Source organism: Pelophylax lessonae, assembly GCF_965119305.1.
Source record: "Pelophylax lessonae genome assembly, chromosome: 5".
Taxonomy (NCBI): domain Eukaryota; kingdom Metazoa; phylum Chordata; class Amphibia; order Anura; family Ranidae; genus Pelophylax; species Pelophylax lessonae.
This window is the reverse complement of record NC_138772.1, coordinates 124,304,453-124,376,541: the sequence shown is the minus strand read 5'-3', so window position 1 is coordinate 124,376,541 and position 72,089 is coordinate 124,304,453.

Below are 72,089 nucleotides of genomic sequence, written 5' to 3'. Positions count from 1 at the left end.
TTACCGAAAGTATTGGGACGCCTGCCTTTAAACTCACATGAACTGTAAAGGCTTCCCAGTCTTAATCCATAGGGTTCAATATTGAGTTGCCCCACCCTTTGCAGCTTTAACAGCTTCAACTCTTCTGGGAAGGCTGTCCACAAGGCTTAGGACTGTGTCTATGGGAATGTTTGACCATTCTTCCAGAAGCACATTTGTCCCCCTATCGGAACACAATAGCTCAGCGGGGGGAGATCGCCACACTAACTTTGGATGTGTTGGTATGGTGATCTGTAACAATGGCAGGAGAGTATCCAAATGTAAATAAAATAAATAAGAATTAACACATGACACACAGACACACATGCATATGACATACAAGTGGAAAGCACCAAAAAGAGGAGAAAAGCTTTACAAAAAAAGGCTTAGTGTAAAAAGGACCAGGGTAGGGATTACTAATAATGTTGTGGAACAATGTCCAAGAAGAACCCTTCATGAGCCATTGTACAGTCTAACAAGCACTTCATCTGTAGCTTAACCAGCCCCATACCCCGTACCATGCCTCAACCAGTGTTTCATATGGAAACTGGCTCTTCAAAAAAGTAAAAAAATCACCCTTCTGCGATTGTGAGCCCTAAATTACATTTTTTGGAGGGAATGTGATTTCCTTTACTAAGTGTAGCACCCTCCTAGGTAGGTGCTAGGAAAACCAGAGGGGAGGCCCTGTCTGCTTATCAGGGGGGCCTGATTGTTCATCTAGGCTGTCATTCTTTTCCTGATGGGCCTGTTGAGCTTGGGGAGTCTCTATATCCAATAAGGGCTCCTATTGGACAGTGGAGGAAACCTGATCAATAGCACACCAGGGCTTGTATCTATCCCAGAGGGAATATTCTGCCGCAATGCATCCTGGGATGGGTATAAGTCTGAGGGTAGCACATGACAGAGTCTTTGGCAGGAAGCAGAGTCCCAGGAGGGGGGTGAAGGCTGTCTCTCCTCCTGTCAGCGTGAGGAAAGTGTCCTGGGCAGTCGGCCTAGAGGACGGAAGGTTGAGCTGAGCTGCAGAGAGGGATCCAGTGTGCTGTGGCCTGAATGAAGCTGCTGGGCAGAGGTTTCCAGGAAAGCAGTGTTGTGAGTACTAGGGGTCTGCCTAGGATAGGGGACTACTCCAGAAGGTCAGAGGGAGCCAGGAGCCAGCTAACCAGTAGAGACTAGAGAGGGCTTAGAAAAGGGAGTGCCATTGTCTAAGCCCTAAAGATAAGTGTGGGAGAGAGGGTGCCGGTGTGGGCCCTGAAATGTTCAGCAGTGCAGCAGTGCTAAAGTAGTGATAAAGTAGTTACCTCAGCAAGTAGCTCCAAAGGGAGCTTCAACAAGGACTTTGAGTCCCAAGGAGGTGATCGGAAGTCAGTTCAGTGTTAACAGGCAGCAGGCCAGCGTTAACCAGCGTTAACCGGCGTTGACCGGAATCAAGCCAGCATCAAGTCAGTGCCAACAAGCATTTTTCAGTTGTCCCTAGCAAATTGTGCATAGTTGAGCCAAAGGAGTATCCCACTCATCTCTTCTCCTATAAATATATATAAAACCCAAAGATACTGGACTGGTGATTGTCTTAGTGCTCACACTTGGAGAACATGCTTAAATGTGCTGTTGTTGTTAGCGGTAACCCAGGTGGACCCACATCCAGCACAATGGCTGGGAATTCTGCTACATAAGCATAGATTACACAATCTTTAGGTAAGAGATCAGCACTTCCAGCCCAGCCAAGAACCCTTCAGTGGACAGTCTCTAACTCCACCTGACACCCCTTTCCTACTTGGGCTTATATAAATTATGTCCTTTAATTGTGGATGACTATCCTCATAATAATATGTGTTGCATTTATGTTACTACCATTCTAAAATGTTGCCTCTTTTTTCACTCACACATATCTCCCCTTTTTCATCAAGACATGCCTAATTCACCACAATTTCATCTAATGGGGTGAATTTACTAAAGGCAAATAGATTGTACACTTTGCAAGTGCAATTGCGCTCATTTTACTTGGAAATTAGTAAAATGTGGTAAAGCTCTGCTGATTTCCCTCATCCAATCATGTGCTAGCAAAAATGCCTTTTTCTATTTTCTTTGCACCTGAACAACCTGCAAAGTCATACTTCAGGGGAAAAGCTCTAGGTAAACATTATATTATGTGGGCTGAAAGCACTTGTGACTGTACTCTATTGTTTTCCTGTTTGCTGCATACATATGCCTTTGCTAAAAAAAATGTAAAGATCTTTTTAATAACTTTGCATTATTTCTTAGTAACCAGCTGCTGTCTCATGGCTAAAGGAGATGGTTTGATTTGAAAGGGAGGTCTGACGAACAAAAATACTACTATGTTCCGACTTTTCCATAAACACAAATGATTAGCCAACTTAACATTTTTGTTCATGTATTTGAAGTAGGTAGGGGAATAAGTGGTCATACTTTTGGATTCGTTGATCAGGCGGCATACATCAGATGGCATCTTGACAGGTTTTTACCTGAAAAGTTCTTGAAAAGTTCTAATTTCCCCAAATGTTCTCCCAAACTTTTTTGAATTGCAATGGAGTCACTTGGTAAGGTGAAACTAAAGTGGTACTAAAGGCAACATCAAAAATTATATATAAGATGCTGTCTGTAACTAGAATTACCAAAGCAGTTCTTTTTTTCTCTGAGACCACTCATAGCTAGGTTTTTTTTATGTGTCCATCCTACAGTTTTTTTCAACAGTTTTTTTTTTTTAACACATAATTCTTTATTGGATTTTTAAAGCAATACATCTATGCAAACAAGTAATATCCATTGCAGACGGGCAACATAGAAAGTTTTATCCATAGGAAAGACATTCAATGTATAATTAACTGCAAAACAGTTCAAGGAGAAAAAGATTTTTTTTTTAAACAAAGCAACATCTGTTTGATCATGTATAGTCCTGACAGCTGTGGCACCTCTAAACATGCTGGCAATCATCCCCGCCTCTGGGCACCCCAATAGGGTTCTGAGACTGTGCCCGGACGTGGGGACGGTGCTTCGCAATTTAGAAGAAACATTGCGTTATAATATATTAGCCAGGATGGGTTGTATTCCAGATAATCCAAGGTTGCCACATTACGTTAACATGTTTTTATCATGGTTTTTAAGTGTTAGAGTATGTTCATAAGCGGAGTTAGTTAAATTAATGACCTCCTGGACCGATGGTGGAGCTAGTTGTCCTAGTTAAGGTGAGTCTAGCTGCTAGTAAGATGTGTGTCAAGGTGTAGCGTAGGTGCATGGGGTAGTCCCCTGTACCTAGGGATAGTAATGCTAAACCTGGGGTAGTTTCGACATAGATGTTGAGGACTTTTGAGAGGAGGTGAACGATTGAACCCCAGTATTTTTCAACTGCTTTTAACAGACCAAACAATTGGGCAAAAGTTGAAACCAGAGGGATAAAACAAATAGTTTAGCTTTTACAGGCATTTTTACAATAGTCAGCCTTTATTGACCTAATGAAAACCTTTATCCCGAAAGGAAAAAAACTGTTTCTGTAACTGCTTAAAAAGTGTTAGCTGGAGTTTGGCTTTAATGTGTTAGTCACTTAAAGTTAGTATAAATCTACTAGTCCATTCAACACTACCCTCTACAGACAGTGCTGCAGTACAAGGGTATCTATGTTGATACTCCATAGATAGAGGAGACACTCTATCTAGCTAAGTACAAACTTTTCAGACACAATATGGAGCTGGCCAAAAGTAGTATAGTAGTTTATTAATAAAGTTACACTTAGATCAAAGTAGTGCAGAGCCGGCTGAACCGTGGAGACGCCTTCCACGTTCCAGTATGCGTTCCAATAGCCGGATATGACGTAATGGTGTATCTCGACGTACCTCGCGAACTGACGCATTTTGTCAGCAAACGTCTGATGTCATCAGTGATCCCTGATAAGGTCAGAAGTTTGCTGACGAAACGCGTCGGGTGCCGAGGTACGCCATTACGTCATATCTGGCTATTGGAACGCATACTGGAATGCGGAAGGCATCTCCACGGTCCGGCCGGCTCTGCACTACTTAGATGTAAGTGTAACTTTATTAATAAACTACTATACTAAATAGTACACTATGAGCCTCCCTGCCTCTCTTTTACTTATATGCTGAGACCCCACACCACCAACGAGTTTTACGAGTGGAGTCCAGAGGAACCCATTTACAGTCTACACACCGCGCTTGCTACAGAGGGATTTCAGCACAGCCTCCTATAGGACAACCCCACATCCCAGAGGAAGGCATTTCCTAATGAAACGCGCCATATAGAGGGATCTCTAGAAGTTGCCATATTGTGACCACTTACCTACACTAGACCCCAAGGGTTCATCTGGTAAGTGGGCTGTGATTACGGTGGAGGATACTCACTCACTAACCCCACTGGAGCCTACACCTAGTGTCACTAAACTATCGTGTTATGGTCACTATATTAAGCACAAGAGCACCTTTTTGATTATTCCAGAGAAATTGCCACTTTAAAGCATGTGTTCACTTTAAAAGACATTTATTCTGAATATTGTTTATGCACAAAGGACTAATACAGTAATTTATAGCAATTCACACTGTGCACAGTCACTTTTTGTATGTATTACTAAATGCCTTTTTTAAAGCACAATTGGTGATATATTAATTTACAAATAGGTATTTACTTTATATTTTATATATTAATTTATAAATAAGTATATATTTTTTGGGATAGTATTTTTACAACAATATTTGAGCGCTGTCTCTATTGTTTTTGCACTGATTCCAACTATTTGTTGTTTGACAAGCAGCTCATAAACACACATATTTATTCACATATTTATCCCTTACCTATTAGGATATTTAGCGATAGAAGATATATCCTGAGCGCAACTATTTGAGTGACCATCGCTCATTTTTTTCTCTATATTTAGAGCTGGAATAAAAAGATAGATAGATAGATAGATAGATAGATAGATAGATAGATAGATAGATAGATAGATAGATAGATAGATAGATAGATAGATAGATAGATAGATAGATAGATAGATAGATAGATAGATAGAAGAATTTTTAATAAAGAGTGTTTGTTGTGAAGGTTAGTCCTAGAGAATTTTCTTTTATGGAGCATTTACTTTGATAGCCGGATAAAATTTAGCTGTTAAAAAACTAAGTGCTTACTTTACGTAGCCTTATTCCTTTTGAAAGGCAGAGAAAATTACATTTAAAAGTTCACTTTAGCTCTGGGCAGTTTTACTAGCTTTACATGAAACTCTACACCAAGCAGAATGTCACAACCTTCTTTGAACTTGATGCATCCTTTGGATATGAAGCTGCTCAAACTCCTGATTAGCTTACGTGGTGCCAGCCTCCCAGTGGCACTTAATGAAGATAGTCCTTTATCTGTTACTTTAAAGGGGATAAGGGACTATTTGTCTAACATAAATGGAATGCTAAAACCACAAACAGAGCAAACTTAGTTAAAAAAGATATAATATTTCTGAGACAACATGTATAAAATGTACCCCTGCCAGACTATACTAAAGACAAAAGGAAAGAGACTAAAGAAAGCAAAAAGTTACAATTGCTGGCAAAATTACAATGTCTGCTTCCCTGGGTCTTTTATTGAATTTGGGTTTAGAGGAATATTTACTGTTGAGAATTTTTTGTTTGGACATTTTTGTCTCAGATTCCTTTTCAAACAGTTTCTCCTAAAATGTAAACAGTCAGAACAGAAGAAACATTAAATAATCCTAATGCTATTATGTGACTCTTTTTCCTATTTTTTAAGTTGCTCCTGCTTCCCTCATAGATGTATGTACAGTTTCCATTTTTGTAGTTCTGCTTACAGTTTTAATATTTTTATTAACATTAACTCAACAATATGATAATGTAAATATTATATATTTTTAACATTTTTTTAATGGACCTAGCTTTATTTCATGATATATGTATATATATATATATCTATATATATATATATATATATATATATATATATATCTATATATATATAGATATATATATAGATATATATATAGATATATAAATATGTAATTTTTATAATGTTATAAGGTAGTATTAATAGTTTAATCTAGTAATCTAGTAATAGTGATAGTATAATCTGGTAAAAGTAACTAAGAATTCAGTTTTATTGGAAGGTAGTATTTTTTACTTATTAACAATACTTTTTTTGCTAGTTAGACAAATTAGTGATTTAGATTTACCAGAATTTAATAAATGAATTATACACTTGTACATCTCCATTAGATATTCTACTTAAGCATAAGAAAAACGTGTATTTTTTTTTAAGTTAAAAATCAATGAAGCAACGGTATATTTTATTCCAGTTTACAAGAATAGCTAACATACTGTAAAATGTTCTCTGCTTTGACAAACATCTAATGGATACTCTGCCCCTGCTTTCAAAATTGAAAAAGCAAAATTGATATAAAGCATTTTATTTTTTTTATTGAGGCATGATTACTTATATTTTTATAAATAATGTGTTAACATGTGTTGCTTCTATGTTAAGTACAAAATTGAAACAATATATTTCCTAGACATTAAGACTTAAGATGTTAAGCCTAAAAAATGTTCTCATTTAAATTACAGCAATGATACAGTACAGCCTAAAAAAAAACAGATGGTCATATCTATCTATCTATCTATCTATCTATCTATCTATCTATCTATCTATCTATATATATATATATATATATATATATATATATATATATATATATACATATTTATATAATATATTCATATACATATTCTTAATATCTCTACTTAATATCCCTATAAATATCATACTCATTTTTCCTAGCCACTTCATATTTTACTTTTTCTGCAAGAACAAAAAAATCTTCAAAGGTTATACTGCATATGTTACAGATCAGTGTGTCACCTTTGAAGTATGGCTATAAGGAAATATAAGATTTAAAACAGACAGATAATAGCTAACTCGATATATAGAACTAGATAGATAGATAGATAGATAGATAGATAGATAGATAGATAGATAGATAGATAGATAGATAGATAGATAGATAGATAGATAGATAGATAGAGTAGATTGAGTATTTGCACTGAAAAATCCTTGTTCTTTCAAGTCATGTTATAAGTATACATATATAAGTATATAACTATTCTATGATGTTAGAGGCCTTGTAGTTCTCCAGTTTTTCATACTATGGCCACTTCAAATATTCCTTTATTTCTCATAATACTCCAAGCCCAACGCAAATAAATACCTGATCCTTAAATTTTTCAGCTCGCTGGACATTATTTGAAACAAATGCTCCAAATTTTTGCTGCTTCAAATTAATCCTTACAGTACCTGACTGGAGCTAATGATGTATGGATTTTTAAACATTTTCAATGTACCTGTTTACAGTTATTCTGAAATCAAGAAATCTAACAATATCTACTGGATAGAATAAAGTTATGCAATTCTTATCTTGCTCTGGCCATACACAGAGCAGGAAAATCAAGCATTTATCTGCACAGCATAGGAATGCAGATTACTGAATTAAAGTTACATTCAACCCCAAAACAAAACTGTATTATACTGAGACCAACACTGACATGGGTGCTGACAATGGCCAGCTTTTTTTATTTATGTAAATTCATTCCACAAGGAAAATAAACGATTTCTGTAACTGCTTAAAAAGTATTAGCTATAATTTGGCTGCAATTTGTTAGTTAAGTCCATCTAAATCTGTTCGTCTAACACAAACCTCTTCCCAGATTGACAATGCGGCTGTCCAAGTGTGTGTACGTTGTTCCTTCATCCAGATTGGTGATGCCCTAAAACAGGAAGTATGTTACTAGCCAGATCACCAGGTTAAAAAAAGGGGGAAATGTCTAAAAAAGAAAAGAAATAGACACCATATCCAAGGATTGGACATCCTCCAGCATGCACATTCAGGGGATATGAAAGAAAAATCTGTAATAGTTTTCTATTGTATTCATCTACATGGACTTGTTGTATGCCTATGTTTGACATTCAATGAAAATCTTTGTAAAAGAAAAATCTGTAATAGTAAATAATTATACTATATATATATATATATATATATATATATATATATAGTTTGTAAATAATGTTAAAAATCTAATCTTAAAACATTCTACTTCTTTCTCTTTTGTTTTGCTAATTAGGTGTATTTTTGTTATTTGTTTTTTTTTTTTTACAGTGCAAAAAAAGCTGTGCAAAAAAAGGACATAAAACATTGTAAAAACAAAAACTATACAAAGCACAAAAATAACTTTGAACATAAGAATGTATTCATGTGCGTTTTTTTCTTGTTTTTATGTATTAATATATTAAAGAAAAACATAATTATATACATTTAAGTTTTTATATTCCCAATGGCAAGATACATAAAAAACCTTCACGGTTATTTCCATATTAAAGTTAAGCCTTAAAATAAAATTCTAGAGCCATCTGCATGCATGATATATATACATCTAATATATATACACATACACATACATACATACACACACACGCTAAAAACAAATAGTTGTCAAATCACATATCTATTATATTGAAAATACAATCAAGTAAGAGTTGCCTGGAATATTTATAAACACCTGTACTTATTTGATTTGCTGTAAATTTAAATGCACAGTCCAGACAACACAGGAAGGAAAAAATATAATTTGTACTTGAAAGTGTATCAAATGGCATATAAAATATATAAATCCTAATATTGGCCAGAAATGTGCCTGGGGTTGTGTTGCATGCCTGCCTTGCAGTGTGTGTACATAAAAGGAATATTTAATGTAGATCTATGACATACAACTAACATGCTGTTTGTCAGAGATTGGATTCCACTATGTCATGTTCTGCAGGTGTACGTAGACCGATCGGTGTGAGATGTCGTGTGGTTCTGGAATATTATCTTGCACCTTTGAGAATATTGCTGTGGGCACATCTGTTTGGAAGGCACAGATACTTTTTTTATTTTTTTTTAATATTTATGACATGGCTTTTCATCTCAAAAGGATGTTATATAATGTGTTTTAATATCAACTGCAGAGTTAATTGTACAGTGTGAATTATAGCCTGGTGTTTTCTACTCCAGCAATCCATCCACTAATCTCTTGTCTTTCACATCTGGAATCCAGAACATTGATATATGAATTCTCAATCCAGACAATTGCAGCATTTAGGTTTTAGAGCAAGAATATTTGGAATATGGTCGTGATATTAAATAAATATATACTTTGCTTTGTTCGAAAATCTGTGTTCACTGTGTTCACTGCTACAAGAGCATTAAGTGGTAACCCCGGGGGGGGAGGGGGGGCGTGTCCAACATGGCTGCAGGAGCAGATGTGTGAGAGCTGAGCTCCGTTGCCTAATCCTGCTTTTTCCTGAGTTTCTGGAGCAAAATCGGCGTCTCAGACTGACTCTGCTGAGCAGGTTGAGACAAGCCTGATCAGTTCTAGGCCCTCATGCAGGCCATTACAGGATGCCAGTCTACCCTTACTTCTAAAATAGATGCCCTTCAGATGGACATTGACCATATCAGGAGGGACATGGAGAAATTCAGTGGCCACCTGACAGAGGTCCAGTGGGCTCCCAACCCTGCACTTTTATCCTGCGACTCTTACAGTGTAAGGACAGAGACCTGGTCCTACGGGAGGCGAGGAAACAAGAAGAATTGCTCTATGAGACGGCTAAAGTGATGACTCTGGCGATCCTTTGATCAAGTCAAGCAGGCACTATGTTGCAAAGGCCTTAAGTATAGTATGCTCTTTCCCGCCCGGCTTCGGTTACAGCAAGGCAATACAGTAAAGTTTTTCACCTCTCCAGAGGACACATATAATTGGGTTTAGACATTGCCCAGATCATAGGTCTGTGTGGGCCCCAGCCACTAACCCCTTTGCCTTACAAAACAGATGGTTCTACGGCTCTGGACATAAGTTTCTTAAATATATTGTAAGACGATCCCTGTTTCTTTTGGCTATCTCGAAACTCCTCTGAGATTTCAATACCCATAAGATCTTCTATTTATGGAGACATATACCCGGCTAAAGACTTCTACAATTGTATCCTGTGGAGGAGGCCCTAAACCTGCTGTTTGGATTTAATCTCCCCCTTATTTGGCAACTGGGATCTTTGAGCCCCTAATCCTGGGAGGAGAGAGAACTTCTAAGGTTAACTGTTAAATTTTGACTGTAACCAAGGACGGTGCCCCCGAGAACCTCTCGGGTGATCTCTTCAAAACTCCTTGTGGACAAAAGGCAACGTGACTGACTCTATGTGCTCTTTGACTTATCTTTAGTATCCACAGTTCTCCCCCTTCTCTTTTTTCTTGGCCCATAGCCCCCTAAGTGGCGTTTCGCCATGTTAATGTTTGGGTACCAAGCAAATCACAACTGGTGTGATTGTGCAGGGTGGGTGGGGGTGGGGACTGTTCTACCTGGTTTTTGTTTTTCTTTAATTTATGTTTTGGTTCTTTGTTTTTTGTATGGTACGTACAGATCTGAAATGTCTGCTCTATGATGTGATACATGCTAAACGACTCTGTGCTGCTGTCCCCTTTGGGGTCATTCCCAAGGTTCAGTTGGAGAAATGAAGTCAATTTATAATGTGCTAAGTATATATGGCTTCTGTGACGTTGATTTCCTTGATTGAATATCCAGGGACTAAATGCTAAAATTAAGTGCACATTAGTATTTAATTACCTCAAAACATACCAGCCCCATATTGTTATTCTACAGGAAACCCACCTGGTGGAGAGCAAAATCTTTAATCTTAAAAAACCATGGATGGGCCATTACTACAATGAAACCTACTCTACCCATGCGAGGAGGGTCAGTATATTGATCCGTAAAAATCTTAATTTCCACCTATTGGATCTCCATCTGGACCCCGATGGTAAGTATATAATTATGCACGCTGTCATTGGAGATTGTTATAGTTGGGCTTTATCTACCTTCTCCGGCCAGTGTTTCCATGCTAGCAAAAATAATCCAAATTGTAGCCCGGTATTCCACTGAAAATGTAATCCTAGCTGGGGACTTTAATGTCCATAGCTGAATAATGTTACACCAGATGCCACCACAGAATCTATTCTTTCCAAATGGGCAGTTGCCTTTGAACTATACGATTTATGGTGATGGAAACACCCAACAGAGCGGAATTCACTTGTCACTCGGCCACCTATGCCAGTTTCTTCCATATAGACCTCTTGTATGCAAGTGGGGCAATGCTCCCGGCCATACAGGAAGTGTCTATCCTCCCATGAGGGATTTCAGACCATGCACCAATGCTATTATGTTTCAATGTGAGTTTGTACTCATCGCGGGGGCTGAAATTGTGGAGATTATCAATATACTGTGATAACCTTAATTAAAAAACTCAATACTGAATTCCGGCAATTTGGAAAACAAGGGAGATCCGTTTTATTTACATGCACATGGAGATAAGTACAGAGTTCAGACAAACAGTCTGTCTATGCCTATATCTTAAACCAACAATAGAACATTAACTTTTTATAGTAATAAATATGTATGAAGCATAGGTGTTTTCAGGGCTGGTCAAAGGTGTAATAGTATATTTTCATCCAATCAATGTCCACTTCTTCTTATGGTAAATTAACGGTTAACTAGCCGTCTTCACCCATAGCTGGCCCAAATCTTAGTCTGATGGCAATCTCACTGGTCCAAACTGGTTTACTCATATCTTCCTGTATTTGGAATGTAGCATCCTGTTTCTGTTATCTCTCAAGGCCGTTCTGCAGAAGTAAGAAAACACAAACTCCCCTTTCATGCAGGCGAGGGGGGATGTAAGCCTCAAACAAGAAAATTCACTAGAAATCGGTTAATCATAAAGCATCACTCTAACTACTGCGATTTATATAAAGTATTACTTATATCTACATTTCTAGGTTCACATATATTTTACTACGGCTACATTTAGTGAAAGATTCCTAACTCAGCCCATTCTTCCAACATACTGGATTTCAGGCGACAAGGTTAAACCCCAAATGGTTAGTGATATTTCAGACTATTGGCTGCGCAACCCTGGAACGGCCTCCTCTGATATGGTTTGGGATGCCTTCAAGGCTTTTACTAGGGGACAATACAAGTCTCATATCAATGGGGCCAGACGTGACTCCCAGGCTGGCCTGATTATGGCGGAAACACAGACCCAGGAACTCAACGGTCGGTATGCTACCTCCCTAGAGAGGATGGTTTGCCAAGATATGCTTCTAGGCTACAGAGAGCTTTCTTTACATAGAGCTGAAGCCTCCTGTAAGATTCTCCTATACCAGTCCCAGAGAGTGTTTGATCAGGGAGACAAGACGGTAAACTGCTGGCATAGCTCTCCAAGGACCAAACTCCCCGTGCTCATAATAAAGATATACAAGGATATGGGGGGGGGGGCAAATATTGAAGGGTCCTGACCAGATTAATGCTAGTTTTGCATTTTATTATCAGCAGGTCTACACCTCTAGAGCCCAATACTCCATGGAACAGCTGAATCAATACTTGGATGAGATAGACTTCCTGGTACTATGGTACTTAGCAATGATGCCCACCAGCGGTTAGATGCCCCCATATCACCAGATGGGATTAAACGAGCATTGGTATCTATGCCAGTGGGTAAGACCCCAGGGATGGATGGCCTACCAGACAAATTTTATAAAACTTATGCTGACCTTCTCCCGCGTTTATATGAGACATTAAAACGGCGCTCACTGATTACCGGCTCCCCCCTCTATGTCTGAGGTTGTCATAGTTGTGGTCCCGAAACCAGGAAAAGACCCAGCTTTCTGCTCTTCCTACCGCCTGATGTCTCTGTTGAACATCAATGCTAAAATTCTGACTAAAGTCCTGGCCAATAGACTAAACCCGGTCATTCTTACTATAGTGCATTGAGATCAGTCAGGATTTATGCCAGGTAAAGGAACAGACATCAACCGCCTACGACTTTATACTGTTATTGCTAGGTTGGAATGGGGCTCTGGCTCAGGAGTGGTGGCCTCTCTGGACACAAAGAAGGCCTTTGACTTTGTGGAGAGAGGGTATCTCTGGCTTGTCCTACAAAAATTTGGGTTTGACTGAGTCAAGCTCCTCTACACACACCCTGTAGCCAGAGTCTGCACTAATAGCTTACTTCCCCCCTTTTTCCCACTATTTAGAGGGACAAGGTAGGGCTACCCACTTTCACCAGGATTGTTCGCACTAGCTGTTGAACCAATGGCGATCCGCCTAGGTGGGGTGGGAGAGGTGGTGGGTATAACAGTGGGCTCTATCATTGAAAAGGTGTCCTTGTATACGGATGATGCTCTGTTGTTCCTACAAGACACTGGTCCCTCTTTGAGTACTGCTTTAACCCATATCAACACATTCTGGGAATTCTCAGGTATATGTATTAACTGGGACACATTTGTTTTGTTCCCAATAGCGCAAGGGCCCCTAAACCCGCCGATTAATTCACCACTGTCAGAAGTTACTCACTTTAAGTATTTGGGAATTCAAATTTCCAGTGATTTTACCACCTTTTTAGCCACTAAACTCCAACCGGTGGTGACCCAGCTTTCCCATAAGTCTGGGATATGAAAGTCCCTTCCTCTAACCCCCGTTGGTTTAGTGAATCGAATAAAGATGACCTTTCTGCGGACATTCCTTTATGTGTTTAGAAAACTGTCAAGGTCCACTTTGCAGCTCCCTATGTCTCCAGGCGAATAAACTTTAAATATTATTACTGGGCAGCTGTTCTGGTGACTGTAAGGTGGTGGTTTGGTCAACTGAAAGGGATCCCGGTGGTTAATTCTGAAGCAGTGATGCTAGACTTCTATGCCGAGCTGTGTAATGTGGTTTTTCATGGACTTAAGTCTAACCCTGGCATAACAACTCCAAAGTCTACTACTATTAGAGTTTGGCAGCAGATGTAAAAAAACGGGAGAACCCACTAGCTACTCACCCTACACTCCGCTGTGGGGTAACCCATTTCTCCCACACTTGATGTCTGTTCTGGATCCTGTAATATGGGCTAAGTTTGGTATCACCACTAGTGTTGAGCGAACACGGACTGTATTATTCGTGTTCGTACCGAATAATTGGATTTTTTGTACCCGAACACGGACACGGACACTTTACTGTATGTTCGGGTAAAAATCCGTGTTCGGTCGTTTTATTTCCGGGTTTTGCATGCTTTGGCGCTCTTTTCATGGCGGGCTTTCAACAGCCAATCAACAATCGTTTAACTGGTGTGCCTTAAGCCATCCCAGCCATGCCTGCAAATGTCTCAGTAGCTGTGATTGGCCGTCTGAAGCATGTGACCAAGTCTTTATAAGTTCCAGGCAGCCGCAGCGTCTTCATTCTGCTGCTTAGATCAGGGACAGAGCACACATCAACGTGCTGGCTGCTGATTAGGGAAAGACAGGCAGGAAAAAACCATTTGTGTCCGGATAGAATTGAGGGACAGGTCGGAGTGTTTAGGCAGGGTGAGTTGTAGGCATTTTAGGGATAGAGTCTGCTGAATTATAGGGTCAGTGTCTTCTACAAACTACAATCGATATTGCTGTGTGGGGGGTGGGGTCTGCACTCAATCCTGATCTACGATCTCTTCTCAATCCTGTTAGGGAGAGGCTGCTGCTAAATTTTAGGGTCAGAGTGTTCTACAAACTACAATCGATATTGCTGTGTGGGGTCTGCACTTAGTCCCGATCTACGATCTCTTCTCAATCCTGTTAGGGAGAGGCTGCTGCTGAATTTTAGGGAAACTGTGTTCTACAAACTACAATCGATATTGCTGTGTGGTGTGGGATAGGAGATAGGCAGGTGTCAGTGATCCACATCCATTTTTCTGTGTGTGAGCTGCAGTGAACACAATCTTTTTGGGCTGCAGTGAACACAATCTTTTTGGGGTGCAGTGAACAACGTCCTTTTTGGGGTGCAGTGAACAAAATCCTTTTTGGGGTGCAGTGAACAACATCCTTTTTGGGGTGCAGTGAACACAATCTTTTTGGGGTGCAGTGAACAAAATCATTTGTGGGGTGCAGTGAACACAATCTTTGTGGGGTGCAGTGAACACAATCTTTTTGGAGTGCAGTGAACAACATCCTTTTTGGGGTGCAGTGAACACAATCTTTGTGGGGTGCAGTGAACACAATCTTTTTGGGGTGCAGTGAACAAAATCCTTTTTGGGGTGCAGTGAACACAATCTTTGTGGGGTGCAGTGAACACAATCTTTTTGGGGTGGAGTGAACAAAATCCTTTTTGGGGTGCAGTGAACAACGTCCTTTTTGGGGTGCAGTGAACAAAATCCTTTTTGGGGTGCAGTGAACACAATCTTTTTGGGGTGCAGTGAACAAAATCCTTTGTGGGGTGCAGTGAACACAATCTTTGTGGGGTGCAGTGAACACAATCTTTTTGGGGTGCAGTGAACAAAATCCTTTTTGGGGTGCAGTGAACAACATCCTTTTTGGGGTGCAGTGAACACAATCTTTTTGGGGTGCAGTGAACAAAATCCTTTGTGGGGTGCAGTGAACACAATCTTTGTGGGGTACAGTGAACAGAATCTTTGTGGGGTGCAGTGAACACAATCTTTGGGGGGTACAGTGAACACAATCTTTTTGGGGTGCAGTGAACAAAATCCTTTTTGGGGTGCAGTGAACACAATCTGTGTGGGGTGATGTGAACACAATCTTTTTGGGGTGGAGTGAACAAAATCCTTTTTGGGATGCAGTGAACAACATCCTTTTTGGGGTGCAGTGAACACAATCTTTGTGGGGTGCAGTGAACACAATCTTTTTGGGGTGCAGTGAACAAAATCCTTTTTGGGGTGCAGTGAAAAACATCCTTTTTGGGGTGCAGTGAACAAAATCCTTTTTGGGGTGCAGTGAACACAATCTTTTTGGGGTGCAGTGAACAAAATCCTTTGTGGGGTGCAGTGAACACAATCTTTGTGGGGTACAGTGAACAGAATCTTTGTGGGGTGCAGTGAACACAATCTTTGGGGGGTAGAGTGAACACAATCTTTTTGGGGTGCAGTGAACAAAATCCTTTGTGGGGTGCAGTGAACACAATCTTTGGGGGGTACAGTGAACACAATCTTTTTGGGGTGCAGTGAACAAAATCCTTTGTGGGGTGCAGTGAACACAATCTTTGTGGGGTGCAGTGAACACAATCTTTTTGGGGTGCAGTGAACAAAATCCTTTTTGGGGTGCAGTGAACAACATCCTTCTTGGGGTGCAGTGAACACAATCGTTTTGGGGTGCAGTGAACAAAATCCTTTGTGGGGTGCAGTGAACACAATCTTTGTGGGGTACAGTGAACAGAATCTTTGTGGGGTGCAGTGAACACAATCTTTGGGGGGTACAGTGAACACAATCTTTTTGGGGTGCAGTGAACAAAATCCTTTGTGGGGTGCAGTGAACACAATCTTTGGGGGGTACAGTGAACACAATCTTTTTGGGGTGCAGTGAACAAAATCCTTTTAGGGTGCAGTGAACACAATCTTTGTGGGGTGCAGTGAACAAAATCCTTTTTGAGGTGCAGTGAACACAATCTTTGTGGGGTGCAGTGAACACAATCTTTGTGGGGTACAGTGAACACAATCTCATACTTCTGAAGATTTGAGGTTGCTGCCTGTTCCATACTCCTCCTCCTACTGCTCAACCATCCTTTTAGGGGTACAAACAATAGTAATTGGGGCCTAGTGTGGTGGTGTACGTGTGAGATACATACACTTTCTTTTTGATCATATTTTCTATTCCGCTATTCAATTAAAACCTTTGGGGATCAATTAAATTGCGTGATAGTCTGTGTCGGTACGTGTGAGATCCACCTTTCCAAGTTTTTGGGGTTCATCTCATACTTCTGAAGATTTGAGGGTGCTGCCTGTTCCATACTCCTCCTCCTACTGCTCAACCATCCTTTTAGGGGTACAAACAATAGTAATTGGGGCCTAGTGTGGTGGTGTACGTGTGAGATACATACACTTTCTTTTTGATCATATTTTCTATTCCGCTATTCAATTAAATCCTTTGGGGATCAATTAAATTGCGTGATAGTCTGTGTCGGTACGTGTGAGATCCACCTTTCCAAGTTTTTGGGGTTCATCTCATACTTCTGAAGATTTGAGGGTGCTGCCTGTTCCATACTCCTCCTCCTACTCCTCAACCATCCTTTTAGGGGTACAAACAATAGTAATTGGGGCCTAGTGTGGTGGTGTACGTGTGAGATACATACACTTTCTTTTTGATCATATTTTCTATTCCGCTATTCAATTAAAACCTTTGGGGATCAATTAAATTGCGTGATAGTCTGTGTCGGTACGTGTGAGATCCACCTTTCCAAGTTTTTGGGGTTCATCTCATACTTCTGAAGATTTGAGGGTGCTGCCTGTTCCATACTCCTCCTCCTACTGCTCAACCATCCTTTTAGGGGTACAAACAATAGTAATTGGGGCCTAGTGTGGTGGTGTACGTGTGAGATACATACACTTTCTTTTTGATCATATTTTCTATTCCGCTATTCAATTAAAACCTTTGGGGATCAATTAAATTGCGTGATAGTCTGTGTCGGTACGTGTGAGATCCACCTTTCCAAGTTTTTGGGGTTCATCTCATACTTCTGAAGATTTGAGGGTGCTGCCTGTTCCATACTCCTCCTCCTACTGCTCAACCATCCTTTTAGGGGTACAAACAATAGTAATTGGGGCCTAGTGTGGTGGTGTACGTGTGAGATGCATACACTTTCTTTTTGATCATATTTTCTATTCCGCTATTCAATTAAAACCTTTGGGGATCAATTAAATTGCGTGATAGTCTGTGTCGGTACGTGTGAGATCCACCTTTCCAAGTTTTTGGGGTTCATCTCATACTTCTGAAGATTTGAGGGTGCTGCCTGTTCCATACTCCTCCTCCTACTCCTCAACCATCCTTTTAGGGGTACAAACAATAGTAATTGGGGCCTAGTGTGGTGGTGTACGTGTGAGATACATACACTTTCTTTTTGATCATATTTTCTATTCCGCTATTCAATTAAAACCTTTGGGGATCAATTAAATTGCGTGAAAGTCTGTGTCGGTACGTGTGAGATCCACCTTTCCAAGTTTTTGGGGTTCATCTCATACTTCTGAAGATTTGAGGGTGCTGCCTGTTCCATACTCCTCCTCCTACTGCTCAACCATCCTTTTAGGGGTACAAACAATAGTAATTGGGGCCTAGTGTGGTGGTGTACGTGTGAGATACATACACTTTCTTTTTGATCATATTTTCTATTCCGCTATTCAATTAAAACCTTTGGGGATCAATTAAATTGCGTGATAGTCTGTGTCGGTACGTGTGAGATCCACCTTTCCAAGTTTTTGGGGTTCATCTCATACTTCTGAAGATTTGAGGGTGCTGCCTGTTCCATACTCCTCCTCCTACTCCTCAACCATCCTTTTAGGGGTACAAACAATAGTAATTGGGGCCTAGTGTGGTGGTGTACGTGTGAGATACATACACTTTCTTTTTGATCATATTTTCTATTCCGCTATTCAATTAAAACCTTTGGGGATCAATTAAATTGCGTGATAGTCTGTGTCGGTACGTGTGAGATCCACCTTTCCAAGTTTTTGGGGTTCATCTCATACTTCTGAAGATTTGAGGGTGCTGCCTGTTCCATACTCCTCCTCCTACTCCTCAACCATCCTTTTAGGGGTACAAACAATAGTAATTGGGGCCTAGTGTGGTGGTGTACGTGTGAGATACATACACTTTCTTTTTGATCATATTTTCTATTCCGCTATTCAATTAAAACCTTTGGGGATCAATTAAATTGCGTGATAGTCTGTGTCGGTACGTGTGAGATCCACCTTTCCAAGTTTTTGGGGTTCATCTCATACTTCTGAAGATTTGAGGGTGCTGCCTATTCCATACTCCTCCTCCTACTGCTCAACCATCCTTTTAGGGGTACAAACAATAGTAATTGGGGCCTAGTGTGGTGGTGTACGTGTGAGATACATACACTTTCTTTTTGATCATATTTTCTATTCCGCTATTCAATTAAAACCTTTGGGGATCAATTAAATTGCGTGATAGTCTGTGTCGGTACGTGTGAGATCCACCTTTCCAAGTTTTTGGGGTTCATCTCATACTTCTGAAGATTTGAGGGTGCTGCCTGTTCCATACTCCTCCTCCTACTGCTCAACCATCCTTTTAGGGGTACAAACAATAGTAATTGGGGCCTAGTGTGGTGGTGTACGTGTGAGATACATACACTTTCTTTTTGATCATATTTTCTATTCCGCTATTCAATTAAAACCTTTGGGGATCAATTAAATTGCGTGATAGTCTGTGTCGGTACGTGTGAGATCCACCTTTCCAAGTTTTTGGGGTTCATCTCATACTTCTGAAGATTTGAGGGTGCTGCCTGTTCCATACTCCTCCTCCTACTGCTCAACCATCCTTTTAGGGGTACAAACAATAGTAATTGGGGCCTAGTGTGGTGGTGTACGTGCAAGATACATACACTTTTTTTGATCATATTTCCTATTCCGCTATTCAATAAAAACCTTTGAGGATCAATTGAATTGCGGGATAGTCTGTGTCGGTACGTGTGAGATCCACCTTTCCAAGTTTTTGAGGTTCATCTCATACTTCTGAAGATTTGAGGGTGCTGTCTGTTCCATACTCCTCCTACTCCTCATCCATCCTTTTAGGGGTAGAAACAATAGTAATTGGGGCCTAGTGTGGTTTTGTACGTGCGAGATACATACACTTTTTTGGATCATATTTCCTATTCCGCTATTCAATAAAAACCTTTCTAGGGCAAGATCTTAAATTACAGAAATATGAGGAGACCGTCAAATAAGGGCCGTGGCCTGGGTCGTGGTGCTGCTGGTAGAGCTCCTGTTGCAAGGAGAGGACGTGGTCGATCTGTGCCAGCTACACGCACAAGTGAAACACCTTCCTCAAGTGTGAGTAGGCGACAGAACCTGCATCAGTATTTGGTAGGGCATCATACGCCCCTAGAAGTGATGAGGCCAGAACAAGTGGAGGCGATAGTAGATTGGTTTGCTGCTGACAGTGCCTCCAGTTCCTTCACATTGTCTCCCACCCAGTCTACTGCAGAAAGGTCACAGTTGGCACCTGCAGCCGATGTCCAACCGTCTTTCACCTCACCCCCTTGCAAATCAGGCAAGCAGTCTGAGCCCCAAGCCATACAGCAGTCTCTTCTTATTTTTGATGACTCTGTCAGCAGGGTTTCCCAGGGCCATCCACCTAGCCCTGCCCCAGAAGTGGAAGAGATTGAGTGCAGCGATGCCCAACCACTTATTTCTCAAGATGAGTACATGCAAGGATCATCGCAGCACGTCTCCGATGATGACGAAACGCAGGTGCCAACTGCTGCGGCGTTCAGCATTGTGGAGACCGACAAGGAGGGCAGGGGTGAAGACTGGGTGGAAGATGATGTGGAGGACGATGAGGTCCTCGACCCCACATGGAATGAACGTCATGCAGGTGACCTGAGTAGTTTGGAGGAAGAGGCGGTGGTCGCACAGAGCCACCAGCACAGCAGAAGAGGGAGCAGGGTGCAGAAGCGGAGCGGCCGTGCCCTAGACACTACGCCCGCTACTGCCCAACGCAGCAAGGGAACGAGCGCACCAAAGTCAGCTCAAAGGAGTTCTCTAGCGTGGAAGTTCTTTAGAAAATGTGCTGATGACAGGACACGAGTGGTTTGCACCCTGTGCAATCAGAGCTTGAAGCGAGGCATAAACCTTCTCAACCTGAGCACAACCTGCATGATCAGGCATCTAAGTGCAAAGCATGAGCTGCAGTGGAGTACACACCTTCAAAACCAAGAAACGTCTCTGGCTCATCCTGCTTCCTCTTCTGCTGCAGTCTCAGCCGCTCCAGCCACATCTGTAGTGATACCGGCACCTGCCACCCCGCAAACAGACGATCTGTCAGCAACACCACCACCTGGGTCACCAACAACCATCTCCACAATGTCCCGTGGAAGCGTTCAGCTTTCCATCTCCCAAACACTTGAGAGGAAGAGGAAGTACCCGCCTACCCATCCACGATCCCTGGCCCTGCATGCCAGCATTTCAAAATTATTGGCCTTTGAAATGCTGTCATTCTGTCTGGTGGAGACGCACAGTTTTAAAAACCTTATGTCGGTGGCTGTCCCACAGTACGTCGTGCCCAGCCGCCACTACTTTTCCAGGCAAGCCATCCCTTCCCTGCACAACCAAGTGGGGGAAAAAATCAGGTGTGCACTGCGCAACGCCATCTGTGCCAAGGTCCACCTAACTACCGATACGTGGACCAGTAAGCACGGTCAGGGGCGTTATATCTCCCTAACGGCACACTGGGTAAATGCAGTGGCGGATGGGCCTGAGGCGGATAGCAATTTGGCGCATGTCCTTCCACCACCGAGGATTGCAGGGCGCTTCAGTTTGCCTCCTGTTCCTAACTCCTCCTACTCCGCTTCCTCATCCTCTACCGCCTCCTCATCCGGACAGCGTAACACCTTCACCACCAACTTCAGCACGGCCAGGGGTAAACGACAGCAGGCAGTTTTACAACTTGCCTGTTTGGGGGACAAACCACACACCGCGCAGGAGTTGTGGAGGAGCATGGAACAGCAGACCAATGAGTGGTTGCTGCCAGCGAGCCTCAAGCCCGGCCTGGTGGTGTGCGATAACGGGAGAAATCTCATAGCAGCTCTGGGCCTAGCCGGTTTGACGCACATCCCTTGCCTGGCGCATGTGCTGAATTTGGTGGTGCAGAGGTTCCTTAAAAACTACCCCGATATGTCAGAGCTGCTGCAGAAAGTGCGGGCCGTTTGTGCGCACTTTCGGCGTTCTCACCCTGCTGCTGCTCGCCTGGCAGCGCTGCAGCGTAACTTCGGCCTTCCCGCTCACCGCCTCATATGTGACGTGCCCACAAGGTGGAACTCCACCTTGCACATGCTGGAAAGACTGTGCGAGCAGCAGCAGGCCATAGTGGAGTTTCAGCTGCAGCACGCACGCGTGAGTCGCTCTGCGGAACAGCACCACTTCACCACCAATAACTGGGCCTCCATGCGAGACCTGTGTGCCTTGTTGCGCTGTTTTGAGTACTCCACCAACATGGCCAGTGGCAATGACGCCGTTCTCAGCTTAACTATCCCACTTCTATGCCTCCTTGAAAAAACAATTCGGGCGATGATGGAAGAGGATGTGGCACAGGATGAGGAGGAGGAGGAGGATGAAGAGGTAACATTTCCAAGGCTTTCAGGGCAGTCATTCGCAAGGGGCTCCGAGGGTGGGTTCCTGCACACACAAACGCCAGGGACACAATTGTCCAGCAGGGGCACAGTTCTGGAGGATGAGGAGGATGAGGAGGAGGAGGAGCTGGAGGAGGAGATGGAACCATGTTCACAGCAGGGTGGCACCCAGGCCAGCTCATGGCCATCACTGGTGCGTGGCTGGGGGGATACAGAGGACACGGACGATACACCTCCCACAGAGGACAGCCTTTCGTTGCCTCTGGGCAGCCTGGCACACATGAGCGATTACATGCTGCAGTGTCTCCACAACGACCGCCGAGTTGCCCACATTCTAACTTGTGCTGATTACTGGGTGGCCACGCTGCTGGATCCCCGTTACAAGGACAACGTACCGTCCTTAATTCACTCACTGGAGCGCGATCGCAAGATGCGCGAGTACAAGCGCACGCTGGTAGACGCCATGCTGCTGGCATTCCCATCTGACAGCGGGGCCGCAGTGGAAGCACAAGGCAGAGGAGGAGGAGGAGGAGGTCGCCAACGCAACCAGGGCACCGCCAGCACCTCAGAAGGCAGGGTTAGCATGGCCGAAATGTGGAAAAGCTTTGTCAGCACGCCACAACAAACAGCAGCACCAGCAGCTCAGATGGAACGTCTTAGCAGGAGGCGGCATTTTACCAACATGGTGGAGCAGTATGTGTGCACACGCCTACATGTAGTGAATGAGGGGTCTGCCCCCTTCAACTTCTGGGTCTCCAAATTGGGCACATGGCCTGAGCTTGCCCTTTACGCCTTGGAGGTGCTGGCGTGCCCTGCAGCCAGTGTATTATCTGAACGGGTATTTAGCACGGCTGGGGGCGTTATAACAGACAAGCGCAGCCGCCTGTCCAGAGACAATGTGGACAAGCTCACGTTCATTAAAATGAACCAGGCATGGATCCCACGGGACTTTTCCGTACCTTGTGCAGAATAGCAATGGATACCGACCTTACCCACCCATTGTTCCATTTTTGCTCTTTCTCACTCTTTTGGGGTGTACCCTCATTTAAAATTTGTGAAAAGAAGCAGTGTTGGCTACCTCGTCCTCCTCCTCAGGGCCAGATTAACGTAGGGGCTATTGGAGCTGCAGCTCCAGGCCCCTACCTTTTATATAGGCCCCGGGTTGGCCATATTCACTGTTACCGCTCTTCTGTCACTTGTAAACACAGAAGTCTGGCTTCTATGCTCGCTTCCCCAGGCAGCACCCTCAGAACCTCCCCACACAGCGCGAAGGCCGGACAAGGAGGGACAGTTGCCGATGCATGGATGTGTTTATGGGCTTCAGAGACAGCATCCCATGTTGAATTAGGCATGCATGGCTGCACCCTTCCTCCTCTGGGTGCATGGCAAGGCACGGCCCTTAAGGCCCTTCAAAATCCTCAGCACCAAGCCCATGATGCTCTTAATCCGGCCCTGGTCCTCCTCCACCACCGCTTCCACCTACACCACCCATAGGTGTGCGCAGCCTATTGCATTAAGGTGTGCACCCCAAAGTTGAAATACACATGCATGTGTTTGCCAGCAGGGAGAGTAATGTATCGGGGCCATGTACCTGTAGGCAAAGAGAAATAGAGCAGAGCAGGTCCGAGGGAGATCTTTCCCATCTCCTCACTGGCAATGCTATGTGCCCTAGGTGAATAGGGTGTGCCCAGGCACACCCGGCACACCCTGTGCGCATGCCTATGTCACCGCCACATCCACCACCACCTCAACCTCCCTACTACTCCATATGGGCCTCGTCCTTCAGAGATGAAGAAGAACATTGTTTTATTTTTCTGTTTTTTTTTTGTTGTTTTAAGTTATTTCCCTATCCACATTTGTTTGCAGAGCACTTGCCATGCTCTTAATTACGTTTTGCTGCCATTTGCAGCACTCTAGCCCTTTCCTTTGGTGTTTTAGAGCCATTTTAGTGCCTTAAAGTTTGGGTCCCCATTGACTTCAATGGGGTTCGGTGTCCGGGAAAAGTTCGGTAAAAGTCTGGGACACGGACCCGGACTTTTTTTTAAAGTTCGGCCGAACCCGTCGAACACGGACATCTAGGTGTCCGCTCAACCCTAATCACCACCCTTAAACATATTTTTAAAGATGGTTCTCCATTGACTTTTAACCAGCTAAAGCAGGAATTTGCCCAATAGACTGTTCTTTAGATATCCACAGCTGCACCATGCTTTTAGGGCGCAATTTCCAAATCCAGTCACACTTGAATCACACTCATTTGAGTGCTTCTTGGTCTCTAAAAATGTGAATAGAATCCTCTCCTTTATCTCTGGATATTGGGAAGAGAGGCCACTAAGATGTCTCAATTATGTCAGACATGGCAACAGGACATTCCAGGTCTAATTGAGGAGCACTGGGAAGAGGATATACAACAATTTATCCCTATAATGATGATTTCAGCAAGGGATAGGTTCATCCAATTGAAATTTTTGCATCGTGCATATTATACCCCACAAAGACTATCTACTATATACCCTAGCGGCCAACAGTCCTGCTCAAGATCTGGAATAGAGGTGGGTACATTTAGACCTATGGTCTGGTCCTGCCCTGCTCTTCAGTCTTACTGGCAGGGGGTGGTGGAGGACCTGAGTGTTTTTGTGCAACAACAGGTCCCTCTGGAGCCTGCCTTTTTACTGCTTGGGGTGGGTTCCCAGGTGGAGGTTTCCTTCCATCAATGGTGTCTTCTTTTCTATGCAATGTTGTGTCTTCCTTCTTTTCTATGCAATGTTTTTTGCAAAGAAACTTATCCTACTTAAATGGAAGACATCTGTGGCCCCCACGGTTAGGCAATGAAGAGAGTTGGTGAACCAGGTGCTGCCCTTTAAAAACTAACATATATGGGTCATGACTACCCGAAAAAGTTTACAAATAACTGGAGTTCATGGATTGAAGTGAGAGGACTGTCATTGTGATTCCCAGGTCCCCCCCAACCCAACCCAACCCAACCCTTCTCCTTTCATTCTCCTCTTTCTCCTTGGATTTTGTACCTATTCTTCCATCTTCCCTACCAGTTAACCTTTCAACAAAAAGAAAAAACAAAGTTCCTGAACTTAGTTACTCACATTCTGAATATGGAGTAAAGTCCTACTGACAATTAGTTTCCCAAGATGAATGTTGCTTTTGGCTATAGTGAATACTGCCGTACATGAGTTGTTGCCACAATCTCTGGCAATCGCTAGAGTACTAATATACTGATCTGTACTTATTTTGTACCATTTTATGCTCTGGAATTATGTTATTTTGCTTGTATTGTCTTATGCAAAATAAACTTCAAAATAAACTGCATCTGTTAAAAAAAAAAAGAGGTAACTCCGAAATACAGTGATATCAGAGCTGTCAGCCATTGCACATGATTACCGCCACAGCAGTAGAATGTCACTAGTGACACTGCACTTGCTCTGGTCACAAAATTTAAAAACATACATACTTTATATATTATATATTATATATATATATATATATATATATATTTTTTTTTTTTTTTTTTTTTTTGCATATTTCTACCAGAGAAGTGTGGTGTTATCATAGTGACACTGTATTATTCTGAGGGGGCGGGGGCAGGGGGTGATTAGGGATTTTCTTTCCTTTTTTTTATATTCTGATTGCTTATTACAGTGCTGATGTAATAAGCAATATGTAACACATCTGTAACAATCTGTAAAACATTTAATTTATGAATCCTTGTTTACTACTGTGATTGGCTCTGGTACTATGCAACCAATCACAGGGATTACAAAGTAGTAAGCAAGGTGTCATGAAGGACAGCCTTGCCTATTACTGTAAGTGTGATTGCTGTGATTTGTAACAGGGATTACATAGTACCAAGGCACCATGAATGTTAATCTACTGTGTTCAGCAGTCATAAATCGTGGTGGTGCTACATGTCCCAGGGGGCGTGCACAAGGCACAGTTCTGGGAGGATGTACCGTACCTATAATTAATATTAATATTAATATTTTGTATTATTTTCCCCTGTGTGGGTTGAAATGCAAAACCAAAAGGAAATAAACGTTCCTAAAGTGAAAGCGGAACTTTGACTTTTGGCTTTATCATTTAGAGTGTGATACATAGGAGTTGCACTTTTGTGGTATATTTCTACTTAGGGGACTTTAAAAGTAATATCCTCTATGCACAGGGCTGGATTCATGGGGCACAAAGGGTACAACTGTCTCTAAGGCTGCCGGCGTTATAGGGTAATTTGAAAAGTTAATAAAAAAAAACACAACCAGCAAAAGACGACTTTTTATAGCTATCTCTCTGGTGGTCAGCGCCCACACCATGCGCTGTGGTTCCATTGCTGGGCCCTATGTCACTACAAGACATAGAAGTAATATAGAGCCTGGTTGGGGAATCACAAAAGACAGACAACCAGGCAATGTGGGGATTCGGCTGGAGGCCATGGCTTTTAACCACTTTTAGACCGGAAGGATTTGTCCCCTTAATGACCAGGCCCTATTTTTCGATTCGGCACTGCGTTACTTTAACGGAAACTGCGCAGTCGTGCGAAGCTGTACCCAAATAAAATTGATGTCCTTTTTTCCCACAAATAGAACTGTGCGATTTTTATTTTTTGCGCTATAAACAAAAAAAGAATGACAAATTTGAAAACAAACCTAACATTTTTCACATTCTGCTATATGACATTCTCAAAAAAAAAAAAAATAAAAAAAAAATTTTTTTAACATTTTAGGCCAATTTTGTTTCTGCTACATAGTGTCGATAAAAAAAAATGCAATAAGCGTATTTTGATTTTTGGTTTGCGCAAAAGTTATCACGTCTACTAACTACAGGAAAGATTTATGTCATTTTTATTGTTTTTTTGTTTTTTACTTGTAATGGCGGCGATCGGCGATTTTTTGCGGGACTGCGACATTGGGGCAGACAAATTGGACCCCTAACTGACATTTTTGACACTTTTGGGGGTTCCCGTGACATTACTACAGTAATAAGTGCTTAAAATATGCACTGTTACTGTAATAATGACACTGGCAGGGAAGGGATTAACCCTATGGGTGATCAATGGGTTACATGTGAGCCTAGGGGAGTGATTCTAACTGTGGGGGGGGCGTGGCTTGTGAAATGACCATAGAGACATGTGATCCTTTATAGAAGGATCACATGAGCTCTGTGATCATTTCAGTGAGAAGAACGGTCGGCTGTGTTTACAACAGCCACCGTCCTTCTTTCTCAACGGGGAGTGATCGTGGGTGTCAGAACGGCAAGAACACCCTAGCTTCCCGAGCGTGACCGGCGTAGGTCTACATCGGTTTGCGCAGGAGAGCCACCCTGCCACTGTAAAAAGGCGGCGGGTGGCCGGGAACTGGTTAAAGAAAGCAAACTGACTTTCAAAATCATTTTTTTAAATTTACCTATTTTAGGTGTTTGCAAAAAGCCAATCATTTACACGGTCCTTTACATATACTGTATATTGTACATTCACATATTTCCCCTCCCCCTAAGAGCTTACAATTCCTAACTGACATTCTTACATACACATAGTAGGGCCAACTTAGACAGAAGGCAATTAACTTATCAGCATGTCTTTGGAGTGTCAGAGGAAACAGGAGTACCCAGAGTAAACCTACATAGGAACAGGATTTATATTTCCCCAAAGTACACCAGTCCACACACCAAATATATTGGATTGGATTCCTGTGGCTGAGGGACAACTAGTGTTTAGGCCTCATGCCAATAAGATATCAGCTATATACCCTACATCAGTAGCTCAGTGTTTCCTGATGGGTCTTTCCAAGTAACTAGCAGGGTCTTCCACACCAGGAGAGCATGTAAATGTGCAGGGTTTGGCAATTTTTAACTAAAAATAAAAATATCATCTGAAGATGCAGACATTTGGCTTCTTGATATGTGTAAAGTGTAGATTTTAATAACAGCTCCTCTTTTTAAAGAAACCTTGACCTGAGTTCATAGGTTATATGAATTTGAGTTTTGTAGTATATTCAGTGTCAGAACTTTTAATCATTTAACTCTAACACATTTAAAAGATTTTTTCCTAGAGTATGGTCTTCTTTAAACATGTAAGAAACAGAATCTTTTTCTTGACATACATCATCGTCAGAATGAGTGAAGCACATAAGGATAAATAATCATTTTATAGACATTTCTCCTTTGCTGTTGATTGATTTTCTCCTGTTTTGTACCCATTTTCATAATCCTTGCATTTTATTTATTCTATATTTATGCTATAAAAAACAAACCATTCTCCTTTGCATTCTTCCTTGTGTGCTTTTATTATAATTATATATATACAGTCATGGTAGCTGGTAGGCATAGTCTATTTATTTATTTATTTTTTTTGCTTTGAAGTCCACATTTTTCCACATGAGTTGAAACCATAAATGTTTATGAAAATACAGAATCCTGTAGAAAAGGATGGTCATGCATGAAATCACATCCTACAGATGTTCCACTCCATTATAAAGCTATATAATAGATAGATAGATAGATAGATAGATAGATAGATAGATAGATAGATAGATAGATAGATAGATAGATAGATAGATAGATAGATAGATAGATAGATAGATAGATAGATAGATAGATAGATAGATAGATAGATAGATAGATAGATAGATATGAACAGTATCCTGCTAAGAAAGTAGTTTCCTTTTTATAAACATATTCAGTAGCATTCACCAAGGTATGGGGAATGCACCACTTGTGATACCCTTTTGCTGGTACTAACAGCCATCAGGATTTATATTATCAACCTTCCTGGGACAATATGCTTGCTCTTGCTTTAGTTACAAGTATTAATTTTAGGTAGCAGAATTAATCATTTTCCTTCTAGGGTGGTTTTGAAGAGGGCATTGCTGGGAATAGAATGATGTGTTGGATCCAGTTATTTTCAATCTACTGTATTTATCAATAGACGTGTGCAGACTGCAAAAATTTGCTTTGTTTGGTTTTGGATGGATTCATTGCCTTAATAATTTTGTTTCACATGTATGCATTTGTTAAATTCAGATGATATGTTTTTGTAATTCATTTAGTTTTATTTTGTTTATTACTTTTTGAATGGATTTGAATTTTCGGAAGTATTCAAATTCAAATCGTATTGATTTGAATTGGATTCAAATAGAATATCTGAAATCTACCTAGGTACTACCTCATCATATAGCGTTTACATATTTGCGATTTTATCAGATAAAAATACGTTTTCACAACATAAAAGCCTCCGTTATGGGCCCAACAGAATATGTTACATGAAATTATAGGTAAGTTATCATCCCCATTTTCTGTATTCATTGGGAGAGATATCCAGGAAACCCCATCTGAACTATACATGAGTGTCAGCGGTATCCACTAGACGGAGGAGGAGGAGGAGGAAAGATGTCATCCACATAGAGTTTGGATTGTGTAAAAAACGTTTTAGGTTCTTGTGACCTGCCAGCTTCTGGTGAGCATTTATACACTATAGCTCACGAGGTGGACTGATTCTTCATCCTAGATTCACATGGTGTGGGACGCAATATATTGACCTTTGGGACTTTCTAATATTCACTACTTTTGAGGACTTTGATGCACCAGGACTCACTTTATTATACAATTAGTCACAATTTTCCAGATAAAATATATCCCTTGGTTATGAGACTATATTTAATTTAGCATATTCACTTTAAGAAAATCGTATTTTTATCTTTATGGATACATTTGTTTCAAAGTCACCAGTCATTGATTTGCACCACTAATCAGGTATTTTGGAGTTTAACCAGCACCTACTTTTTTAGTATAATTTTATCATCATTATCATGTATACAAATTGTGCAACTACAACAGTATCAATATGTGCTGGACCCCAAACCCCTTGAAGCTATTCATGAAATACCACCAAATTCTTCTATAGGAAATAATGGCAGCAACTTTATGTGATGCATACAAATTCAATTACTAGTCTATTATCATCATGAAACTCACGTGATGGAAGATACACTCTTTCTTTTTACCTTAAGACACACATACATAACAATTATTGTCATTAAAATCTTATCATGCCTTCACTATGTGCACACCATCCACAGCTGCCAGAATGGGGTTGGGAGGATCTGTGTACTTGGGTGCAACCAGTATGTCGGATTTTTCATTTGATTATTGTCATCAGCTATAGCCTCTAGCAATATTTATTGGGTGTTCTCCTGGCACAGACAGCTACCTGCTCACCCCTGCGGGGAGAATACAATAGCTTTGTGGAAGGGTTTCTCCCATCAACACTGACTGTGCTGATGAGGAAATCAAACGGCTTTCTGTCCTGCAACCCGTGGTTGCAGAAAAGAAAATCATATCATCTATGGCCTACTTAAACTTTTAATAAAAGAATTGAAAATAACAAAAAAAAAAAGTGAAGGGTCCTAGGTTATAAGGTATATATGTTGATCTGGCCACAAATGATGCTAAAATTATTTATTCACCATAAAAATAGATTTATTAATTTTTGACACATTAATCTATCTTAATAATAGGGGTCAGCCCAGGTTCACACCAGCGTGGCTTCAAAGCCACTTGACTTTAAAGCTGACATCCCTACGTGACTTCATTGTGGCTTGCATATGACTTCTTTAACAGAAACTTTTTGCCAACCTATCCTCCTTTGCCAAATGGGAATAGTGTAGCACTAAAAGGACAGGGGTTAACTGATCCAGGAGTCTACAATGTACTACTTTTGTGAGCAGGTTAACGAACATTTGCAAAAATATCCCTTCCTTTTAATGTACTGCAGTATTCAGTATGTCGGGACATTAAATAATGTTTGTCATGGCTCTACTCTATCCTGAAATGAGAAAAAAAAATCCTTGTTTTTTTGGATTTGCTTTGGAAGTGATATACCAGTTGCTTTCAGAATGCATACTACAGAATAAATAAGGCTAAAGTTTCCTTTGAGCATTATACTGTACCATGCCCCTATGCAACATGGTGTTATAGCTCTTGCTGGTATTGGGCATAGCATAGTTTAAAACATTATTACATGTAGCTTGATTCATTTATAGTGATAACATATTTTACACTTACAGTATAAGGTACAATATTCTGTGTATGCAAAGATAAAACATGCTGACAAAGTAATTTACAACTGCTTTGATCTGCCCCGTTCTATATATTCTATGTCCTTTTCGAATGTGGACTTCCATGTTATAGAAGGACATGCGTGGCACATGGCCATTGAATATAATGTCCGTCCTGGCACAGGCATTTCAGATATCTTTAAGCAAGAATGTTTTCACTTAAATGTACTTCAAGATCTTGGACTAAAATATTCTAAATGATATTAAGAATCAGAAACATTCATAATGGGTTACACCATTCATGCAGGAAAAATGTATATTAAGCTTCATTTGCAAGAAAGCAGGGAATATATTTAATAAAGGTTAGTCCTTAAAAAGCACCACTAGGCAACTGTAAAAAGAGCAATAAATATATATGATATTTTTTATGAAAATATTAAGTCAAAAAATACTATCAAATTATTTTGCATTACGTAATTTGAGATACATTTTACACAGTGTGGTAAGTGAAAGGAGATCAGGAAGCAAGCTTTAAAGAATGCACTCATTCATGAGAATTTGAAAGCATTTTATTGCTATGGGACAAAAAAGTGATATGGTTTAAAATAGCGTTTTTTTTTTTTTTAGTAAAGTTAGGTATTGAGGAATTCTTGTTCAGTTGTGTTTAATGACAATTTTTCAACACAAAAAAGCACATTGGGGGTAATAAAGACCCCTTCAACATTTTTTTTACATAACAGAATATACAAAAGAGTGTTAGATGGCACGCCTCGACTATAATATTAATAAAATCCAGAAACAACAGTTGACTCATCTTATAGTATTGATGGATTCTGTTTTGTGCATTTCCACAAGAACAATAAGGGCTAATAACCCACTGCATGTTTCACTTGGCCACAACAGGGTTGATTTAATAAAGGAGTCAAGAATGTTGGTAATAGTAGTTAGTCACATTCAACCAGATTTTTTTCTGTAATGTTGAAGGATGTTTTGATACCAATCCAAGTAGATTCTTCAGCTCCTCCTTCTTATGGAGGTACATGAGTAGCAAAATCTCCAGTTGAATGGGACTAACTACTACCAGCTAAACCCCGACCTGGATAATAGAGAAACTTCACAGATAGTCAAGAATGTTTATTTGCTGTAGTAAATAAGGTGGAACATTATTCAATTTGAATACTTTTGTGTAAAGGAAAAAAAAATCACAAAAATAGCAACAGGATTTTTGTTTGCATGAATATATGAGTAAAGTGAAAACTGTTACTCATTATTCACTAAGCTAAGGGGACTTCCAGATTGAACATGCACTTTATAAAGTGAAAATTATCCACTCTAACTATATTATGTAAGGGGTGTAATTATGTAACTATATTACATAAGGGGTTCTTTACTGCCAGAGCAGTAAGGATGTGGAATTCTCTTCCAAAAGCAGTGGTATCAGCTAAGAGCATTGATAGTTTCAAAAAACGATTAGATGGGCACCTTAAAGACCTCGATATAAAGGGGTATACAATGTACGGTTAACAGCAAACTCACACACATTATGAGTTTACTGGATGGACTGATGTTTTTTTTTCAACCTCACTAACTATATAACCAGTGCTTTAAGTGGGCCGGTATGCACTGGTACTCAGTACCGCCACTTCCAAATATGGCTCTTGAGCATACCACCACCTCTCCGTGCACCTTAGCATACCAGTACACTCATTTTGGACATCTGCACCCTAAATTGCCCCCCCCCCCAAGAATATTTCCCACTCCAGAGCCAGACCAGTCACCACCAGTGAGTCCCCCTTTCCCCCGGAGTCCCAGACCAGGCCAGGGGGGGGGGGTGCTCTGTGGGGACCCTGATGTGGGGTGGGGGGGTGAGCTTGGATCTAGGGTAATACCATTTATTGGCTAACTAAACAGGTTATAGTGTAAGCTTTTAATGTACAAAGGCCTCTTTATCAGGAAAACTGCCTTGAAAGCCTGATATTCCATAAGTATAGTGTGGTTCTATTTTGCCTTGCATGTTAAACACCTAAATAATCTAGAGTGTGCTATTACTTTTATCTTTAACTATATCAGTATTTGCTTCATGTGCTTTTGTTCCAAAATGAAAAGTATTTGTAAGATTCCTTACAGCTGTCAAACCCCAAATTATTAAAGAAAATCATATTTTTAACCACTTGCCGATTGCTCACAGTAATTTTACTGTGGCAGTGCGGCTCCCCTGGTTCCAGCGACGTAGACTAGGAGTCGCTGGACTCCTAGTGATTTTGGTGGCGCGCTACCACTATGTTTAGACACAGCAGGAGTCAGGCCGGGGGAGGAGAGGCGATTGCCGCCTCTCTTCCCCTATCGTCGGGGAAAGTGTGAGAAGACCCACTTGCTTATGTAAACAAAGCAGGTGGATCTTCTCAGTGACAGACAGGGAGAGAACACAGGATTGCGATCTCTGTCTCTGTCACAGAACCCCCCCCCCCCTCCCGCGCACACACACGGTCAGTAAGCATGAGTTACACATTTAACCCTTTGATCACCCATAGGGTTAACCCTTTCCCTGTCAGTGTCATTATTACAGTAAAAAATCGCAGATCGCTGCCATTACTAGTAAAAATAAAACAATAAAAATTACATAAATCTTTCCCGTAGTTATTAAACGCGATAACTTTTGTGCAAACCAATCAAAATACGCTTATTGTGATTTTTTTTTTACCAAAAATATGTAGTAGAAAACAAATTGGCCTAAAAGGTTAAAAAAAATATATTTTTAAATTTTCTTTTTTGGGAATGTTATATAGCAGAATGTGAAATATATTGTTTTTTTTTTTTCAAAATTGTCGCTGTTTTTTTGTTTATAGTGCAAAAATTTAAAACTGCACAGGTGATCAAATACCACCAAAGGAAAGCTCTATTTGTGGGGAAAAAAAGGACGTCAATTTTATTTGGGTACAGTGTCGCACCACCGCGCAATTGTTCGTTAAAGTAACGCAGTGCCCAATCGCAAAATAGGGCCTGGTCAGGAAGGGGGTCAAATCTTCCGGTCTTAAAGTGGTTAATTTAGGTATGACATCACTTAGCCAATGTAAAGTCTGATGCAAGTGTGCACACTCAGTAGCAAACCATACTTGTTAATAAATTCTAGATATACTGTATACCAGTGAAAATATGCAGAGTTGAAATACTAATAATTGTGCATGTGTCCACATCCAAAGCTGGTGCACACAAGTACTGTGTGGATATGATTTGGTTGTCTGCACATGATCGGTGTGCAGGTATACAGTACACGCTTAGGTTTTAGTAAATGTAGGCCTGAAGTCTACATGAGTATAATGTCCTAGAATATACAGGAGCAGGAAAAAAAAACTGAAAATGTAGTACATACCATATAACTTCCCTGTGAAGAAAGTTTTTAAATCTGCAGATAATGTCCTGTACCCTATAATACAATGACAATTGATGCAATACAACCATGTAATGCTTAAAAATATAGATACTTAGAATCTTTTAAATCAAAGCCTTAGAATTTATTATCTGCAAATGTACTCATAAGATTGCATTGTTTAAAGCCAAATGTATAGTTATCTTGTTAGTTCTTCTTTTCCAATTCTATTTATTTATTTTTGGATTGCTTTAGTCACGCATATTACATAATCCCTCATAATCCCAGAGAAAGCTTGTGAGACAAAAGTTGTATAACAGATGTTTCTTTTTATCTTTGTCATATGTCAAAAACATTAATTTTGTGACAATACAGCTGGGCACATAGTTTTATATAAGCCAAATGTAAAGCTGAGTTGCATTAAGAATCACACAGTTATTGACAAGATATAAAATTTAATATTTACATAGCAACAGATGTGTATATGTACTTATTACTAAGTTATTTAAAATGTAGATTGGAATGCAGTGGTGCCCGACTGTGGATGGGAGGGGAGGGAAGTTATATGTGTTCTTCCAGTTCTACCTTTGTCAGCTTCATGATTGTTGTTCAAAACAAGAGATATTTTAAAAAAGATCCATACCATGCACAAGTAAAATCCGTGAGGTCTGGCTACAGAAATTGAACTAAAATAAAAATTTGGCGAGTGTAACACCGCTGTTAGCAGCCCCCTTCCCCTAAGGCAAGCAGGCGTACCAGTACTAGGTTGTCCCCAAAAGGTAATATATAGAAGTATATATTCTGAATGTAGAATATCAAGAATGGACCCAAGGCAGAAGAGAATATATATACTGTATAGCCACTCTGCTGAAGTCAAGACTGGTAACTGGCAGTGGGCCTAATCCATGGACATAGTAAAGGTAAGGGCAGGCAACAGAAATTAGAGGGATAAGATAAGACTTTATTGTCATTGTATACTGTATATGTAACAAGATTTCTCAATGTACTCTTTACACATAAAGCGTTGTGCATTCGAAATGGTGGAAATGTGTATTCTGTCAAACCAAAAAATAGAAAAAAAAAAAAAACACATCCCCGCCTTGTGAGACACCAAGGGCAGCTCTTTTATAGGAAAGGGGCGGGGACACCATCCAGTGGCCCGCCTCTTTTGATATCAGTAATTTATTCACTGCACCTGAGCAGTGCATTATGGGGTGCTCATGATGTCAGATCCCTATAAAAGAGCTGTCAAACTCGAGGCGTCTTGAGAAGCAGGAGCTTCTTTTTTTTTTTTTTTTCGGTTTGCGGGTGGGCGACGTGATTGACGAGGGATTTGCATCGGAGGACACTATTTTTTTATTTTTGTTTTTAATAAAGGACTTGTCCAAAACTGGCTTTTGTCTTTATTTTTTTGTACCCAATATCCATTCACATGGGAGGGTGGAACCTGGGGCTCCCATGTTAAAGGGGGCTTCCAAATTCCAATAAGCCTCCCCCGCAGGCCCCCACAACCGCAGCCCATGGTTGTTGGGAAGAGACCCCTGTCCCCATCAACATGGGGCAAGGTGTTTTGGCTTGTGGGGTGCAGAGCCCCCCTGCCCCAAAGCACCCACTCCCCCATGTTAAAGGCACGTGCCCTGGTATGGTTCAGTAGGGGGGTGCTCGCTCGTCCCCACCCCCATCCTATCCAGCCAGGCTGTGAGCCGACAATACATTACATCAGCGAGTGAGTTTAAATTACATTTTTTCCTTTAGTAATGTCAGTATTGCTGCAGCAGGCTACATACATCGCACAAATGCGCCACTTTACAGGCACATTAAGGGGATCCCCCAGGCACGATATTTAAAGGAATTTTTTATTTTTATTGTTTCACTTTAAGCATTTTTAAAATCACTGCTCCTGTAAAAACAATTGTTATAAAAAAAATGTTTTGCATTGATTCATGTCCCCCAGGGCAGTACCCAGGTCTCCATACACTTTTTGGGCCAATAACTTGCATTTAGGCCTTTAAAATGAGGACTTTTGATTTTCCATGTTCGTGTCCCATAGACTTTAATGGAGTTCGCATGTTCGCTAGAACATTTCCCCTGTTCGAGATGTTCTGGTACGAACTGAACTGGAGAGTGTTCGGCTCATCAATATTAACCATTTGCTTACTGGGCCCTTTTACCCTCTTCCTGACCAGGCCAATTTTCAGCTTTCAGAGTTGTCACACTTTGAATGACATGACATAGGTCATGCAACACTGTACCCATAAGACATTCTTAATATTTTTTTCACACAAATAGAGCTTTCTTTTGGTGGTATTAAATCACCACTAGGTTTTTAATTTTTTGCTAAACAAATGAAAAATCTGAACATTTTTAAAAAACAAAACATTTTTCATAGTTTGTTATAACATTTTGCAAACAGGTAATTTTTCTCCTTCACTGATGTACTCTGATAAGGCTGTACTGATGAGCACTGATAGGCTGCACTGATAGGCACTGATGAGGCAGCACCGATGGGCACTAATAGGTGGAACTGATGGGCACTGATAGGTGGGACTGATGAGGCAGTACTGGTGGTTACTGATGAGGAGACACTTATAAGGCTGCACTGATAGGCAGCACTAATGGGCACTGATAGGTGGCACTGATGGGTTCTGAGAGGTGGCATTGAAGGGCACTGATAGGTGGCACTGATTGGCACTAATAAGTGGCACTGATGGGCACAGATAGGTGGCACTGGTTGGGACTGATAAGCCCTGGTAGGTGGCACTAATAGGTGACACTTATGAGGAGGCACTGATGGGCACTGATTGCCAGGCACAGGTGGACACTGTTGGTGCTGCACTGATAACCAGGACATTGATAATCAGTGCCCTGATTATCAGTGCTGATTTCTATTTAACACAAGCCAGTTATAAGCTCTCTTTTCTCTCCTCACACTGCACAGCGCGATTATGAGAGGACGTCTATGTATGCCCTCCGGGCAAATGAAGCCCATGCTGTAGGCATCTTTCGGCTATAGCTTGGACCGAAGGGGGTTAACAATAAAACCTGCCTTATTTTTCCTTGTTTCATTGCAGCCTGGTAAAAGCACTTTCATAATGTACAGTGAGTCTAAGCAATGTTTGTAGTTGTCTCTGAAAAAATACACTCTATTTTTTTATGTCATTATAAAACTTTCCTGGTTTCCTCCTTTTACCTAGTAAAACATCATACATAATGTGTTATGAATCTGTACAATTTTTCTGTCTGTTGTCTCCAAAATAATACACTCTAATTTTTATTTCATGATGAAAACTGTCATTTCTCCCTCCTCCATTGCAGCCCAATCAAACTACTTACATACTCTCCAGCCACTGTGCTGTATGTCTGAGTATTGTCTCTAAAATATGGCACTGCATTTTTATTTTAGCATAACAACTGCCTTGTCCCTTGAATGTGGGGGTTGTTATTTTGAAGTATTTTTGTGTGCTATATTAAACTTTGTAGACAATGTAATGTAGTACTGAGAAAACAATAATATCATATTCTATACTATACAACTGTTTTGCTGCTGTTTGCCAATTAGTACAGAGTTGATGGCTTTAGAATGATTACATTTTTGTTTGTTTTTCGGAGGGGGGTGGCATCTTTTAGCTTCTAGATCTGTTATGATTTGAAAGGTGGAGATGTGCAGTTGAGAATTGGAGGCAGGGGTGTGCTAGGGGGAATGGATGCAGAGATGTGCTGGGGGATTGGGAGTTGAAGGTAGAGGTATGGAAGGGGGAGGAATTGTAGGCAGATATGTGCTTGGGAAGCATTGGAGACAGAGGTGTGGGGGGCATTGGCGGAAAAGGTGGTTTTGTGGGTTATTGGAGGCAGAGGTGTGTGGAGGGGCCTTGGAGGCAGAGGTGTGTGAAAGGCATTAGTGATAGAGGTGTGTGTGCTGGGTGTGGGATGAAAGCAGAGGTGTGCTGGGGGAGGAAGTTTAGAGGCAGAGATGTGCTGTGTTGAATTGGAGGCAAAGGTGTGCAAGGGAGATATTAGAGATAGAGGTGCACTGGAGGTGGGAATAGAAGCAGGGGTGTGCAGGGGGGGTGGAGGCAGAGATGTGCTGGGGGTAGGAATTGGAGGCAGAGGTGTGGAGGGGGATTGGCGACAGTGGTATGCTGGCAGGTGGCATTGGACATAGAGATGTTCTGGGGATGGGGCATTGGAGACAGAGGTATGCTGGGAGGCACTGGAGGCATAGTTGTACTAAGGGGCACTAGAAGAAGAGGTGTCCTGGGAAGGCACTGGAGGCAGAGGTCTGTTCGGGGGCATTAATGACAAAGATGTGCTGGGGGAATTTAGAGACAGAAGTGTACTGGGAGGTAAGAAAGAATTGGAGGCTACAAAGGTGTGCTGTGGGATGGAATTGGAGGCCATGGTGTGCCAGGGTAAACTGGGGACACAAGTGTGTTGAGGGTGGAGGGAATTGGGAGGAATTTGGGAGCAGAGGTGTGCTGAAGGCATACTGGTGATAGATAAGTGTTGGGGGTACAGAGATCTGGTGGGGGCCTCAGTGGAAGAGGTGTGCTGGAAGTAAAGATGTTTGCGGGGAAGGGGCATGGCAGGCAGAGGCATGTTGGGGGCACATCTATGAATAGGGGAAAGTCTGATGAATCACAAGATTTTCTCTATCATTCCCTGATCATGGTAGAGGTACAAGAAGCAATGAAAGGTCCTCATCTGCAATTTTTTCACAGCAGCTTCACGTAAGACCCAAAGCTATAAACTCAGAAAGTGAAAGTTAAGAGACAAGAGGATCAAGCTGCTTGAGATATCCTTCACAACTGATAGGTTAGCTCACAAAAGCTATAGGGATTTTTTTATAGCGAACTTCAACTTTACCAATATGCTTTTTTTAGAGCCGCACCAATTTAAATGAATGGTTCACCCCTAATTAATGTTTATTCCCTATCTATAGTGGCCAGCTGGATGCACAGCAAAACATGCATCCCTAGAATGTTTTTTTTAAATGTTGCCTATGAAATTGTGTCACCCTTAAAGTTGCATAAAAAAGGAGCACCCTCTCAAAAAGTGGTATTTTTTTATTGGTACAATGCCCCCCCCCCCCCCCCCATGGCAGTGTCTAGCTAATGCCTTATATTAACAATCCCTTGACTATTAGCCTTGAAAATGGCCAGAATTTATTTTCAAGCTTTGCCCCCTATTGACTTTAATCAGGCTCAAAGTTGCAGCTTCTTTCTGTCTATGTGCATGCAATCTTCCAATAGCTGTACGAGAGTTCTCAGGCTGGAGTTTCCAGATGGTGACATCAGTGTGAACATTCCAAAAAAATACCAAAAGGCAGTTTTTGAGGTGCATAATATTTGGTAAGCCCAATGTGAAGGAAATAAAGGAGCCTATTTCTGCCTGGAATCCCTGAACTATAGGGCAGGACCAGAAGCAGTGGAAGAAATCAGAAACCTGGCCAAAGCCTCTAAAGTAGGGATGATCGAACTTTTGAAAAGTTCGGTTCGGCCAGAACATCCGAACCACCCGAAAGTTTGGCCCGGATTTCAGAACCCCATTGAAATCAATTGACTCGAACTTCGGTAATCAAAAAACACAATTTTATAGCCCTAAAACCCAATAAATGCCCCTAAAAAGTGCCTAGGGTTCTGGGTCATGCCCCAGGGACTATTAATCACACAAAAAAAAGTTCTTAGAAATTGTCATTTTTGATAAAAAAAGCCAATAATTGAAAAAAAAAAAAAAGGATGGTCCCACCATCCCTGCTCTACTGAAAAATTATCTTTTTTTCTGGTTCTGGACATGCTACAGAGCTGAAACTTCACAGGTACACTATACACAAGTTCAGATGTTTTGCCTGCCTCCAAAAACCCCCAAAAAAATGCCTGCAACAACACACCTGGGCGTTTTTTTTTTGACGCTAGCATTTTTTTGGGCATTTTTTTGGGTTCTTTGGAGGCAGGCAAAACATCTGAACTTGTGTATAGTGGTGTATATATACACACATACTTATATGTATATACACACCTAGACATATATAGGTGTGATAGGAGCAGAAATATATTTGTGTTAATTATTTCATTAGCGCAAGTAGTTTTTTCTGCTCCTTTCACACCTATATATGTGCAGGTGTATATATACAGACATGTGTGTGTATATATACCCCCTATACACATGTTCAGATGTCATGTCTGACTCCAAACCTGTGCTCAAAAAAGCACTAGCAACGCCTGCAGCCAAAAATGCTGGCGGCGGCGAAGCCATATTACAGAAACAAAAGTGACTTCAGAGAAACTAGCTTTTCTCTATAGCGGTCACCCTGCTATGGAAGGGTTCGGTCACCCTGCCATAGCAGTCACTGTCAGTTCACCCTACACTACATTACAGTCACCCTGGTATGGAAGGGTTTGGTCAGTTGGTTACCCTGCCATAGCAGTCAGTTAACCCTACACTACATTACGGTCACCCTGACACTTCATACTTTCCCTACAGAAACTAAATTTTTGAAGCTAACTAAAGTGTAAAGGAGCACTCTAACTACACTAGATATCCCTTTCCTCACACTAATAAATGCTAAATTGCACTTTTAAAGTAAAATTAACAGAACTGCTTCCACTCTCTTCCATGTCCAGTATAACAATGCTAGGAATTCGGCGAGGGCTATCTTATATACTGGGGGGCGTATTCACTAATGATTGGACTATGGACCCCTTAGTCACTCCAATCACATTCCTAGCATTCTTCTGCCCCCTCAATTGGCTTTTTGCTAATGGTTCTGGTCCAATCACAGGCTTTTAAAGCCCATTTCCTGAACCATTGCATTTTGGTCGGTTCTGGTTGCCGAATTCCGAACTTTTTGGGCAAAAAGTTCTAAATTCGGCCGAGCCTCGAACAGCCAATGTTCGGGCCGAACCGATGGTCGACCCGAACCGTTCGATCATCCCTACTCTAAAGCATTCAAGCAGGAGTAAGATGGGAGTGGTGACAAATTTTAGGCTGTATAATTCTGTCCTTAGATGGGATGACAGAAGTTTTATGTGTGCCACTAAATTCAGTTCAATCTTCATCTGTAAGTGGTGCAGGGAGGTCCAATTCAGCTGCACAGCATTGAATCTATGATTGGAGTCTGTTACAAGTGCAGAGTTTTAAACATAAATAGGTTTAGTAGGGTCTTGCCATCTTAACATCTTTTCTAAAGGTCACAGCTTGACTGGGTTATACAAGGAACCCAAATTATGCACCTATTGCATGGCGAAATTGATAATAATAAAATATATAGTTAGGGGGTAGTTTAAAGTCCAATCCTAACTGTTGGAAGATCTTAAAGTCTTGTGCGGTATAGTGGTGACATAAGTCATATATAACCCCTTGAGAGGACCATCTTTGTGGGTCAGGCAAAGAATACAGTTCACATCCCCCACAGGGGATTATTGGGGGATGCTTGCCATGACTTTGTAGAAATTCAGGTCACTATTGTTTAAACAGGAAGAGGGAAGTATGTAACGTTGTACCTGGAAGAGCCGGCACACAACGCTTGTAAATTATATTGTGGAGGATCTCTAAGGAGGAAGCAATAGCTGCCTCTGTCGTGGCACAGGCATTAGCTGAGATGAGGTGCAGCCAGTCATGGATGTGTACCAACTAGGATGCTAAGTAGTACAGTTAAAAGTTAGGAAAAGCAGGTCCTGTAAAGTGGGTTGGGAGTCACTAAATTTCGAGTGCCATTCTAGGAGGGTGACGACGTTGCCCCGGATATTATTTTAATGAAAGCTGCAGATTTTTAAAAGATTGAAATCTATGAAATTATATTGACATGTTAAAGTTTATATGAGATTTTAGTGATTGGATTAGGTTTATTTTATTGGAAATAATTGTAAATCTAGTGGTTATAGAAGCTTGAAACCCCTATAAAGTTAAAATATTTACCAGTCAGACATTTTATTTATTCAAATGTTTTAATCAAGGAAGGATTTCTCTATAGAACATAAAAGGTCATAATCCACATTACCCAGTTTTAAGAGTCTAGTACAATTTTATTTCACCGATTAAAGAGGAATGTTATCTTTCCCAATTAAACAAATGTAGTCATCTTATTTCTCACCAGTTTCCATTTGTTTATCTGATCATTTTTGGCATTTGCTCGCTTCCCTTAAGGAAAGGAAATGTATTTCTCTTACAGTGATGATTAAGTAGTAGTTTAATAATAATACTAAGTGATTTTCCAGCAATGTTTAAAAAGTCTGTCAGTGACACATTTTAATGGAAGTTAGGTTTCAAGATTCATTATATAAATGATGACTGTGGAAACCTGCAAAAGAAAGAAAAACAGTTTAAATTAAAGAGTTCCCTCTTGCCATTATTTTTATTATATGAAGTATTTTTTACGCTTTTGTTCCTTAGTGAAGACTTTACGATAATATAGGGTTGACATGCCAATGCCATTCTACTGCTAGCTATTGAAATTATTGTGCTAGAATCAGCTGCATGCTATGCTGTTAAAGATAACACCACTCCAAATTGGTAATTTAGTTTTTGATGTATGGAATTTTGGCAGACTTTTGTAGCTAAATGAGACAATGACATCACCTTCTTCACTTAGGGGTCTACAACCCCTCACCCATATTGTTCTGTATTGCATATTACGAATGCTTTCTATACAGTAAACTAACAGGATACTTTTTACCAATTTTTCTGCATTTCATTTACTTTCTATTATATTGCCCATAAAGTCCCCCCTACCCCTAGGCTTGAGGTACCTACCCCTTTTTACGATTACGTTAGGGACGGTGGCAAGCCCCGCACTATCCAATAGGTAGATAAGGATCAACCAACCCCCAGAATTCTTAACCAGGATGGATAACACATCCACACCTCAATGATCAATATCTAACCTCACTCTCAATAAAGATTATATATAGACCACTCTGATAACACTGAAACCAGTCAGCAGGGTTTCAGCCCAATGTTATCAGTTAAGTTATTTGGAGCAACCCGAGAAAAGTACAATTTCTCCCTTCTGACGGATTACCGGTCTTGGTAACCAAATAAGGAGGCTTGAATACGGATATCTGGTTGTGACCCAACAACCCACCATCCATATAAATAGGATTAATTGGTGGGCAAAAGAAACTAACGTGAATAAGATGGAGGACAAAAGTGGAGAACTAATCGGAAAGGAATGGGAAAACCTAATGACAGGCATACACAAGACCTTCCAGGGACAAGAACAACAGGAATCGGACGTTACGGTCCTGTTTAATACACTCAAAAGACACTTGGAACGGAAATCGGCGCTATATTGGCACATCAAATCATTTGAACGATACATACGGGAAAATATCAACCCCATAGGTTTGCGAATACAAATATTCCCGACAATGGAGAATATCAGCACCAAATTAAAGAAAGACTGGGAAGAAATACTGAACACTTGCTCAAAAAACCTCATGCTCCTCCTGAAAAACGAATACGAAGAACAATTGAAGACCATTGAAGATGAAATCAAAGGAGTTTATGAACAACTAACCCCCTTAAAGTCCGTGACCCTATACTCCGAACAAGAGAAAAGACTGAAAGAGCACTTAGAACAGCATAGTAAAGAAATCCTAAGGAAAAAAGAAAAGAAGTATTGGAGGGACAGAAATGCGTTCAGCCAAAATAGGGCTTATAGATGGACGAATAACAAAACATCAAGAAACAGAGCCCAATATGGACAAAGAAATCCAAGAAACTATTCATCGGACTCCTCCCCACACACCTCAGGGGGTGAGAATGACGAAAGGAGAAGGGCCAAAGCACGCCAACCACAATGGGAAGCATAGAGAGATCAGGAAGGAGCAAATGTCGAGACCACCGACAGGAGCGAGGAAGACACTGAGGCACCAGAAGAACCTTGTAGCGAAACGGGGGCTGCACCCCCTGTTAAACATCACCAAATTTTTACCAGATCTCAACAGGACCCCAAAAAACAGAGACCTTTTTTAGGACAGCGAGGGAGATCGACAAGGGGGAACAAATACCAGGAACATCAAAAACAATTAATGAGTCGACTAAGCAAGGGCTCACCATTATCAACCTCTCTTCACATACATTGACGAAGGAACAGAGAGAGATATTGACACTGGGCTTATTATTCTGCCCTAATAAACCAGCTGACAGATTTGAAGCCATTAAAGACGTTCACTTATTTGCCAGGAAACTTCTCCAGCAAGTAATGTACAGCAAGCAAGGGAGCACAAATGAACCCCAAAAACCCCCCCTATCGGCCGCTGAATTCCGTGCCTTAAGAGACCTCAACATCCTATTACAGGAGGGAGGCCTCAACGATTGGACAGATGAAACATCAGAACCCTCGGATAGTGAGGAAGAAGAAGAAGAAAAACTACACGACAAGGACGAAATACTCAGGAGATTTAAGAAAAAATCCCAAAAATTTCCACCTCTTAACCTGAATCCCGCGATAGCTTTATTCGTGCGGGAAACCACTAAGGACATAGAAAGAATGTCCGGAGAAAGAATGAAGCAAAATTTAACCAAATCCCAGAAGAAAGCGATAAGGGAACTAAGGGAGATAGAAGACATTACGATTAAGCCGTCTGACAAAGGGGGCAATGTCGTAATTATGGACAATACACACTATAAGGAGATGTGTTTAAAAATATTAAACAACGAAAAATGTTACAAAAAAATATCCCCAGTAATGATTCAAAGGTTCAAAGAGGAGTTTTACCAGAAAGTGGATAGGGCAGGCAATGATGGGATAATTTCACCTATCCTCTGGAACTTTATAAGGACGAAACACCCACGAGCCCCGACCTTTTATTCACTCCCTAAGGTCCACAAAAATGAGAAAAACCCTCCGAGGAGACCAATCGTGTCCGGGAATGGCAGCATTTCAGAGGGCATTAGTCAAGTAATTGACGCCTATTTGTACTCCTACGTGACAAGCCTGACCTCCCATGTAAGAGACACTATGCACTTGCTGCAAATTTTGGAAAGTTTAACAATTCCCGATAACTCGATACTTATTACAGTGGACGTAGAAGCCCTGTACAATAACATCCCACATGACAAAGGAGTAGCGACCATAAGCAAAATATTGAAAGAACAGAGCCTGGAAGATACAAATTTCAACAACTTCATTATCGGCATGCTCGAATATATCCTGAGAAGAAATTACTTTACATTCGATGGTTCATACTACCTGCAAGTGTGTGGAGTGGCAATGGGCACGAGTTGTGCACCAAGCTATGCGAATCTCTACCTAGGAACCTGGGAACAGGAATTCCTGAACGACGATCGAAACAGACCATACACAGACCACATAATAATGTGGCAAAGATTTATAGACGATATACTGATTGTATGGACAGGTCCGGAAGAACTCATCCCAGACCTGAAACGGACCCTCAATGATAACAGCTTTAACATGTTCTTCACACTGAATTACAGCAAAGAAAGGATTCCATTCCTCGATACTTGGATTTACAAAGAGAAAGATGGAACATTGAAAACCACATTATACCGGAAAGAAACCGCGGGAAATTCAATCCTACATGCGACTAGTTTCCATCCTGCTCCCTTGAAACAAGCCATTCCCTTCAGCCAATTCCTAAGGATTAGACGTAATTGCTCAAATCAGGATGATTTAAAAAAAGAAGCTAATGCACTAACCAACAGATTGCTGGAGAGAGGATATACCAAGACCTCTCTGAAGAAAGCGTACAACAGAGTTGCAAGAAAAGAAAGAAGAGAGATCCTATTCAAGAAAAAGGTCAAGGACCCCAAATCTACTGAACAGAAGACCAGACTCATCATGCGATATACTAATGAGCATAAGAAAATTAGGAATATTTTACAAAAACACTGGTCCATCCTCAACGAGGATCCGACTGTAAAAAAGTCTGTCACTGACAGCCCACCAATTACGTACAGAAAGGCAGGAGCAATTAAAAATGACCTAATCAGAAGTGAATTTCGTGAAGGGAATCGGAAGGACCCGTGCAAAGCAAAGGGTACCTACCCTTGCGGTACATGTGACAACTGTAGAGTGATAAAAAAGTGCACCAAAACTACCTTACCCAACGGCGAGGCTTTTGAGCCCAAGCACTATGCAAACTGTCACACCTGGGGCATCGTCTACTTAATGAGATGCGACTGCAACGCCTTCTATGTAGGCAAGACTAAGCAGGAGTTTGGAAAAAGAGTTAGCCAACACATGAATAGCATGGAACTTTGTAATTTTTATCTCCCCCTCGGGCGCCACGTGGCATATAAACATGCCTATAGAATGCCGAATGTATCCTTTATGGCACTAGAGAGGGTACACGTGCCCAGTAGGGGGGGTGACTGGAACAAGACCCTACTGCAACTGGAAATGAGGTGGATTCATCGCCTCAAGGCTACTACACCACCAGGACTGAACGAATCAGAGCGTTCCTAGAAGGCTTCTCCTCTGGGAAGACGGACTGAGAAAAGTGTGTCATAGATTCCCCATACTTACTCGTTTTGTCTTTGACTTTTCTGATCTATTTGGGATTTATCCCCTAGTTAATCGATTGACATCGTTTCCCATTCCTTGATGGTATCAAATCCGCAAGCTATCTTCCACCTGACAGGGAATCGTAAATTACGATCTTGTCATCGGATACCAGATGACCAATAATCTGTAAGAATGTTCTTTTCCCCTCCCTGAGAGGTTAAATGGAGCCAGGAAATAGGCAATCCTGGGTTCCAATCCGTCTAGAATCCAGGCAACATCTCTGGCCAAATCCCTCTCCCTGAATATTGTCACTCCATTGACATCCACGGTTTAATTATGCACTGCTGTTAATACTAACATCATTTCACTGATTATATGTCTATTATTAGCTCTAATTACTTTTATATGTATACTGATTGTACCAACATAGTCTTTGTTTATATATTATATATTATGTACCCATAAGCACAAGTGCACTACAAGCCCCAGAACACCCGGCACGGAAAGCCCCTGTTGTTGCCGACCAAGCCGGCAGGGGCACACAGATGCGAAGAGGCTTTGTCACCACGCCCCCTCCCGCAACCATGGGAGCACGCACGCTCCTCCGTGTCGGCGGCCGCTAGCGGATGTCCCGGATGACGTATGCGAGGGTGCGCGCACAGCTCGCACACGCGCCCTACGCACCAACGTCAGCTGAAGAGAATCAGCTGGAGGGACGTGCGGCGCGGTCTGCGCATGCGCGCCCCTCTTAAAAGAGGCCAGGGAGCCACGGGTCCTCTCACTCTCACTCAGCCAGAGAGGAGAGAGGTCCCGTGAGAGCCAGTACCAACCAGCAAACTAAGCAAGTATACGATCCAGCACACTCTACTAAATGTGAGTCTCTGCCCTGCTCTGCCAGCATTTCAATTATTGAGCATTTGAAGGTGCCCCAAAATGATTTGGTTAACACTGTAATTCCCATGCCACCTATATGTACCCCTGAGATTTCTCTGCCTGCCTATGACCAGCGATTATATATACAGTATAATACCCGGGCATTAACCCCTGAATCTCCTGTCAATTTTATAATTACAGCAAATATAATCAGGTACAACAAGTTTCACTATAGTGTGTATATAGCCAACAGGCAACGATTTATGACTGCATGCCGTTTCACATCCCTTTACTCTATGCATATGCTCAATAAGTCCCGGCCCTGCCTCTGCCAGCACTTCAAATTACCAAATATTGGAAGGTGCCCCACAAACGGTTCTGTGACACATGTACCCACCCAGAGAACTATGAAACACTGGAGTATCCAAGCCACTTACATGCACCCCTGAGACTTCTCTGCCTGCCTATGATTAGCGATCACATATATACAAGCCAGTACAATACCTGGGTATTTAATCCCTGAATCCCCTGTTAAAAATAATCAGGCATAACAAGCCATACTATAAGTGTATATATAGCTAGCAGGCAACGGTCTATGTCCGTATGTCACTCCACATCCTCTTATTCCATGCATACGTTAATGGCTTTCTCTTTCACACATATTCTCTGGTCAACAGTTCTTTTGTAACAATTGGGAATTACCCAAGTCACCCGATCGAGGGTCAACACCCCAAGAAGGACGTACTACAATCACCCACCAATAGGTATACAAACTCGAGAGTATCTCTCATATAGCCACATATACGGCGGCCTATGGCCTTACATAAGAGATAGCCGCAAAAACGGATTAAACTGTTTGCTATATATGCATCTTTACAGCCAGCAACCCACCAGGGCAGACAACTCGGAGGGTCAAGTACGCATTGGAACATATGCTCGACCTATATGAAATAGAGAACCCCACAAGGTACACACCAAGTAAGGGTCTTGATAGAATTATTGTGCCATATGCTTATCCCCAAACTATTCTAAAAAATCCAAACATTCATCACCTATTTATACACAGACACCTCCAGGCTGGACACACAGTTCCAATCCGGAGTGGGACCTAGCAGACACCTGAGCACTACTCGGATGGGACTACGTATCGCTCCATCCAGTTAATAAGGGCTCAATGATACCGATGACATAGTCAGTAAGTCTAACTCCATTCAATATATACAGCACCCCGTGATAGACAACACGCTTTACCTGAACTTAATCAATACTTTGCAGGTTACAAGGCTCACGCTCTCGCTGCTCTGAGGGACGGCATCACCGCTTATGGCAAAACATGAATGTATGTATCATTATTTTTCTGAAAATACCACTGTTGGATGTACCAACCAATGGTATTTCACCAATTTGTAACTATGACCATTCGTATGATTATTCCAGATACAAGCGTGACTTATACCCTTGAAAAAGGCTCCAGGATCGAGCCGAAACACGTAGGGACGCGAACATAGGAAAACTCTCTGAACCAACAGAGAGAAGCTTCCCATGTACAAAGTCACAACTTTCACAATTTGTCACTTCTTCATTACTTTCATCACCTTCTTCACTTAGGGGTCTATAACCCCTCACCCATATTGTTCTGTATTGCATATTACGAATGCTTTCTATACAGTAAACTAACAGGATACTTTTTACCAATTTTTCTGCATTTCATTTACTTTCTATTATATTGCCCATAAAGTCCCCCCTACCCCTAGGCTTGAGGTACCTACCCCTTTGTACGATTACGTTAGGGACGGTGGCAAACCCCGCACTATCCAATAGGTAGATAAGGATCAACCAACCCCCAGAATGAGACAATGACTATTTCATATTGTCAGAAGCACAGTGGAGATGAAAGAATTAACCTGCAATGGTAAGAACAGTTTTTACAACATCTTGCCCTCCACACCCTCCAACCAAAACAATAAAAAAAACATTTATGAGTGGAAGTCATCCCTAAACCAGTTATTTTGCAAAGTTAAAGAGACTCTAGAGGCATTGTATGCATTAATGTAAAATGTTTCCCACTGTCCATGCCTCCCCCCCCCTTCCAACACTTATCTTTCACTACTCTCAGTTCAGTGCTGCCCCCTCTTCCTGCATCTTCCAGTCCTGCTGCTGTCAGTCAAATTCACTGAGGAGGGAGCAGGGGGGTGGGGTCAAATGGCCATGTGTGTGTCTATAGACTTACAAAGCCAGGCTCGGGATCGAGCCTGTACAAGTGCCCCCTTGGAAAGTGGCTTCCTATGGGAGTACTTGGAGAAGAGGAGGAGGCTAGAGCACTGGCACCAGACACCAGAAGAGAAGGTTCGGGGCTGCTCTGTCCAATACTATTGCCCAGAGCAGGTAATTATTCCATGTTTGTTATTTTAATTTTAAAAAATAGCTTTACAATCCCTTTATATGGTCATAGGGAATTATAAACTCTAGGCCATTGAGGCAACTGTACTATACCTTGCACCAGTGAAAACTGATGAAGGTAAATAGCTGGATTCAAGCTAGACACATAGTAATAAACAGCATTGCATCCTAATGTAATAATTATAGCAGCAGAAGATACTAATACTATTACTAATAAAATAGTAATAATAAAAAAATACAATATTTTTTAACCCTTTCTGCCCAGTCCTGCCTTTCCTTTAACAGAATCGTTACCCCTGGGGGATTTAAAGGACATGCCAATACCTAACCTTGTGATTGGCTCTCATAGCAGTCACATTATTGGGAGCCAGTCCCACCAGCTCCTGATCATTTGTAGAGACTGACAGTTTGCAGTGAGTGTGATCTCAACACAGGAACCTCTGCCATCTATAGACACATACTGTATTGAAGCACTCAAGCCCATTCTATTTGCCACTGCACAGATGTGTTATGTGGGCAGAAAAGAGATAAATTTACAGCATAAAATGTGTTAACTGTTGTAGGTAAATTGGCAATAGGTCTTGTCTAGAGGATGACATTATATAAGAGATTTTAGATTTTTTTTTCTTTTCCACGCAATGTGTATTTTGAACCATTTGGACTTGATTTTCTAAGGGAAAATATGCAGTTCTTCAGTGGCCAAAGTGGTGTTGTAACTTACACACAAGCCATTTACCCCTATCTGGTTTAAGTTACCAGCAAAATAAATGTGTGATTGTGGTTACCTAGGAGTATTTAACCGCAAAATTGTAATTTTTGTTTTTACCCTTTTTGATTCAGTGTAAGGCAAACCACAGTTGCACACAATGTGGACACATGTGGCTTTATATGGGCAAGTTAAAATCCCACTAAATACATCAATTAATGATGGCATCACCATAACAACAACATTTTTTCTTTTTTGTCTGTACTGGAAAAATGACAACTGCTGGTTGGTCTAACAACTCAGACACATTTGAATCCTGTTCAGGTCATTGTTTACAAAGGAGTCATTGTAATTACAGTGCATTTTAGTTTTGGCAGAGGGAATTGAGGGTACGTAAAAACAACCAATCCATCTGTTAATGCAGGATTTCATTTGTTTTTATGTTTTTCACTGTTGATGTGGACCCAGAGTGGCACAGATGCTCCATATGAAACCTAATGTGGTTTCTCAATAATGTTTGTATAAGTGTGGTTGCTTATATGATTTTCCAACACAGTAGTGTGATAAGTATTTGATTGTTGCCTAAAAGGATTCTGTCACTAAAGTTAAATAGGTTTAGCTGCACAGAGGAAGGCAAATAATTACGTCCCCAACTACAATGGCCGCTGAACATAGTTTTTATGAAAAGAAATAAAGAGATCAACCCCCCCCCCCCCAAGTTTCTGGAGAAGCCAACACTTCTGGGAGTGTTGATACCCTATGTCCCCCAGTGGTGCTTTGGGGTTCCTTCTGCTGACCCCTATGTTACCATACTTATTATGCTGTTTTTTTAAAGTAAATACTTGCCGACCATCCACCGTACATTTACTGCAGCAGGGCGGCCACTCTGTGCCATATCACGTACTTAGTATGTGATATGACACTTCCAGGTCCTGCCGCCGGCGACCCAGTCACATGTGATTACACAGGACAGGACACAGACAGAGTGACAAGGCAGAATGTCATTCTGTCAGTGGGGAAGGCTTTGATTGTGTGTTTCTGCAAATATCCTTGCCTTCCCCTAGTCAAAGCACCTCCCTCACAGTGAGTAAGCCCTAACTAGGCACACAGTTAACCCTTTGATCGCCCCTGATGTTAACCTCCCTGGCGGTATGATTATGTCAGAAATTATGTACCAAAAGCAGTACAATTTTTTGCATGGAAATTTGGCGTTATGTATTGAAGGCCTACAATTCTTAGTAAATACTTACTTAAAACTTACCAAAACAAGACTCTAGTAGACATCCCAGATGTGATAAATTTGAAACACAAACACATGAATTATAATCTAATCAATAACATAATTTTATTCAATAATGCAATGAAAAATAATGAAATTTGTCAAACAAAGAAATTCAATACACATCCTGAGTGTGAAACAGTTTGAAGCATGGAACTAGACAAAGTCAGACGTTGCAATCAGGACAATAGTACCTTGTTTCCTTTCTGACTTTTTTTCCATTGCCATCCTTCTTGGAACAGCAAACGACGCACATCCTGGTAGGCGCTAACTTTCTTGCGGTTGGCGGTACAAAGTCTACAAAATGACGGCCTGTCAGGCGTTCTGGATTGCCAACGTCAACAGCGCGTCGTCCGGGGCTGTTAGCAGATACTGATGGTGCCAGGTGATTGACGAAAATCTGCTCAGCCACCTTCCAGATAAAATCAGAATGAACAAGAGGTATGGTAGTGTTTGCTTTATAAAGGATATAGGCGTTCCAAAGGCATTGTTCAAGGAGATGCCTGAAAATCTTTTTGTAAAACTTTCCGGTTGCTTCCGCATCGCCGGGTAAAATGTCATTGCCTGATCGGCTCGGTTGACACCTCCCATTGTGTGATTATAGTCCATCACGACTTGCGGCTTCAGCACATCTGTTCCGTGTTTTGTGCGGACCATGGCAGTGGAGGTGCTGTGCACGGTGCTCATGAGACACACGTCCTTTTTGTCTCGCCACCGCATTGCCATCATTTTACCCTTTTGAAAGGCAACCATCTCTCCTTTTTTTAGTTTTTTCCTGCTAAACATTGATGGCATGTCACGCCGGTTTGGCCTAACAGTACCATACCCATCAGTTTTGTTTAGGAGCAAAACCTCATAAAGTTCCGGAGAGGTGTAAAAATTGTCCGTTGTCATGCAATATCCCTGGTTCAGCAATGGGCCCAGCAGTGAAAGGACAGAGGATGTGGCCATCCCATAGCCGCTGTACCTGGGATTGAACTTGGTACCTTTCCCGGTGTAAATGACAGCATTCCATATATATCCTGTGGATGATTCACAGAGCATATAAAATTTTATGCCAAACCGCGCTCTTTTGGATGCAATAAATTGTATCCAGCTCAGGCGTCCCTTGTAGGCCATCAGACTTTCGTCCACACTGACATCCCTTTCTGGCACATAGGTCTGCTGGAAGTTGGTGACAATCATTTGGCACACCTCCCAGATTTTTTTGAGTTTGGGCGCAGGATGCGTGGCCTCATCAAACTCTTCGTTGTTGGCGAAGTGTAAATTTTTCATGATCAGTGAAAAACGATATTCGGACATCACTGTGCCAAAAAATTGAGTGGCCAGCATCTTATTGGTGGTCCAATACCATTTCTGGAGCAGTTTCCCCACCACCCCCTGAAGGATGATGAGTCCCAGAAACTTCCAGATGTCCTCTTTACTGACCGGTTCCCATTTTCTGGATCTGGAAAATCTGGCACGCAGCGTAGCGGATTGCTGCTCATGGTAGCGGTTGGTTTCTGTGACGATTTTTAGAATTACCTCCTCAGTAAGAAATAATTTCAGGTACGCCAGAGGGTTGTCGCTCTCCACATCAACCTTCATCCCAGGAGATCCAGTGAATCGGAATCTCGGGGGTGCTGCCTGGTCCGCATGGCTGTTTAGAGAGCACCAAGTGCGCACATCGCTTAGGTCAGGTGCGGGATCATCGGCGTCACTTTCTGGATCAGTGTCGGTGTCAGAGTCAGATGAAAAATCTCCCCACGACTCACTGTCGCTCTGTTCTGCGAGCAGCTCCGTGTTGCTGCCGCTGTCGCAGTTGCTCAGCTGATCCAAAAGCGCATATGTAGGACAGCGCTTTTTTTATGCCATTTTCAAATGATTTTATTTCTCACAAATGACAATGGCAAGGAGCACTGAAAGGGCACTGTGTATTTTATTAAAGTGATACAGTGTAATCCTCTCAGATTACATTGTATCACCTCCTTTTTATGTGTTTATGTTTGGTGCAACTTTGAATTTCCCTCCCAGTTCCGCTCCCATGCAGCATTGCTGCTGCAGGGAACGGAACCAGGAAGTCCTCATACCGACGGACGAGTGGCGAGGATTTCGGCTGGCGATCACAGCAATGGGAGATCATCGCTGGATCGCCAGGATAAGGTAAGGAACCCCGCTGCAGGCTCGGCACATCCACCCTGAGCGTGACTCTGGGATACCGATAGTAGCATGAAAAATCCACCCCGAGTCAAGCTCGGGGATACCGCTAAGGGAGTTAACTCCTTCCCAGCCAGTGTCATTAGTACAGTGGCAGTGCCTATTTTTTGGCACTGATCACTGTATTAGTGTCACTTGTCCCCAAAAAATGTCAAAAGAGTAAATTAGGTGTCCGATTTGCACACCGCAGAATCGCAGTCCTGCTATAAAACGCGGATCACTGCCATTGCTAGTAAAAAAAGAAATAAACAAAAAAGTTTGTAGATGCTATAGCTTTTCAACAAATCAATCAAAATATATGCTTGTTGGGATTTTTTTTACCAAAAAAGGTAGCAGAATACATATTGGCCTAAACTACTGAAATGCAATTTTTTAAATTTTTTTTATTGGTTATGATTTATAGCAGAAAGTAAAATATATTTTTTTTTCTTTTTTTCAAAATTGCTGGACTTTTTTGTTTATGGCGCAAAAAATAAAAACTGCAGAGGTGATCAAATACCACCAAAAGAAAACTCTATTTATGGGAAAAAGGACAGAAAAGCCATTTGGGTACAGTTTTGCACGACCGTGCAATTGTCAGTTAAAGTAACGTAGTGCCATACCGCAAAAAAATGGCCTGGTCATGAAGGGGGTAAAATCTTCTAGAATTCAGGTAGTTTACATGATTGGTGTCAAAGAGGGTGGAGAATGAGCGGGCATTAATCATGTGCAGCATTAAACTGCAGTCTTAGTAAAATGGTAAAGCAAGCTGTTCCAGGTGATACCCTTCTCTCACTCCTATACGTGTGCCATACAACAATATTAAATGCAAGTGTTATTGCGACTTCTGGATAATCCTCTGCACTGTGTGCTTATAGAAATTCAGGCATGCCAAACTGGAACATTGGGTGGAAAAGAGTGGAACAAATCTTAAGTTATGTATACTGAGGGCCACACCTATATCACTCTAGAATAAGATCATAACATTTTGCTACTTACCATTATAATTACATTTGCAACTTTCAACATTTTATCCCAGTTTAAGTTCTAGTGACAATAGCCAGCAGGACAAATGCAGAAAATGCACCTCTATATTGAAGACGCAAAAAAAAAAAAAAAACAATAAAAACTTGATAGGGATTCTATCAAGAACTAAAAAAAAAAATGTTGATTCCTAATACACTTAATATATGCAAAAGGACAGAAAGGACACATGCACGCCAAAAAACACCAGTTGTACTTACCTGTTCTAAGCGTAAAATTATTACAGTGAAGTCCCTATATGTTGTGCATCCACACAGCTGCCTACAATACCAAACTGTGTACTTTGCTTAAAGGAGTTTACAAAAGTCACATGTACCTTGCAACAATCTATTTTTGATCATTTTAGGTTTTTTATTTTAAAAACCAACAGAATTGCTCTCGGCCGGGTTTGCTTTAGTTTTGAAACATTTTCCTTATAAACAATAACATCCTTCTCATCACTTCCACCATCATTCCTGATGCTGATTGAAAGAAGTGCTTCATTTTAAAATACCAATGAAGTGACATCCATTCACGAGCCAGCTGTTTTTGGATAAACTAAACAGAGAATAATCTAAATAATCAAACTGAGAGTGAATGCTGTGTTGATGTATAATTTCCAGCAAAAATGTCTCAGTACATTGTGACTTTCAACTGCATCAATACTCGTTTTCCAGTTGATGACCTAAATTTGTTTATGAAATGACATTAACCGAAGGCCAAGTGGAGTTTTGCTATCTTATAAAGAATATACAGGAATGGTAATTGTACCTAAGCAGTGAGATAAAAATCTATCTTTTGTCTTGAATTACTACTAAAAAATAGCAATGTACTTCCTGTGCCTTGAGCCTTATAGCTGTATATCTGTAGCGTGTGATCTAAAGCACTGCTGCCTCTGAATTCTGGTCTTCCAAGGTTTGTGGCAATGCCACTGGTATGCTGATAACTGTTCTCCATCTTGAAGAGGAAGCTACACCTGAGAACCTGCAGTGGAAGTATCCTCTTACTTCTGACATATAAGTTCGGCCTGTTTGTGATATATGCATCTCCCAAATTTTTCCCAACAGGTATCAGATCACCAATCATCAGGGGGCAGCTCTGACATGAAAATTGAAGACCTGCGTCTGCCAAGAAGTAATCAAATTATATATACGGGAGTTTAAAAAAATCTAATGACTGTTTTATTTAAAAAAAAATATGCTTAAACAGAGATTTTACTTAATCTTATATTGTCATTATTGTCAAATCTTTCTTGGTGTTTATTTGATCTGTTTTTATCCATTACCTCTGGAAAATAATGAATTAAAAAAAAAAAAAATAAATGAACAAGTCATTAGGCAGCATCTTTGACATGAGAAAGCAAAGGCCTGCCTCTGTCAAGATAGCCACCTCCGCACAAAGACAAAGTGCAGGACTGCCCATGGTAAGCCATTAAAATGGAAAAGATCAGCTTCAGAGAGACCTCAGGCAAAACTGATGACCACTACTTTGTCCTCTGCCTGGTCTGTTTGCCTTTTTTTTAAACAATATATATGTAACAAAAATAGTTCTCTGTGTGGCCCCCACTATTATATATGTATACTGTAATATTGGGAACCCAGGATCACCAGCCAGCTGAAGTTGTAAAAGCAAAACTGCCTTTATTTTAAAAAACAGGCAAAACAACAATAGCTTCTAGTTGTCAGGATCTGTGTCATTACGTGGATCACCTGCTGGTGGCACTGTTGTTCCTGGAACTGAGGGGCGCAGTTCCAGGGCCCACCAGCGGGTGTCTCCCAGCAGCTGGACTGTTCTTTTAATTAAGCTGCACCTGAGGAGGACTGCTGAGGGAATATAAGCCCGCCCTTCACTGAGGCTCAGTGCTTCAGTATTTTCTCTGCTAGCCGTGTCCCTGTCTGAACCTGTATCCTGAAACCTGTATCCTGAAACCTGTATCCTGAAACCTGATCCTGAGTCCTGTTCCCTGCATCCTGCTTCCTTTACCTGGCTCCCTGCTTTCCTTGTCTCCTGTCTCTGTCCTGTCCTGCTATTGTTTGCTCCATCCCTTTGTATATAGTTTGTTAGGTTCTATTGGGGTTTTGTACTGTTATCATTTATATTTTGTTTACTTGTTTATGGTCACTGGTGTTGGTATTGGAGTGTGTCATTTTGCTTAATAAACTTATTTACATCTTTATCCATCTGGGTCCTGATTCCTTGGTGCAGCCAACTGATCTGATCACCCTTGCTGGATGCCTGCATGTGGTATCCCTGACAGAATACTGAAGCCACTAACGATCAGATCGGTTGCACCTGGGAATTAGGAATTTTCTGGTTGTTACAAGATGCAGTCAGAGGAGGTCTTTTATTTTTCTTTGCTTGTAACAGAAGACAGGGAATATTGTCGCCAAATTTTGAAAACTTACACTAGCGAGCAGTTGTTGGACTGCATCCGTCTGGCCCACTCGTTTGTTGACAAAGGCAGAGTTTTGTTCAAAGAGATTCAGCCACTTATTCAGCTCTGTGCAGAGTTGGCTTTATCTAATACCCCTAAGGGTGGTGATGATTATTCTCCTCCTTTTAGTGTCTCTCAGGTGGTATCTCTTGTGTGGCTCTTGGAAGATGATAAACCCTATTTTATTGAACATTATTCAGTGTATTCTCCAGAGGCCCTGTTGGATTGCATGAATGCTGTATATTCTCTAATTAGACAAGGGGGTTGTAAATTGAGTTTTGTTCAGGCCTTACTGCAAACCTGGTCAGATCTTTCCAATTTAGCATCAGCTAACTCACACCAATCCACTTCTGCCTCCGGACACCAGTTTTCTCAAAGTTTCTCCTCTCCGTTACCCGTAGCAACCACAGCTGCAGTTAGGTATGGTTTGCTTTCCACTGCTTGTTCATATCCTGGCTTAACGAGTTGCACTTTTCCTGCATTTAACTCTGTGAAAACTTCCTCTACTACTCTGTTGCCCCTAGCAACCTCTCAGAAATTCTCCTCTGTAACTGTCTCTCCTTTTCCACCATCTCCCAATACTGCCATTTCGCTTCCATCTACTTCACAATCTATTCATAGCCCTGCAACCACTAGCAAGATTTCTGTATCTAAACCTAAAAAGAAAAGGAGATTTTTCCCAACACATACAATTATACCTGTTACCCAGCCTGCTGATCCAGTGCCCGCTGATCTGGTGCCTCCTACTGAGCCTGTTGATCCAGTGCCCACTGATCCGGTGCCTCCTACTGAGCCTGCTGATCCAATGCCCACTGTTCTGATGCCTGCTGTTCCAGTGCCCGCTGATCTGGTGCCTCCTACTGAGCCCGCTGATCCAGTACCTGCTGTTCCGGTGCCCGCTGATCCGGTGCCTCCTACTGAGCCTGCTGATCCAGTGCCCACTGATCCGTTGCCTTCTACTGAGCCTGCTGATCCAGTGCCCGCTGTTCTGATGCCTGTTGTTCCAGTGCCCGCTGATCCAGTGCCCACTGATCCGGTGCCTCCTACTGAGCCTGCTGATCCAGTGCCCACTGTTCTGATGCCTGCTGTTACAGTGCCCGCTGATCTGGTGCCTCCTACTGAGCCTGCTGGTCAAGTGCCTGCTGTTATGATGCCTGCTGATCCAGTGCCCGCTGATCTGGTGCCTCTAACTGAGCCTGTTGATCCAGTGCCCACTGATCCGGTGCCTCCTACTGAGCCTGCTGATCCAGTGCCCGCTGTTCTGATGCCTGTTCCAGTGCCTGCTGATCCAGTGCCCACTGATCTGGTGCCTCCTACTGAGCCTGCTGATCCAGTGCCCACTGTTCTGATGCCTGCTGTTCCAGTGCCCGCTGATCTGGTGCCTTCTACTGAGCCCGCTGATCCAGTGCCTGCTGTTCCGGTGCCCGCTGATCCAGTGCCTCCTACTGAGCCTGCTGACCCAGTGCCCACTGATCCGGTACCTTCTACTGAGCCTGCTGATCCAGTGCCCGCTGTTCTGATGCCTGTTGTTCCAGTGCCCACTGATCCGGTGCCTCCTACTGAGCCTGCTGATCCAGTGCCCACTGTTCTGATGCCTGCTGTTACAGTGCCCGCTTGTCTGGTGCCTCCGACTGAGCCTGCTGATCCAGTGCCTGCTGTTCTGATGCCTGCTGATCCAGTGCCCGCTGATCTGGTGCCTCTTAATGAGCCTGCTGATCCAGTGCTCGCTGTTCTGATGCCTGTTGTTCCAGTGCCCGCTGATCCAGTGCCCACTGATCCGGTGCCTCCTACTGAGCCTGCTGATCCAGTGCCCACTGTTCTGATGCCTGCTGTTCCAGTGCCCGCTGATCTGGTGCCTCCTACTGAGCCCGCTGATCCAGTGCCTTCTATTCCGGTGCCCGCTGATCCAGTGCCTCCTACTGAGCCTGCTGATCCAGTGCCCTTTGATCCGGTGCCTTCTACTGAGCCTGCTGATCCAGTGCCCGCTGTTCTGATGCCTGTTGTTCCAGTGCCCACTGATCCGGTGCCTCCTACTGAGCCTGCTGATCCAGTGCCTGCTGTTACATTGCCCGCTGATCTGGTGCCTTCTACTGAGCCTGCTGATCCAGTGCCCACTGATCCGGTGCCTCCTACTGAGCCTGCTGATCCAGTGCCTGCTGTTCTGATGCCTGCTGGTCCAGTGCCCGCTGATCCGGTGCCTCCTACTGAGCCTGCTGTTCTGGTGCCCGCTGTTCTGGTGCCCGCTGTTCTGGTGACCACTACCCAGTCTGCTGACCCAGTGCCCGCTGACCCAGTGCCTGCTGTTCCGGTGCCTGCTGATCCGGTGTCTCTTACTCAGCCCGCTGATCCGGTGCCAGCTGATCCCGTGCCCGCTGTTCTGGTGACCACTACTGTGCCTGCTGATCCTGTGCCTGCTGATCCTGTGCCTGCTGATCTTGTGCCTGCTGATCCTTTGCCTGCTGACCCAGTGCTTGCTGTTCCAGTGCCCGCTGACCCAGTGCTTGCTGTTCCGGTGCCTGCTGACCCAGTGTTTGCTGATCCAGTGCCTGCTGAGCCACGGTCTGCCGCCCTGTTTGATGTGCCACTGTCTGTTGCCCAGCCTGGTTTGCCACTGCCGGATATCCTGCATGCCGCTGGCGCTCCCCTGCTTGATGTCCAGCTTGCCTTCAGTCCCAGTGTTGGGACATGTGTTGCAATGAGGGCAGGTGTATCCCTAATGTTACGCCTCTTCAGGAACTTGACCTGTGGGGTGCCAAGACGGCTTCCAGACCCTGGTGGTGGGGCGCATGATCAATTGCTGGACTCTGGTGGCACGCCTTCCGGCAAGTTAAAGGACTTTGGCCTAGAGAGTGCTAGAAGACCCGCAGACATGGAGGGGAGACCTTTTTGGACTTTCGGGGTAGAAGCACAATGGAGCGTCCGGAGGCCGCTCCTTAAAGGGGGGGAACTGTCAGGATCTGTGTCATTACGTGGGTCACCTGCTGGTGGCACTGTTGTTCCTGGAACTGAGGGGCGCAGTTCCAGGGCCCACCAGCGGGTGTCTCCCAGCAGCTGGACTGTTCTTTTAATTAAGCTGCACCTGAGGAGGACTGCTGAGGGAATATAAGCCCGCCCTTCACTGAGGCTCAGTGCTTCAGTATTTTCTCTGCTAGCCGTGTCCCTGTCTGAACCTGTATCCTGAAACCTGTATCCTGAAACCTGTATCCTGAAACCTGATCCTGAGTCCTGTTCCCTGCATCCTGCTTCCTTTACCTGGCTCCCTGCTTTCCTTGTCTCCTGTCTCTGTCCTGTCCTGCTATTGTTTGCTCCATCCCTTTGTATATAGTTTGTTAGGTTCTATTGGGGTTTTGTACTGTTATCATTTATATTTTGTTTACTTGTTTATGGTCACTGGTGTTGGTATTGGAGTGTGTCATTTTGCTTAATAAACTTATTTACATCTTTATCCATCTGGGTCCTGATTCCTTGGTGCAGCCAACTGATCTGATCACCCTTGCTGGATGCCTGCATGTGGTATCCCTGACACTAGTAAGCATAAGCAACAAAAACAGTCCATAGCTTCTGGTGTACAAACAAAACTATGGCTCACTATGGCATCCCAGTCTTAGTCCGCAGTGTTCAATATTGAGCTGGCCCACCCTTTGCAGCTATAACAGCTTCAATTCCTCTGGGAAGGCTGTCCAGGAGTGTGTCTATAGGAATGTTTGACCATTCTCCCATAAGTGCATTTGTGAGGTCAGGTACTGATGTTGGACAAGAAGGCCTGGCTCGCAGTCTCCGCTCTAATTTATCCCAAAGGTGTTCTAGCGGGTTGAGGTTAGGTCTCTGTGCAGGCCAATCAAGTTCCTCCACTCCCAACTCGCTCATCCATGTCTTTATGGACCTTGCATTGTGAACTGGTCCAAATCATTTGGTGGAGGGGAAATTATGGAGTGGGGTTGTTTTTAAGGGGTTGGGCTTGGCTTCTTAGTTCCAGTGAAGGTAACTCTTAAGGCATCAGCATACAAAGACAATTTGGACAACTTATGCTCCTAACTTGTGGGAACAGTTTGGGGATGGCCCCTTCCTGTTCCAACATGACTGCGCACCAGTGCACAAAGCTTGGTACATAAAGACAGGAATGAGCGACTTTGAGGTGGAGGAACTTGACTGGCCTGCACAGAGTCCTGAGTGTAAGGGACTTTTGAACCGGACGGCTAGATGGGCTCCCTACTAACACCAAGAGGCACACAAGGGTAGAGTCAAAGCATGTTAGTTTATTTCAGGAAATGTCCCGAGCATATATACAGTTAGAACAACAGAAAAATTAATTTTGCAATAAAGGGTTTGGTTTCAGTATGACTCACAGTCACATGATACTTTTTGGCATACTACACAATTGTAAACTGTTCCCATAACAAATTTACCTATCAGATGTTCTTATGTGCAACTATTTCTGCAGTCAGACAAAGCCGAACAAACAAGATATTATGACTATAAATCAGGCCTAATTGGAAGAATAATAGAGAAGCATATACAGCATGTAAACACCATTAACCCTTCACTGATCTCAACCCGATAGAACGCCTTTAGGAAGAATTGGAGCAGGCATTTGAGCCAGACCTTCTCATTCAACATCAGTTTCTGACCTCAAAAAGCAAACATTCCCATAGACACATTCCTAAACCTTGTGGACAGCCTTCCCAGAAGAGTTGAGGCTGTTATAGCTGCAAAAGGTGGGCCAACTCAATACAACTCAATATTGAACCCTACGGGCTAAGACTGTCAAAAGTGAGTACACTCCTAAGTCAAAATTTCCAAATTGGGCCCAATTAGCCATTGTCCCTCATGCCCTGATGTCATGTGACTCGTTAGTGTTACAAGGTCTCAGGTGTGAATTGGGAGCAGATGTGTTAAATTTGGTGTTATCACTCTCACTCTCTCATACTGGTCACTGGAAGTTCAACATGGCAAAGAACTCTCTCAGGATCTTAAAAAAAAGAACGGTTGCTCTACATAAAGATGGCCTAGGCTATAAGAAGATTTCCAAGACCCTGAAACTAAGCTGCAGAACAATGACCAAGACCATACAGTGGTTTGACAGAGACAGGTTCCACTCAGTACATCTCCAAACAAATATGGTGAATAAACCACCTTTCTCCTGCGCTCAGAAAACTAGGCTCCCCGACTGCTCTTCCCACAGGACTTTATATATGGTGTCTCGGATGGCTACGGTCTTGCTTCCCTAAAGGACTGGGGCAGTCCAACAGTACTTCAAACAAAAACACAAAGAAGGGCGCACCGACCTAGCGCATTATCCTCAATATTTGCTTTATTGTTATAACATAAAAATGGCTACTCACAAACGAAGGTGAAAATCAATCATACTCAAGTTTTTTGAGTCCGATATGATTGGTTTTCACCTTCATTTGTGAATAGCCATTTTTATGTTATAACAATAAAGCCAATATTGATAATGCGCTAGGTTGGTGCGTCCTTCTTTGTGTTTTTGCTTCCACTCAGTACAGGCCTCGCCATGGTCGACCAAAGAAGTTGAGTGCACATGCTCAGCGCAAAAGCCCGCAAACAGTTTGCTGAAGACAAGCAGACTAAGGACATGGATTACTGGAACCATGTCCTGTGGTCTGATGAGACCAAGATAAACTTATTTGGTTCAGATGGTGTCAAGTGTGTTTGGCCATACCTCCAATGTGGAAACAAGGCTAAGTGACTCAACTATGCATGAAAACTTAGGAACGGGAGTGAAGAAAAATGGCAACAGGTGCTCTGGACTGATTTAAAATGTGAAATATTTGGCTGTAGAAAGAGGCCTGTTTGCTTGCTGAAGAGCTGGAAAGTGGTACAAAATATCTGCAGGCAACAGTAAAATATAGTGAATGATTCCTTGCAAGTTTGGGGCTGCATTTTTGTGAAAGAATTTGGAGTTTTGTTCAGGAGCAATGGTGTCCTCAATCCTGAGACATACAGGCATATACTTATCCATCATGTCATACCATCAGGATGTTGTGTGACTGGCCCCAAATTTATTATGCAGCAGGACAACAACCCCAAACATACCGCCAATGTCATTAAGAACTATCTTCAGCCAAAAGAAGAACAAGGAGTCCTGGAAGTGAGGATTTGGCCCCCACAGAGCCCTGATCTCAACATCATTGAGTTTGTCTGGAATAACATGAAGAGACAGAAGGAATTGAGGCAGCCTACATCCACAGAAGATCTCTGAGTACTCTGAGATGTTTGGAACAACCTACCTGCCGAGTTCCTTTAAAAACTGTGGGCAAGTGTCCCTAAAAGAACTGATGCTGTTTTGAAGGCAAAATCCCCAAATATTGATTCAATTTAGATTTCTCTTCAGTTCATTTACTTTCCATTTTGTTAATTGATAAAAATGAAATGGAAAAAAAGGAAACTATTAATGCTTCTATTTCTGAAAGCATTCTTATTTTACAGCATTTTTTCCACCTGCCTCACACTTTTGCAGAGTGGTGTATTTAGAAAATGAAGGCTAGTGTCTTAAAGGGGAACTACCCCCCCCCCCCCATCCTTTACAACCAGCCGGAAGCTGCCATATTAGCCTCTGTTTGATCTACAACGGTGATGCACATGTGTTTAGTTATGGCACCAGCCATTGACCCCATGTTGAAAATAGGTAAGATTTGGTCTGTAATGTTTTATTGACTTGATTTCCTTTTTTTTTTTAACACTGCCCATGTTTTTAACTAATTCTTGCAAAAATGAAAAAAATAAAAATAAAATGAAAAACAACTTTTGAATAATTTCAAGTTTTTCTCTGTGCTGGCGCGTGGATTTAAAGTATGAAAACTTTTTGGCATTCCTTTTCATACACAAAATACAGGGGGGACATTATGCAGTTTTATTTCTTCTGAGCAGTATGGATGGCGATAACAGTGCATGTCAAACCACTTACTCAGATTGTGATATTAAAGGTAGATATTTTAAAAATGATGTGTGTGTTTTCTTTAGGTTATTCTACATTACTTCTTGTTTTCCTGCTCAGTAGAGGAGGATCACCTGATCAGCCAGTTGCAGACATTGGCAAGTTCTAGCTTGAAAAGGACATGACCTTTCTGACATATGTCATGCATCAGAAGCCTAGGTTAATGTACTTTTAGGAAAACAGGTAATATAAAGATATTGCAATAAAAAACAACCATTATAAATACTATTTGGCTAGATGCCTATACATTTTGGCTGCACTTAAGAAACGTTAAACACAAAAGGATTACATAGAATGTGCCCCCCATAAGGATTTATAAGAGACTGCTCATATAAAGAAATAGTTCAGTGAAATTCCACATGCCTGCTGGATTTACAGCCTCTCTCTTGTGCACATAGAAAGCTGGAGTAGAAAATATAAAAATATAAGTATTATTATTTTTGTTTTTTGTTGTTTTTTCTTGTGATCAGAAACTCTTCTTCTGATGAAAATGAATTATTATATAATTCATTTGAATGCAGCCAAATGTCCAATACATACACTATATTGTCAAAAAAACTGGGTCTCCTGCCTTTACACACACCTGAACTTTAATGGCATCCCAGTCTTAGTCCTTAGGGTTCAATATTGAGTTGGCCCACCCTTTGCAGCTATAACAGCTTCAGCATGTCTGGGAAGGCTGTCCAAAAGGTTTAGGAGTGTGTGTAGGGGAATGTTTGACCCTTCTTTCTGCATTTGTGAGGTCAAGCACTGATGTTGGACAAGAAGGCCTGGCTCTCAGTTTCCGCTCTAATTGATCCCAAAGGTTTTCTATCAGGTTGAGGTCAGGTCTCTGTGCAGGCCAGTCAAGTTCCTCTACTACAAACTCGCTCATCCATGTCTTTATGGACCTTGCTTTGTGCATTGGTCCACATCATTTGGTGGAGGGGGGATTATGGTGTGGAGTTGTTTTTCAGGGGTTTGACTTGGCCTCTTAGTTCCAGTGAAGGGAACTTCTAAGGTATCAGCATATCAAGACATTTTGGAAAATTTCATGCTCCCAACTTTGTGGGAACAGTTTGGGATGACCTCTTCCTGTTCTAACATGACTGTACACCAATGCACAAAGCAAGGTCCATTAAGAAGGAACTTGAGCTTTCCCAGAAGAGTTGAAGCTGTTATAGCTGCAAAGGGTGGGCCAACTCAATTTTGAAAGCTACAGACTAAGACTGGGATGCCCTTTAATTTCATGTGCGTGTAAGGCAGGTGTCCTGATACTTTTGACAATATTGTGTATATATAAGAGTACCCCTTCTCTAAAATTATGAGTGTTAGAAGTACATAATAAAATTTTAAAACATATTATGGAAGAGTATTACTAACATAGTTAACAGGACGTAGTAATCAGACTAGCAAAAAATTGTGCAATTTATCTTAACATTGTATAAAACTCAAAGAATTCCTTATACACTAAATAGTGATACAATTGTTTTTTTTTTTACTTACAAAATATGGTAAAAATGTTTTAGTATGTGTAAATACCCACAATACTGAGTGTCAAATTGGCACAATATAGACATTTACACAAGTTTTTACTTTATTTTCTAAATAAATCTTTTTAGTTTCCTTTTTTATTTCTTAGGCCTCTTGGCCTCAAAGTTGTCTAGAGGCTGCAAAGTATTTTAGCATAAAATAACTGGCACCTTCTTTCGCATATTGAGAAATAAGCTATATATAGTGCCTTGCAAAAGTATTTGGCCCCCTTGAACTTTGCGACCTTTTGCCACATTTCAGGCTTCAAACATAAACAAATATAAAACTTTAATTTTTTGTGAAGATTTAACAACAAGTGGGACACAATCATGAAGTGGAATGAAATTTATTGGATATTTCAAACTTTGTTAACAAATAAAAAACTGAAAAATTGGGCGTGCAAAATTATTCAGCCCCTTTACTTTCAGTGCAGCAAACTCTCTCCAGAAGTTCAGTGAGGATCTCTGAATGATCCAATGTTGACCCTAAATGACTAATGATGATAAATAGAATCCACCTGTGTGTAATCAAGTCTCCGTATAAATGCACCTGCACTGTGATAGTCTCAGAGGTCCGTTTAAAGCACAGAGTGCATCATGAAGAACAAGGAACACACCAGGCACGTCTGAGATACTGTTGTGGAGAAGTTTAAAGCCGGATTTGGATACAAAAAGATTTCCCAAGCTTTAAACATCCCAAGGAGCATTGTGCAAGCGATAATATTGAAATGGAAGGAGTATCAGACCACTGCAAATCTACGAAGACCTGGCCGTCCCTCTAAACTTTCAGCTCATACAAGGAGAAGTGTCAGGGAAATGGCCATAGGAGAACTGGCAACATTGCCAGTAATAGCAATGGACATTCCTGACTCAACTGACATAGCCCTCTGCTGGCCTGTCAGGGAAATGGCCTATAAAAGGATGCCATAGGATCAGACTGATTGCTGGATTATCTCTCAGCTTCCTGTGTTCTGTGCTTCCTGTTTCCTGTTTGGATTTCCTGTTGTGACCTTGGCTTGTTCCTGATTCCGTTTGATCTCCTGCTCCTGGTTTGACCCTTGGCTTCTACCACTGACCCTGCTTCCGTTACCTACATGTATGACCCCGGCTTGCTTCAAGACCTCGGATATTCTGGTTGTCTCCTGTGCATGACCTCGGCTTGTACCACGGTTCCCGCTGCCTGCTCCAGTCCCAGACCTAGGCCCGTACCTGTCTCCGCTACTAGAGACTATTCCTTGGACACAAGGTAGCCCGGCTGCTTCAGAACCCTTGAAATACATACTCTGCTGTGATTCCAGCCTGTTCCAGTTCGCTCTCAGATTGCTCCTGATTCTACCTACCTGCCTGCAGCTGGTAACCCGTGCCACTTTGGGTGCCACACCCTCTGTACCATCTCCAGGGGTGCGCCGCACTGAGCCGCAAGGGGAGCCCTCTCAGCACTTCGGCCTCGGATCAGGTAACCCTGACAAGAAGACTGATCAGAGATGCAGCCAAGAGGCCCATGATCACTCTGGATGAACTGCAGAGATCTACAGCTGAGGTGGGAGACTCTGTCCATAGGACAACAATCACAAATCTGGCCTTTATGGAAGAGTGGCAAGAAGAAAGCCATTTCTTAAAGATATGCATAAAAAGTGTTGTTTAAAGTTTGCCACAAGCCACCTGGGAGACACACCAAACATGTGTTAGAAGGTGCTCTGGTCAGATGAAACCAAAATCGAAATTTTGGCAACAATGCAAAATGTTATGTTTGGCGTAAAAGCAACACAGCTCATCACCCTGAACACACCATCCCCACTGTCAAACATGGTGGTGGCAGCATCATGGTTTGGGCCTGCTTTTCTTCAGCAGGGACAGGGAAGATGGTTAAAATTGATGGGAAGATGGATGGAGCCAAATACAGGACCATTCTGGAAGAAAACCTGATGGAGTCTGCAAAAGACCTGAGACTGGGACGGAGATTTGTCTTCCAACAAGAAAATGATCCAAAACATGAAGCAAAATCTACAATGGAATGGTTCACAAATAAACATATCCAGGTGTTAGAATGGCCAAGTCAAAGTCCAGACCTGAATCCAATCGAGAATCTGTGGAAAGAATTTAAAACTGCTGTTCACAAACGCTCTCCATCCAACCTCACTGAGCTCGAGCTGTTTTGCAAGGAGGAATGGGCAAAAATTTCAGTCTCTCAATGTGCAAAACTGATAGAGACATACCCCAAGCGACTTACAGCTGTAATCGCAGCAAAAGGTGGCGCTACAAAATATTAACTTAAGGGGGCTGAATAATTTTGCACGCCCAATTTTTCAGTTTTTTATTTGTTAACAAAGTTTGAAATCTCCAATAAATTTTGTTTCACTTCATGATTGTGTCCCACTTGTTGTTGATTCTTCACAAAAAATTACAGTTTTATATCTTTATGTTTGAAGCCTGAAATGTGGCAAAAGGTTGCAAAGTTCAAGGGGGCTGAATACTTTCGCAAGGCACTGTAAGCATGCACAGGTAAGTGTCATTGCACAAGGCATCAGTTTTTACATGAGTATGGTCACATAAAGCTATTCACTTGTATGGGTAGCTGTACGTGCCATCTGCAGCTCCCTGGGCACAGAAAAGCACCAGGGATTTTATGCTAGGGGACTTTGTAACCTTTAGATGTCTGTGTTCATGAGGCCTTATTATTATTATTATTATATTATGCATTTCTATTTTGTCATTTCTTACTCATCTCTCAATGTTTATTTGTTCTTTAGCTCTAAAATTTTACATACAGTATGTATAATGGAAATGTTAGATGTAAAATGAAAGTTATAGCTTGGACACCTGGGTAATAGATGTATAACCTGGCAGAAAAAAAGATTGCAGTATCCCAGTTATGTCAGCATGCAATGTGTTTCACGTTTTTAGGGTCCTCCTAATAATGCTGCTACAGTAATCTGTCAGACTATATAATCAGCTATTTAGCAAGCACCTGTAGTAATGAATGACCAGAACTCTCACCCTACAAGTTCATTAACAGTCAGACAATTACTGATCTAATATCAGCCATAGGAGTCTTGCTTGGCATCTCCATTCTCCACCTATTCATGCCCTTATCTGTTTATAATAATACCTTGGATGAATATGTTACCTAAAGACCCTCTGTATTTCTTCAAATTCACGCCATCCTGCTGTCACTTATTTTTTAAAGTACTAAACTCACCTCCACTCTAGTGATATGACATCCATGAGCTCCCTTGCCAGAACAGATATCTGCATCCAATCTTCTTTTTTGGGTTTGGCATATTCAGCCATCTTTCTTGGCTGGCCCAGGATTAGGTAACTCCCTTGCATGCACACTGGAGTCCATTCATCGTGGCATGTGGCAGATACCGGGACTATACACTGAACTGTGCATGCAAACAGAAGGTAAGCAGGTTCAAGTGAGAAAAAATGGCTCTAAACGGTGGGAGTATAATGGTGAGTATTCAACTGGAAATACTGAGTTAAAAGACCTGATTTAAACTCAACCAAGGAACATTTATATATAACAATACTCACTGGACTATTATGAATTCATATTTACTTGAATTAATCAAAAATGTATAACAAGAATTTACCAAAAAAATGGAGATGTGCAAATTGTGTAATGCATAAAAATGGTACCAAAACTCACATCATACACACCTAAAACATGAACCCACCTCTCTCAGTAAATAGACATGTTTAAGTGGGCCACTGTATATATCAATATATAATAAGTCAAAAAATCAAACAATAAAAAATAATAATTGTAATAGTGATCCCATATATGGTTGATAGATGGAACTTTGGAAGCAAAGAGTTCAATACTTGGTGAGGAAAAAAGGGGAAGGCAAGCTAATAGTCATTCAATGATGATACCCTTATAAAAGATGATGGTAAGACTCATAAGTATCAATAATCCAAGGTGCTACGTGAAGGGACAAATGAAGAAGCATTGATCTCTGGTTGACTCATATTATGAAACCTCCCATGGTGGTTAGAGAGAGATGAGCTTGTGTGATCCAGAGGAGGATAGGTGTTCACCAAAACAAAGTCAATGGCTGTCTAGAGCATATGATATACAGTCTCAGGAAAGATTTTGTGAACATAACCTCCCTCACACATCAAAGTAAACCATTCCATTCCAACCCCTACAATTTGAAATTTACATGCGTTTTTTATTGCAAACAAGTAACTTTTCTGGATTTGACACTCACATTGACACTCACATTGGATGCCAAAGGCTTTGTTGCTTCTAAACTCTATAGAAAATCCACCACCACTAACAGCTTGCTCCACGTTGGGAGCATTCACCCAAGAACCCTAGTGAAAAATATACCCATTGGGCAATATCTGAGGGCCCGTCCGAATTGCAATAACGGGGAAGATTTCGAACAGGAAGCAAAAGTTCTAAAAAGGGAATTTCAGAGGAGAGTTTACCATAGGAGATGATTGACAGAGGCCTATAATAGAGCCAAAGACAGTGCAAGGGAGTCCTTGACCTTTAGGAAGAGGGAGGGAGTAAAGGACCAACCAAACATAACTAGACTTAGTTTCAAATACACCCAGGTAGCAGATAAAGTCAGAGGGATTTGCTCCATGTATTGGCATCTTTTGAAAGATATGAACTGTTGGCAAATTCCTCTCGGATATCCACAAATGTTGTACAGGAGGGCCCACTCCTTAAACCACCTCCTGGTGCATAGTGATATCTCATGGAAACTGATGGGTCACTCTACCAATGTGGGCATGACCAAATGTGGAAATTCTAACATTTGCCCATATATGATAGAAGGTGACACTTTGGAACTGCCAACAGTTAGGACCCTTGCATGCAGACAGAGAGCCAATTGTGATACCATGGGAGTTATATATGTTATATTGTGCTCCTGTCACTCCTTCTATATTGGAAAAACCATTAGAACTATTCGTAAACGCTTTCAAGATCATATACATATGAGATATCTACATATCACATACATGCCCCCATAGACAAGCATGTTTGTCTAGAACACAACAGAGACCCTAGATTTTTAAAAGTGTTGGGTTCTGGAGGTTTTCCCCTGGGATATTAGAGGGGGTAATTTTGATCAGGTGGTTCTCCAACATGAGACCCAGTGGATTTGGGAATTGGATGCCACCAAACCACCAGGATTGAATGACAGCCTTAGTTTTGTACCTTTTTTTAAATACATTTTTTCCCTCTTTGCAAATACAAATGTAAATATTATATAATACAATCAATAACTCACTAGTATATGTGTTGTAGTATGTAATTTTGAATGGATGGGTTGAGATTTGTTGAGATATACAGTGCATTATCAGGTAGGCATGTCACCATATGCATGGATATATTGCATTTTTTTTCCATTGGTTCCCTTTAAATAGCACTGACATTTGGGCCAAAGATGTGTGTTTGCACCATGGCGCTTGATTGTGTGCCAATGCGCATGTGCAGACGCAATATGAAGCGGTGGCCATTTTCAAACAATATTTATAAGATATGGTGACAGAGCCACTCACTACTTTGCCTCCAAAGCAGCCAGCCTGTGCCCGGCGAAACCAGTCAGGCATATCCATTGTCCACCTCCTCTCCTAGCCCCATTGGTGATCTGTTGGTGCATGCT